This window comes from Phodopus roborovskii, unplaced genomic scaffold (assembly GCF_943737965.1).
Source record: "Phodopus roborovskii unplaced genomic scaffold, PHOROB, whole genome shotgun sequence".
NCBI lineage: Eukaryota > Metazoa > Chordata > Mammalia > Rodentia > Cricetidae > Phodopus > Phodopus roborovskii.
The window spans coordinates 11253152-11323995 of NW_026125059.1; the positions used below are offsets into that span (position 1 = coordinate 11253152).

At 47.3% G+C, this 70844-nt stretch overlaps 2 protein-coding genes across 2 annotated transcripts; one reads left to right on the top strand and one right to left on the bottom strand.

Annotated features, from left to right (window-relative positions):
* The first annotated feature begins 1670 nt into the window (after window positions 1-1670).
* On the top strand, window positions 1671-54809 carry B4galt5 (beta-1,4-galactosyltransferase 5). The gene is made up of 9 exons (XM_051186020.1): window positions 1671-1947; window positions 39810-39944; window positions 44276-44389; window positions 46521-46645; window positions 47460-47576; window positions 48450-48637; window positions 49122-49244; window positions 52408-52509; window positions 52864-54809. Exons 1-9 carry the CDS (start codon window positions 1833-1835, stop codon window positions 53009-53011), a joined length of 1167 nt encoding a protein of 388 aa, XP_051041977.1. The 5' UTR covers window positions 1671-1832; the 3' UTR covers window positions 53012-54809.
* Window positions 29964-30554, bottom strand: LOC127223439 (U1 small nuclear ribonucleoprotein C-like). The gene has a single exon (XM_051186034.1). The coding sequence runs from the start codon at window positions 30551-30553 to the stop codon at window positions 30074-30076; it is 480 nt and encodes a 159-aa protein (XP_051041991.1). The 5' UTR covers window position 30554; the 3' UTR covers window positions 29964-30073.
* Window positions 54810-70844: the final 16035 nt, after the last annotated feature.

Here is a 70844-nt window from a genome sequence, read left to right on the forward strand (position 1 = left end):
GCTTTATCCAGAAAAACCCATCCTACCCCTTCCAAACCCACTTTGACCTTGTATGTGTATTGCATTTTAAAATTTTGTAACATTTAATTTACTTATTCTGTGTGTCCATGTACACAAGTGCAGAGGTAAGCCCAATGAGTCACCATGACTGGTTCCTCTCTGAGGGTTCTGAGGCATCCTGCCTGAGCCCACCTATTTCATGTGGAGCCTGCTCTGTGCTCTGGGACTTCAAGAACTAGCCATCTGGTCCTAGCAGGTGCCTTGCATACATCTGCTGCTCTTATGGGTACCCAGCTCTGAGCTAGGTGTACAGACACAGCAGAAACAAAATCCCTGTCCTTGTGGGGCTCTGATCTGGGAAACCAAAAGGAATACATAAATGAAAGCATGGCTTTAGAGATGATGGGAAAGCCAGGGCTCAGAACACACATGACAGTGCAGAATGAGAAGTAGGGGTTAGTGGTCAAGGGCCTGCTGAGGTGACAGGCCACTTTTGATTTGAGCACTTACTGCAGAACTTGGATGACTTGCTTCTCTTTTTTCAGAAACTTCTGTTTTCTCATGTGCACAATAGGGACAAAAAAAAAAAAAAAAAAAAAAAAAAAAAAACCAAAAAACAAAAACTACCTCAGGATTTAGAGTGGGTTAACCGTCAAGAAGCTCTGTCTCCCAGAGTCTTTACACCGACAGTTGTCACCATTGTTCTGTCCTGTAGGATGTGACCTTGTTTGGATCTTCCCTTCCTTCCCAGCATTATATCCATGCTGTCCTTGGTGGGGTTTCTTTTTTCATTTTACAGCTGACACTCTTTTGCGTTCATGCTACCTACGGAAGAGGAGCCTTTATCGACTAGTGCAGACTGCATCCCATCCAAAGCATTCTCATATTCTATTGTTTTCATTATAGATTTCTTTTTTCTTTTCTCCACATGAATGCAGGTTCCTAGAAGACAGATTTTTATCTTTTTTTTTTTGCCCGTGGAGCATCCCCAGCCTCATAACTGGTACTTTATCATAAATGGTGACTGAAATGAATGGATGCACGAGGGCGAACACCAGTGTCTGTCCACCTCGCCTCGGCTCTCGCGCTGGGTGCATACTCCCGGAACCATCTCGTACTAGTACTGGCGAGACGCTTCCTGCCAGCATGGGCGGCGGCCGCGCGAGGGTCTAGCGCTAGAATGCAAGCGTGCGTCCTCCTGCCTGCCCCGCCCCCACACTCAGGCCCCGCCCCACAATGCGCTCCCAGCCTGTCGGCCCCACCTAGCCCCGCCCCATTACCTCAGGCCACGCCCTTCCCTCCTCCCCGTCAGGCCTCAGGCCCAGTCTCCGCCGAAATGCTTCTTAGGCTCGCGGCTTCGCTCTTATTCCTCAGACCCCGCCCTCATCGCCCCACTCGGTCAGGCCTCGAGCCGGGTCCCTGCCGGTGTGCTCCTCAGGCTCGCGGCGGCAGCCTTAGCATCAGGCCCCGCCCAAGTCCCGCCCCCAGCGTAGGCCCCGCCCTCCTGCGGTCCCAGCCAGGCTTGCCTCAGGCCTGGTTCCCCCAGCTGCTCCTCAGGCTGTGGGCCTTGCCCCGCCCTTCCCCGGCATCAGACCCCGCCTCTCCGCCCGCCCCTCCCGCCCCGCCCCGCCCCCCCGCCCCGCCCCCGCCGCTGCGCTCCCCTGGCCGCCGGCCCCCTCCCGCCTCATGTGGCCCGGCCCGCGGCGGCCGGCGGCTGAAAGCGGCGAGGCGGCGGCGCGCGAAGCCCGGAAGGCGGTGACCGAGGCCCAGGCGGCAGACCGGAGCGGCGGGAGCGGGGCCCGGGCCGGCTCTCGAGCGGCCGCCGGCTCAGCATGCGCGCCCGCCGGGGTCTGCTGCGGCTGCCGCGCCGCTCGCTGCTCGCCGCGCTCTTCTTTTTCTCGCTGTCGTCTTCGCTGCTCTACTTCGTCTATGTGGCGCCCGGAATAGGTAGGAAGGCGACCCCGCGGCCACCCCACGCCCCTTCCCGCCGCGGCCCGCGCCGCCGCCCCGGCCGGCCCCGCGCTCCGTGACTCGCCGTTTCCTGCCGCGCCGCCCCGCAGCTCGCCCGCACGCGCGGCCTCCTCCCTGACGCAGCCGCCCGCGCCCCCCGCGGCCGCGCGTTGCCGCTGCCCAGACCCTGCGGGGCTGCGGGCTGCGCGCCCCTTTCCCCTCCCCCTCCTCCTTCCCCGAGCCCGCTGCTCGCCCGCGGCTCCTCGTAGCGGACTGGACCTGCTCTAGGCACCGATGGGAAGTTCGAATTGGCCCTGGAGGAGGTGCTGTGACAGGGGCCTTGGGGATCCGGTGCCAGGTGGAAGGGAGGGGGCGCTCAGAGAAGAAACGGAATGGGTAGCGATTCTTCTCCAAGGCCCGCCCTTTAGAAGGGGAGACGGCCTGGGGAGAAACCCAGCCCTTCCCGGAATAGAAGGACTCTGACGAGAAGGCAAAGGCAGCGTGAGGGTTAAGGGTAGAGGACACCGAGGTCAGATGTCCTGTATGACCTTGGGCCCTCAGCTTCTCTCCTGTAAAATGGGGGCATCGAATCCCATTCTCATCAGGTTTTAAAGAACGGAGGTCCATAAGTGCCCTTTTAAGCTTTTATCGCCATAGCGGACGCCCAGAGTCTTCGAAATAAATAAATAAAATCTGCTGTTACAGGTAGTTGGGGGACAGAAGGGAAAAGGTCTAAGGAATGCTACTGGTCTACCTTAGTGTGGTCTTGGAGTTCTAGAGAAAACTTCAGCCCATGGTGAAAAATGAGAAGATGCTGTTGGGGGTGGGGCCGATTGCTAGAATTCTGGATGGTCTGAGATGGGTGCCACTGTGGGGAAGTGCCTTTGAGATCGCAGTGGTAAATGCTGCTGTTCCCTGTTGACCTGGCAACTCTGGACTGGCAGAGAAATTTCCAGAGAGAGAGAGAGTGTGGGAGGCTCTCCTCTGGTTATTTTTTTAAAACGTGTTTCACTTGATGGTTAAATGTTGGTGTTTCATGCTGTCAGCCTCATCTGGGAAGATGGAAGAGCCAACACGAGATTGTCATGAGTGACTTGGTGAGCAGCATCCCTCGAGGGATGTGTAATTATTGTGGCTTGTTAGGCTTGCTAAGTAAAAGGACAGGAATTCTGGCTGAACAAGAATAGATAACTAATTAGTGGAATTAATTGAGAAGAGAGCTCATTAGCAAATAGGATATTAGATTCTCATAAAATGGGTGTGAATTGATGGGTTTAAACCTAGAGGCATCTTCCAGCAGGATCCTCTTTTTTGTCATTTGTGTAAGTGACAGGTGTTTCTGGTCTGTGTCTATGTATCCCCTGTATTTCCATGGTGGTCACCCTTTTGATAAGAAAGGATAGAAGCCAGACTCTCCAACAGAAATTAAACTTACTGACTTCAGATTCCTCAATGGTACATTTTAGGTCAGTGGATCCCCAGTGCTACTACCACGCTTAGAATCCCAAATCCTGTGACACTGCAAGAGGGAACACTTGGGATTTCATTAGTAGCTTCTTAGCAGTAAGCGAGAGAGCAGATCTATTGTGGATTAATAGTGTGCTGTAGAGAATAGAGACAGCAGGGCTGGGATGTGGCTGGGTGTTGAGAGTGGCATTTAGCAGTGTACAAGGTCCTGGGTTTGATGCCTAGCACTGTAAACAAGAAGAGGGGATAGGGAGATGGAGTAAAAAGGAGGAATCTTAGGATTCACATAACTACAGTTATATTTAGCTATTTGGCTGTTTTATTTATCTTGCCTTCTATTTTATGTCTTGCATGCATGCACGGCTGTGCACCACACACATGCAGTGGTTATGCAGACCAGAAGAGGGCATGGGATCCCCTGGACCTGGAGTTACAGATGGTTATGAGCCACCATGTTGATGCTAGGAACCAAGCCTGGTTCTCCCCAAGAGCAGCAGGTGGTGTTCTTTGCTGATTCATCTCACCATCACCTTTCATGCCTTCCTGGTCAATGAACTTCAGTTTTCAATGCTCAGCTTTTAACTGTGCTGTGGTAAATCTTTCCCAAAGGTTGAGGCAGTCGTCAGGGTTTCTGTGCCTTCAGATATAAAAATCTTATTTGAGATGGTTATAAAAACAAGATTAAGTTGTGTGTTGTGGCACATGCCTTTAGTCCCAGCGCTTAGGAGGCTGAAGCAAGAGGATCTCAGTGAGTTTGAGGCCAGCCTGGTCTCCATAGTAAGACAACAGTGAGTTCTAGGACAGCCAGAACTACAATAGACCCTGTCTCAAAAAACTTGAGAGAGAGAGAGAGAGAGAGAGAGAGAGAGAGAGAGAGAGAGAGAGAGAGAGCGAGCGCATAGAGGGTTGGAGAGATGGCTTAGTAGTTAAGAATACTGGTTGTTCCAGAGGACCTGAATTCAATTCCCAGCAAATGCATGGCTGCTCACAACCATCTGTGACTCTGATTCTAGGAGATACATCAACCTCTGCCAGTCTTTGAAGATACCAGGTATGCATATGCATGGTACACAGACATATATGTACACAAAACACCCATACACACATACCAAAATTGGTTTTATTTTTTATTTTGAGACAGGGTCTGTTTGTAGGTCAGATTGTCCCAGAATTCACAGAGGTCTCCTTGTCTCTACTTCCGTGCCGTGATTAAAGGTGTGTGCTGTGTGCCACTGTATCAAGCCACATAAAGAACATGAAGTTGAACCATATGAAATTGTATCTTATAGGTTGTATATCGACCATAGTCTAGTCTAATACGTTTCCAAATAGTCACAGGTCCGTTTTTCTGGCATATTGGTAAGTGGCAGAACTGAACTTCCCCCCAGATATCTCTCTCACCCTGCACTCTCCAGTCCTTACTTTTGATTTGATTTGTAATCCTTATGACCATGTGCTCCAGGGCTAAGAGACATCACTACTCCAGAGTATATCACAACTTAGTGAGACCCTATATCCCAAATGAACTAGAAACTGGAGAGATAGCTCAGCAGTTAGAACATTTTCTGCTCTTCCAGAGGACCTGATTTTGACTCGAAACACCCACCTGGGGAGGCTCACAACTCCCTATACCATTCTTTAGGGGCTCTCAAGTCCTCTTCTGGTCTTTTTAGGGACCTTTACACGCACATGTGCATGTACATGCTCACACACACACACATTATAAACCCCAAGACTATAATTCAGCATTAATCTAGCATGTGTCAGACCCTGGGGCTGTAATTCAGCATTAATCTAGCATGTGTGAGACCCTGGCTTCAGTCCCCATTTTGGGGGCTGAGAGTTGAAAAAGAAGAGGAAAATGAAGAGGTATTTGAGATGTGAGCTACCCTTCCTTGAAGCCCTCCCTTCTCCACAGCCGGAGGAATGTTTCTTTCTCATCACTTTTACCTGCAGTGTTGACATAACCTCTTTTCTGGAGAAAACTTTGATCTTATTTATGACCCTCTGACTAGAGGAATTCAGAGTTCAGTACTTCCAGCCTGACCAGGTCCTTTAAAGGAAAATGGCCTTGAGCTGCTGATAGATGCAGGTATAAAGTGCTGATCTGAAGACATCTCAATAACTATGGTCCCTTCATTGGTAAGATGCATGGGGCTGTCGACCTCTGCTAGTCATTACACCAGGAAGCCTTTGAGAGAGGTGCTGCATGCAGTTAAGCTGAGTGTTCTGTTGAAATTTTACTATTTGAAGTTCTGGTTTTCCATTTCAACCAATTTTTCCTCTGCGTCTTTGACAGCTGGAGAAAGGAAGTGGGGAATGGTTTTCCAGTTTTGGTCTGCTTAGTCCCATGGAGAGTTTGATTTGTGGCTAGTGTTTGAAAGACAAGAAAGAACCAGTTGTTCAGATATCCCTCCTGATTTGACCAAATAACTTTGAAGAAGTACAAAGTTGGTTTCCCTCATTTGGTGTGTGTGTGTGTGTGTGTGTGTGTGTGTGTGTGTGTGTGTGTAAGAGAGAGAGAGAGAGAGTGTGTGTATTGAGGGCTCAGTGAGTAAAGTTCATGGCCTGGGTTTGATCCCATGTGCTGGAAGAAGCTCTGAGTTTTATAATCTCTCCATAACATACAGCAAATAAATAAATACATTTAATAAAAATTAGGGGGATTGAGGTAGGACAGGGTTTTATTTACTCCAGCTTAGGTAAACCTTAAGCTTGCGTATCTGGGATTACAGGATATATATATATATATATATATATCCTGTGGGTGGTGGTGGTGCACTCATTTAGTCTCACCACTCAGGAGGCAGAGGCAGGTGGATCTCTGAGCCCAGCCTTGTAGTGGCAGCTTGTTTTGCCAGTGGATTTGGGCTGCCTGTCTACCAAGGGAGTTCCAGAACAGCTAGGACTACATAGAAAAACCCTGTCTCCAAAAACAAAACAAACAAAAAAGTATACCCCAATTAAGCTAATGAATAATTTAGTATATAGAATGCTAGTAGTTTGTTGACAGTCTTAAAAAAAAATACTGGATTCTAAAAAAAAATTATAGAGAAAGTACATTTTTACATAATCAAATAGTTTTTTTTTAAAAAAAAATAAAATTGGAAATGTTTAGATTTCCTTCAGTCTGTTATGGCAGGAAAAGCCTTTTGTTGTTACTGTCTTCAGAATGTTTTCTGAATGTCTCCATCACTTAATACATGGGATTTTTCTGGAGGAATTACTGTGGGGTTATATGGATTATTTTGCTTTAGAAAATTTAACACCACCTCCTGTTAAGGGTCCCCCCACCCCACTCCTTCCCCAACAGATTGTGTTCTGTTGGGACATTTTCTCATGTAGCTTAGGCTGGCCTCAGACTTGCCCTGTGGCTAAGGATAAACTGAACTTCTGATCCCTTTTCTTCCACCTCACAAAGTTCTGGACAGATGTCTTGAATACGGAGCCTTCTTAGGAGGAATATGTATTTGGAGTGCAGGCTAGATTACAGAAGAAACAGTTCCCCTACTTTCGGGGCGTGGACCATGTTTTTTGTCTTTTTCAGAGTTCTTGCTGTCTAAGAAAGAAAGTCTTTCTTAGTGAGCTGGTCTTTGGCAGTGAGAAAGGTGGGTCTGCTGCTCATGCCTGACTGGTCAGGATCATGACAGCCAGGAGGGAAGGGCCTCTCTTGCCATGTATTTCTAGAGTTCTTTGGGAAAGTGACATCCATAGCCACAGTGGCCAAGATGCTACCGACTCATCTGTCTGGTCCCCTTGATTGGGATTTGTGATTGTTAAAAAGGAAGGACATACAACCAGTCAAAGAAAACCAGAGAGGAATGGAGAGCTACTGAGGTTTGTCAGGAACAGCAGTAAAGGTGAGGTTAAGTAGATAAGGGCTAATCAGAAGCCAACAGGTGGGCGTGGACAGAGAGGAGGCCTCCAGTTAGTCAAGAGCTATGGGGAAGACCGTTATTCCTCAGGTCCCAGGACCCACCTTTGACCTTATTTTGTTTTTTATAGACAAAAGGAATTAAGAAAATGTCTCAGTAAGTTGGCATTTGCATGTCTGTCTTGTTCCCAGATGTGGTCAGTTCTGACTTACAGCTTTCATTTCAAAGATGACATATCAGCCAGACTGAGCCATTCACTTGACCAGAGCTAAAAACTATGATGTCCCAGGGGCATACTTGCAAGATCAGTTGCAAGAAACACATAGAAATGGAAGGCAGTATGTCCTGAAGGGCCAAGTCAGTCTGTCCCAGCAGACCTAGGTAGAGAGACTAGGTAGGCAGAGTGGCTTCGTTCATTTAGTTATCAGGTCATTTTGTGGCATCCCTCTTGTGCACTTTCAGATGTGGGGTAGCTTAGAAGTGGGGAGGCCAGAGTATTTCTACCTTTGTGGTCCTTTTAGGAGAAGGTTTTGTGTTTCTATTCTGATGGGGATGGGTACATGTAAGAGAATTTTAAGATCTTGGAATCAACCAGAGAGCCTGGTTAAAAGCTGAATAATACTGTCACTCATCAGTTTGTGAATGGGGATTGTGGTGCTGGAGGATGGGAGGTAGACTTGGAATAGGAGATGAATGGGGCCTGCAGGACCAGCTGTGGGGGACTGAGCCTTAGTTGAGGTGGCAGCATTATCTCTGTTCCAGTCAGTCCTAACTTTGACTTTGTTCTCCCTTTCTCTGCCTGTCCATAGAGGAGACTGCCTCTCTATATGTCTGTCAGAATTAAATTGGAATGTGGATATAAAAGGGCTTGGCATAGAGCTGGGCCCAAAGCCCCTTAAGTTTGTCACTGTTCTTGACTCAGATGGCCACTGCTCTCAAGTGCATTGGGATTGAGCACCATTCACACTTGGATACAGAACTTGCTGGGTCTTCTTCCCTGTGGACTGAAGAAAGTGGACTATAGAACAGAGTCACTTTCTGACCTGATGCTGCATGGACTAGAGTTGCTCTTTTCTGAGGTCCAGTGTCTCACAGATCCTAGACAGGTTCTGTACCCAAGAGCTTCACCTACTCCCAAACTCCTATTCCCTGGGAAAACTCTGCTGCTGCAAGTTTGGGGAAGGGTTTGTGTGTGCTTCCCATGCTTTTCGATTGGCCTGGTATTTAGGCCTTGGAATCTACACGGAAAAGTCTGTTTTGGAAATCACTGTGGCAGAATCTGTCTTGTGTCAGGTGGAAAAGAACTACAAAGGATGGTCTGGGTGTCCCTGGGATGTTATCTATCTTTTCTCATCCTTTGCCCTGGGGTCATCTTTAAATTTTAATGTGTAAAGAGGTGTCTTGCTTTTTTCCAGCCCCTCATCCTGCTTGTCAGCAGCAGACAGGGAGGGCCCTCCAGTTGCAGCAGAGTGGAGTAAGGACAGAATTGCCTTTTGACCCAGGGCTTTTTGTAGGTCGCCTTTGTGTGAGGAGCATTCAAATGGGAGCCTCCCACAATTCAGTTTCCCCAAGCATGGGCGGCACCTTAAATAATTCATAGAGTTGGCCCTTCTCAAATTCCCCACTTTCCCCCTTCCCTTTGTTAGCTCAGGTAGGCAGTTGGGTGCCCTGAGGTATTGTTCTTCTTCTGGTGACACTGACACTGCCTGTGGAAGGAGACTGGATGTTGTTCCCAGGTGCCTTAGTTACCTGCATCAGTTAGGAAAAGCTCTTTGAGGTAGGGAGTGGCCTAATTACAGAGATGAGCTGTGCAGTGGAGTAGCCATGGATGTGGGTGTGGAGTGGTAAGAAATCCAGTGCAGAATTGGGCTGTAAATCTATCTCTGTATGCTAGTGGGCTCAATTCCTTGTTAGTTTTAATAAAAAGTTGAAAACCTTGTAATAAATGTCAGTATGCAGAACTATTTTTTTCACCTTCTAGGTGTTCTGAACACTGTAATTTATAGGCGTTTAAACCTATTGCATAATTCTGTGTCTAGTAAAGTGGGAACTTGAAAAGATGAGAAAAAAGCAAATGTATTTTCCCTTCAGAACTGCTAATTGTGAGGGTTTTTTTTTTGTTTTTGGTTTTTTTTTTTTGTTTGTTTGTTTGTTTTGTTTTTTGAGAAAGCACTATGTAGACCAGGCTGTCCTTGAACTCAGAGATCCACTTTGTATCTGCCTCCTAGTGCTGGGATTAAAGGTATTATCATGCTGAGCCTAGAAGTTATGCTTAGAAAACTTTTTTTTTTTTTTTTTTTTTTTTTACACAATTTCATGTAGCTCAAGTTGGCCTCAGGTTTGTTGTGTTAGGAGAGTATGACCTTAGCCTCCCATCCTTCGGCCTGTTCCTCCCTAGAAGGTATGTGCCACCATGTCTGGCCCAGAGCACTATATCAGTGGGCTACAGCACCCTCTCCCTTTTGTCTGGTTTTTAGATGGGGGTTCTCCCTGTGGTGATCAGGCTGGCCTTGAACTCAAGATCCTCCTGTCTCTACAGGGATTACAGCTGTGAGCCACTGTATCCAGTTCATACAGGAGCTGGTTCTCTTGGGCAGTAAGGACAGAGCCTTTGTGGATCATGAACTAGTCATGGAGCACTGGTGACCCCTCCCTTGGATGGACATAACTCAGGACCTGTGGTCTCTTTCCTGTTTCATCACCTGATATGATGCTCAAAGATGCCCAGCCTCAGTAAAGATGACCTCAGTCTCCATCTGATTACCACCATAAAAGCTATAAAAGACCACTGGGCAGGGCAGCTGGACGGTATGGAGCCCTTCTCACACTTGGGAATTCTTTCTCACATTTCCTTAATAAAACTGCCATTCATTCTGCTCACTCCCCGTGTTTCGGTTTCCTTATTCTTGGATGTGAGACAACAAACTTGGAAGCTGCATTTTAGCTTCCTGAGTTAAGCCTACCAAGAGAAAGACTGCATCTCATGAAAACAGCCACATCAAGCTGAGGTATTCTACTTTTATGCCTTTATACACAAAGCCTAAAGTGTTCGTGCTCAGTTTATATTTGGATCAGTGGACCATTTGTGATGGTCAGAAAATAGTATTTTCCTATGTAACACTGCTGCTGTATTTGTGTTAGTTAAATCTTTATTGTCATTCAGAAGAATGACAGAATTGTTGATTTTTAGAGAGACTGACTTATTCAATTGCAATTCTGGGGGTCTCTGATTTTGCACATAGGTAGGGTTCTACCATCCCTTTATAAAAATCCATAGCCCTTGGAATATTCTGAAATAAAGTATTTGGATGAAGAACTTTTTTAAAGGTTTATTTGTATGCATGTATGTATGTTGTGTAAGAGAGAGTGCCCAGAGAGGTCAGGTCAGGCATGTCTGAGTCACCTGGTGTAGGTGCTGGGAACCCAACTCTAGTCCTCTGATAGAGCAATGCCTGCTCTTGACCACCGAGCCAGCTCCTCAGTTCCTGGATCAGGACCTTAGAGGAGTTCTACACCTTTTTTTACTTGACTTACTAAAGATTTCTGTCTGACAAAGTTGAACCAGACAGACCAGAAATAACATACTAACCCCATCCTCCACCACATCCACGGTTTTACCAGGTTATTGCATAGTAAGTTCAGAGCCAGGCTGGACTGTAAGAAAAGGCATGTGGTATGAGTGAACTGGCATCTCATTCTAGTTTCAGTTTTCATTTCCCTGTTGGGGTTCAGCATCTTCTGTGTTGGTTGACTACCTGTGTAATACTTGGAATAATATTAAATTCTTATCAAGTGTTAAGATTTTTATATATTTATCTTTACTCTGTGGCTTGTCATTGTCATTTTCCCAATAGTGTGTTTTGAGGCACAAAAGATAAAAGCATTTAATTTTATTTTCAATGCTAGACCTCAAGTCTAGGCCTACCTGTGGCTTATACTGATTAATCTTAGCACTCAAGGCTGAGGCAGAATTGCTTCAGTTCCAGACCTGGGTGAAAAAACTGGGCTACAGATTTACGACCCAGTTTCAAAAACAAAACGCAAAAAAAAAAAAAAAAAAGCTATGCTTTTATTGCCCTGTCAGTGCTAACATTTGCCATTGCCATGGCTAATGGGTTTTGAAGGGGCTGGCGTGAAGGTTTCTTTCCCATGAGCTACATGTACTTTTTTTTTTTTTTTTTTTTTTTTTGGAGACACAGTTTCTCTTTGTTCTGGAACTCTATAGACCAGGCCTGCCTCTGCCTCCCAAATGCTGGGATTAAAGGCATGCACCACCACTGCTTGACATATTCTTAGCTGTTTTAAGTCATGATTTTATGAAGCCCAGACTTGCCTCAAACTGGTAGCAGACCTTCTGCCTCAGTCTGTCTTACTGCTGGGATTGCAGGCCTGCTCTCTGTGATGGTTGATTTCAGATTGTTTTTAAAAGGTTCATCTGTTTGCTAAACTTGAAATATTCCATCCAGTGCTTTAAGTGTTGGAAGCATCCTGTGACCGATTCTGATGAACATTGCCAAGCCATCTTGTCCATGTTTCCTATTTACTGATTATTTTGTTAAGTAGGGCTGAAAAATAACTTAGCATATTAACATTTTTCTGTTTCTAAATGCCGTTCTCTAATAATTCTTGCAAGACAAGACTACTACATTTTTATGTAAGAGATGGTACAGTTTCTGGGTTAAACAGAGTGAGATTTAGAAAATGCAGGTCAATTACCTGTGTCTGCCAATATTTTTCAAACAGCAAATTCTTTAAGCTTGAGCCACCTCTCTAGCCCTAAGATTTATTTATTTATTTATTTTTATTTATGTGTATGTGTGTCTGAGTGTGTGTATGAAGAGATTGGAAGAAATCTGATCCCCTGAAGCTGGAGTTACCAGTGCCCCACATGGGTGCTGGGAACTGAACTCAGGCCCTCTGGAGAAGCAGTGCACACTCTTACCCACTGAGCCATCCTCCAGACCTTGTAAATAAAGAAGGTCATGGCAGCACACCCCTGTAATCCCAGTACTTGGGAGGCACAGGGTTCAAAACCTTCTAGAGCTACATCGTGAGACCATATCAGTATGACACTTAGTAAGTGCTCAGAAAGCATTTGTCTTGCATGGTGAACTGCTTCATGCTTCCCCCCCACCCCTCCCCAGCACCTTTCCAGCGTGGACCAGGTCAGGACTTTTTCATTGCAGCAGCTCTGTGCTGCTGGCCCCAGGCCTCTCATTCAACATCAGGTTCATGGACTTTGATGCTCTTGGTCACTGCAGTATCCCTGGTTCCCAGACTACTAGATACTAAGGAGAGACTTGTTGGTAAGTGTTGGGCAGTGAAGGCAGACAGTTGTGAGGTTCTGAGTGTTCCTTATTGCTGGAGTATGTTGATGCTCTCACTACTAGTAAACCTTCAAAGCAAAGAACTCACTCAGTTAAGAACATTAAGGATTTGTAAAAATGCTGATTATGATCAAAAGTATGAATTATAGCACAGTTTTAGATTCACCATGCCCACTGAAGTCAGATGCTTGCTGACTCTATGAGGGACAGGTCTGTGGGCTGTTAACAAGTGAAGGATTCTCCCCGAGCCCCCAATTTAGGACTCAAGATGGGTTTTAACTATGCTTCCAAATCACAATAAAGCACAGAGTATATACAGTGTGAGAAGGCAGTGGTTTTGTACATCACAAGTGAATGCAGTGTTGCATTGTTTTAACCTTAACATGGAGTCTGTGAGGTAAAATAATCAATAAGCATAAGAAGACAGCGCACACTGACTTGGAGTACAAGCTGATGTGGGCGTTGTTTCCAGGCTTTGTCTTTGGAACTCCAACATGCTGCCTGTCATCCCTCTTGAGTTTAGTCAAGGTTCACTGGGATTCAGGCTGGCCTGGAACTCATGGTAATTCTCCTGCCTCAGCTTGTAGAGTGCTATAATTACAGACGCACCTTACCATGCTCAGCCAAAGTTTGCTTCAAGAGGCAACTTTTGCTTAGATCTGGAGTTGTGAAGAGCCAAGACTTTTATGAACTTGTAGCCCATGTGAGAGACCTGTCCCTTATGGGAGCTACTCTCCCATCCATGCTCTGTATTAATGAACACAAGGTAGGAAGAGCCCCATTCCATTGCAGCAAGACCAGGGCCCACCCAAGGAGATACTTGCAGGGCTGCTGGATCCTGGGCTACCTTATGAGCTAGTGAGAAGTGGGAAGTGGGAGGGAGTCAAAAGTTGGTTTGGCATTTGTTGATTTTGTTTTGCTGTTGATTTGGTGAGTCTGGCTTTTTTTCACTCTGGTTTAAAGTATTAGGGATCTTAAGATTTGTAGGAATTAAAATATTTGGATTTGTTCGAATTTCACTTGGCACTAGAGAAGATTAACTCGAGGTTAAGAGCTACTTTAGGGGTTGGCTTTGGGCTCAAGCTAATTTGTTTCCTTAGTAATGACTTTACTATAGAAAACTTCAAAGTGACAAAGTTAATAGCATAGTGGACCTCCATGATGTGACTAGGGACTTACCATGAAAGAAAGAGGAAGGGCCAGAAGAGCCCCTCCCTGCCCCAACATAAAGCAGAATGCAAGCAGGGGTCTGCTAGTCTGTACCCTGGACTTTTGAAATTTTCAGTGACTGGGTTTTATTCCTTTACATGGCCTGCAGTCTCAGGTGCCATCTGTGAAAAGGGATGGCAGACAGAGGGTAAGCCTGCAGGGACAGCAGAAGGATTGAGAGATTGGATTTGGATGCTTGAAGTGCTATACCAGTTCAGACAAATGTTCCCTTACTGTCCGTGTGCTCTAGCTACCATGTTCAAAAGGAAGAGAGCTGAATAGGTGAGCAGGAAGCTTCCTGCCTGTAGATTATAGTTTATAGTGAATGGACCACACAGGGCTTGAAGCTCTTGGTCTCAGTGAAATTCCTGCCACTCCCAGCCTTCATTTGGACCCTTGCAATTCTGAACTTCTGCAAGGGCCATGCCTTCCTAGGCTATGTAAACCTGGAGGGTGAAGGGGCCTGTGCCCCGGAGGCTCTGCTTTCTAGTACAGCACCTGTGTGATGGCATGCCCTTGGCCTTTCCTCTGAGAAGCTGCTGCTAATTTCTTCTGTGCTTAATTTACATCAGCCTTGGGCAGAGCCAAGTCTGTACTTGCAGGGGAGAAGGCCTGCAGAAGCACCTGCTGGCCTGGCTCTGGTTCTTGTGGTTTGTGTTCAAGATCATTGCCCAACAGCCACCAGTTAAACACCACAGATCTAATTTTAGTGTTATTAGCTCTGTTAACTTATTTGTGCTGATTAAAACAGTAAAGCAGATGGCATAGTCAGAGCTGATGCTCCAGGTGTGCATGTTGGAGAACAGACTCTTCATTGAGTTGTGCTGCTTGCCAGTAGACTGTTGATTTGAGCTGTGCCACTAGACACAGACCATTCTGGAGTTTTGATTAAGTTTTAGCACATTGCCATTCTTATTCTGTTGGAATAATATTTTTAAACCAACTTTAAGAGTGGTAAAGAGAAATGACACTAATTTACTCATACCCATCTCTCTTAATTTCCTTGTTTTTTTTTTTTTTTTTTCCTATGAACACAGGTACTTGAGAAGGCTGACGGGAAGAATGGCAGTAATTGAGTCAGTGCTGGACTTCTATAGAATACTTTTAAAGCTCTCTTTTCTTTCTCTTTCTCTTTCCTTTTTATTTTGAGGTGGTCTTATATAGCCAAGGTTTGAGCTCTGGATCTCCAGTCTCTGCCCTCCAAATGGCCCCTTTACTGTAATGCTTTCTGGGATAATTGATTCTCTGTTGTAACTATAAATACAGTGTCCGGATATAAGATCATTCCTGGTAAGGGATTTTTGATATGGAAACCATAAAGAAGGTATGTTGTCTTTATTGGTATATAAAATACTTGTCCCTTTGGTTTCAAATCTACTTAATTTTATTCCTGAGTACTATTGAAAAAGTTAAGCAGACTGTCACATTCCACTGAATTGTGTGATACTCTGAGGTTAATTCAATGTGCAAGTTGTAACAGTTTATCTCCTTCTTTGGTTGGTTCAACAACCAACCGGTGGGCCCAGTGATTTGTGTGATTTGGACATTGGAGCAGGGCCCTTTTAGGGATTAGGAAGCTGTTTGGAGATGAGTCATGCTGTTTGGTTTCTGTTGCTTTGAGCTGGAACCAAAAGGCCAGTGCTCTATGCTGCCTGCGTTTCCTTTTTCTAGTCCTACACTGCTGTGGGCATGGTGGCCTGACTTGTTCCTGGTTCTGTGGCTGCAGGAGTAAAGTTCAGTTAGGGTAGACTTTCGAGGGTGGTGGCTTTCCTATTCTTTTAGTCACTCAGGATATCCCCACGCTTCTCGGTTGTTGGAGATGACTGGCTTGAGGTTAGATGAGATGCTTTCTTTTCCCATCCCTTTTAAGAATATCTGTGTGTAGGGATAATCCCAGCTAAGATTCCTAGCAATAGTGGAGAGGGTGCCTGAACTGGCCTTGCCTGTAAGTAGATTGATGACCACCCTAATTGTCATCATAGCACCTTCATCCCAGTAACTGATGGAAACAGATGCAGAGATCCACAGCCAAGCACTGGGCAGAGCTCCGGGAGTTAAGTTGAAAAAAGGGAGAAGGGATTATATGAGCAAGATGGATCAAGATCATGGTGGGGAAACCTATAGAGACAGCTGACCCAAGCTTGTGGGAAATCACAGACTCTAGACCAATAGCTAGGGAGCCTGCTTGGGTCTGACTCAGACCCTGTGCATATGGGTGACAGTTGTATAGCTTTTTCTGTTTGTGGGGCTCCTAGCAATGGGACCAGGATCTGTCCCTGGTGCATGAGATGGCTTTTTGACACCTATTCCCTATGGTGGGGAGCTTCGCTCAGCCTTGATGCAGAGGGGGGAGCTTGGTCTGCTTCAAGTTGATACACCATGCTTTGTTGACTCCTATGGGAGGTCTCCCCCTTTAGAAGAGTGGATGGGGGGGTAGAAAGGAGGTAAGGGAGGGAACAGGAGGAGAGGAGGGAGGAATAGCTGTGGTTGGTATGTAAAATAAATAAAAAAATAAAAATAAAGAGGCAGGTGATAGTGTTGCATACCTTTAATCCCAGCACTTGGAAGGCAGAGACAGGTGGATCTCAGTGAGTTCCAGGACAGCCAGGACTATTACACAGAGAAACCCTGTCTCGAAAAACAAAACAACAACAAAAAACCCAAACAAGTTAGTAGGAACCTGAACTGACAGCTACTACTCAGATCTTAAGGTATTGGGGAGAGTTCTCCGGCTCAAACCCAATGTTTCATTTTAGGCAAATGCTCTACCACTGACATGTACCCCCAGACCACTCTATTAAAGTTTAACAGTTACCTCAACAATGTCCCTTTGCTCTCACAGGATCTAGGTCACAGTCATTGTGTTTACTTGTCCTGTTTCTTTGGCCACCTGGAAAAGTTCCTCAGTTCTCAATTTTCATGAGTGGGTTGATCTCTGGTGACAGTCCAATTGCTCCATACAGGTCTTTCACACTGAGTTTGTGTGATGTTCTTCATACTTAGATTCGATCTGTGTCTTTGGCAGGGAGATTCCATGTGTGATGGCCTGTCTTAGGCATCCTGTGTGGTGACATAGAACCCTGGTCCACCTCTTTGTTAAGAGGTTCACGTGGTCACAGCCTGCCCTGTGATCCTTTCCCTGTTTCACTTTAGTCAAGACTCCGTCCTCTCAGTGTATTTACCTTTCTACCAGTGTGGACTTAGGGTTCTATCTTATGTCTATCTGTCTATTCATCCAGTGTGAAGCAGATGAACCCAGAGCCCTGTGCTGCCCCAGCCCTCATTTTTATTTTATTTTATTTTTTTTTCCCCGTGTGGCTTTGGAGCTTGTCCTGGAACTAGCTCTTGTAGACCAGGCTGGTCTTGAACTCACAAAAAATCTGCCTGCCTCTGCTTCCTGAGTGCTGGGATTAAAGGTGTGTGCTACCACCGCCTGACAATTTTTATTTTTTATATGACATTGACTCATTTATTGTGTGTGGGCTTGCATGTGGAGGTTAGAAGACAGCTTGTGAGAGTCAGGTTTTCCTACCACGTGACTCTCAGGGATCAGGCTTGAGCTGCTGAGCCATCTTGGTGAGTGTAATGTGCATTTGTGCGAGTGTGTGTGTATATGTATTAATCTTAATCTGATATTTAGTTATTTGCATGCTCCATTGTGTTGATTGGGCTAATGGCACCCCTTTTAACTTGACTTCCATCTGTCCCTGCCCTTTCTGAACACTTTTCTTTCTGTGTGCAAGGTGTTCCACACACATTTTGTGTTTCCCTGCCCCAGATGGGCACCGGCTATTTCTCCCCAGAACTGATTCTTCCTAGTAGGGAGTGGATTTGGGGAAAGAATCTCTTGTTGCTGGTGCACATTGTGCTGGGGGAGCTGGGTCCTAGGCCTTTTCAGTGTACAGATTAGGATGTAAGTAACCATGACACATGCACATTGCCCTATCTCCCATTCACACTAGCACCCCTGGTTTTTACTGTAGCACTCAGGGTTCATTCTAGGTTTCTTTCTCCCTTTTTGTAGCTCACTTGTCTGCCAGTGAGCAGCCTAGACAATAACTCCCTCTTCCCTGACACTATTGGGGTCACTCTCTTGAGTGTGTCCTTGCTGTTATACCCTGGTCCCTCTTTGGACATCCTGCCCCCAAACATACGTGTCCCTGCTGGTCTTTCTTCACCCTGTTCATGCTCTAGCACCCCCAGGAAGCTGGCCACCTAGGCTGCTCTTTTCACCTGTCTAAAATTCATTTCTCCTCTTCTCAGTATGGAGGCACATGCCAAGTGGGCCCCTCTCTCTCTCCCTCTCCCTCATCTCTCTCTCCCCTTCTCTCTCTGCCTTTCTCCCCCCCCCTCTCTCTCACACACACACATACAAACACACAGTTTTTCGAGACAGGGTTTCTTTGTGTAACAGCCGTGGCTGTCTTGAAACTCACACTGTAGACCAAGTTGTTAGAGGTTCACCTGTCTTTGCCTCTAGAGTGCTTTTTTCCACCTCTTCTGTTTTGCTTTTTGTGACCAATTCATACAGGTTGGCTCTGTAGCTCAAGCTGGCCTCAAACTCAATGCATTCTATCTGCCTCTACCTCTCAGCAGCTGGGATTACAGGTGTGTGTCACCATAACTAGTCTTGCTTGAAACTGGCATTCTGTTTTGGTGACAGGGCCTCTCTATTTTCCGAGGATGTCTCGAATGCTCCTTTTGCCTCAGCCTTCTTTGAGTGTGAGTGTGAGTATTAGAGAGGCACATGTCACGGTGACCATACTTGAGATTGTTGTAGTCTCTTTTCTGTGTCTCTCCCTGTCCTGGATGTGTTTTTTTGTTGGTTCCTGTGGAGTGCACACTTTTAGTTACCCGGGGTAACAGAGTAAACAAACCATTTAGCCCATGTCATTTCATTGACTCTCCTGTGGTGTGAGAAGCCATCTTGTTTGTCCTTAGGCTGCATTGTGGTCTCTCTGTTCCCTTGTTAGTCTCCCTCCAAGTGCCTGCTTGGTAAGGGCCTTCCCTGAATGCTTGCATCTGTCAGCCTGGGAGATACAGGTGCCTCCAACCTAGTAGCCCAGGCTCCCAGAGGTTAGAGAATTTTCCTGTCAGAGTCACCTGATTTCCTTTGAGTAGAATTGCCACAGACCCCCCCCATAGGTTGCCCCCCCAGTCTCCATTGATGAGGCTGAATTGGATGTTACCCCGGTGTAGTCCTTTCGTCACTGGGTTTGAGCCTTTTGATTTAGAAAGTTATAGCTGGAAAAACAAAAGCGGATGCTGCAGTGTGTGTGGGCTCCGGCACTGGCTTGTTGTGCCCTCTAATAAAGTCCTAGATGCATGGGCCCATCCAGGCCCACTTCCTGTGCAGAGAAAGGGGCTTTGAACGGAGGAATAGGACTTCCTAACTTCTCTGGAAGTGGTTGAAATTGAGTCTTCCAGCACACTTCCCTGGCTTGCTCTTTGAGAGCTCTGATAGCTGCTGGGCCCACTCGGCATCTCCAGCTCCATTCTGTCACTGCCCTATAACCACCATGTGGTTGTGAGGTATTTTTCAGGATAAGGATTGATTACTTTTGTGCCCTCATTCCCTTCAGGAATTCCCCTTTTGGCAGACCATGGGGATGTGGTTGTCTAGGGTTGGGCTCCTTGTATGTAGTAGTGTCTTCATGCAAACTGCCACCCACACTGCCTCACCCTGGCCCTGCTACCTTCTAACTGTAAGTGCCTACCTCGTGCCACAGGTGCTTAGGCATGGCACCACCAGCAGCCACCCAGACATTTGCTATGTGTGTGCTGGGCCTGGCAAACACTAGGCAGCTTCCCTCAGAACTATACCCCAAGTCAGGCTCTTTTCTTCCTTTTCTTCTTTTTCTTTTTCTCCCTCCCTCCCTCCCTCCCTCTTTCTTCTTTCTTTCTTTCTTTCTTTCTTTCTTTCTTTCTTTCTTTCTTTCTTTCTTTCTTTCTTTTTCTTTTTTGAGACAGGGTTGCTTTGCGTAGCCCTGGCCATCCTAGAACTTGCTTTGTAGGCCAGTCTAGCCTTTGAACTTAGAGATCAACCTGCCTCTGCCTTCCAAGTACTGAAATAAAAGTGTTCACCACCGCCACCAGGCTTTCAGGTGAGGAAAAGGAAGCCAGTCATTTAATGATGTCTGATCTAAGCATGTGAATAGTAAGGCCATTTTCAGTCAGTTCCCAGGCCCCCAATGGCTGAGGTATAAAAGAAGTCTAGCCCTACAGTTTACAGGCCGTAGGATACTTAGCAAGCTGTACAACTACGTTGTGCTCTGAGACAGACAAAGAGAAACTCACTCATCCCTGCCTTGATCTTAGAGCCAGCCACCCTCTGTGTTTCTCTCACAGCCATGCAATTGACTGGATTTGTGGTTTTGGGCAAAGTAAATCTCTGCTGTTGCCTCATGAGGAGAGTTAACAGCTTCTACCAACAGGAAAGTGCTTAGCGAGGTCCTCAATGGTGAATGTTTTCAGTAAGGGCTGCCACTGCCACTTAGATTCTACCTAGTGGGCAGTCATGATTTTAGACTTGATATCTGGTGGGTTCACATACAGAAAGTAAGCCAGTGAATCTGAAGTCACAGTGGTCTGAGGTGGATAGGTCATTCAAGAGTACTGGGCCCACCTTGTGTATTTTTGGGAAAACAGGGAAATGAAATGTTGGAGATATTTGTAAATTTAGCCATCTTCCCAAGCAGTGCTACATAGAAAATAATGCTTTGTATTATAGTGTGGTCATATAAACAGCACACTGGACATACCTGTTAATTATAAAATTCAGACTTCAGTGAATAAGTATAAGAAAGCTTGGCAGGTGAGAACACTGAATACAGCTTTAAACAGGCTACCCACTCTCCAGCTCACCAAGCAGATGCAGTACCTAGAAGTTTGTTGCTGGGGGAGCCTGATTGTACAAAGATAAATTGGATAGGAAGGACATGGGTATGCCTGTAAGATGAGGATACTAAAATCATTCACATAGGGGTTATTTCAGATCAGCTGGTGACTATAGCTTCCCCCTACCCCTTAATAGCCATTAGTTATTTTGGATATGGATGGATATGGATATATATATATATATACACACACACACACACACACACACACACACACACACACACACACACACATACATACAGGCATAGCATGATTACTCAAAGGTATTTGCCACCAATCCTGACAATCTGAGTTTGGTCCTGGGACCCAACCATATAATACATGGAAAATTACTCCCAAAAGTTGTATACTACAGCGAGTGTGTGAAGATCAATGGACAACAAATAAAGGTAATTTTTAAAAAAATAATAAAACAATATATATGCTATAAAATCTTGGGAACAAAGCAAAGCCTAAACAAAATCCAGCCTGAATTCCGACCCTGAGATAACACACATTAACATTTTGATGCCCTTTTTGGCCTTTTATTTTGTTATGCAAGGTTTTAAAAAAGATTTACTTTTACTTAAAAGTGTGTGTTGGGGGAGGGCTATACGTGTGTGTGTGTGTGTGTGTGTGTGTGTGTGTGTGTGTGGTGCCTGAGGAAGGCATCAGTTCTCCTGGAGCACTTGTAGGTGTTTGTGAGCTGCTTGAGGATACCCTAGTCCTATGCCAGAGCATGCTTGCTCTTAGCCATGTCTTTCGCCCCTTATGCACAGTTCTTCCAAACCACAGTTGTTATACTATACACACTGTTCTGTGTACTGAGTAGAAATGTCAAAGTAGAGTTGGGATTGCTGACTGGCAGTGCTCTAAGCAGATGGAGATGTCATGTAGAGCGGCTCTGTGGTATGCTTATTGCTTATGGAAGATTGTGTTGTGGGATAGAATATTTGTTTAACTGTGCAAGGATGTGTTGCTGTTTCACCTTGCCTGCCTAAGGCACCTGATTGGTCTCATAAAAAGCTGAACTGCCAATAGCTAGGCAGAGGAGGAATGGACAGGACTGTCAGGCAGAGAAAAAAGGGGAGCCAGCAAGCTAGCAGAGGCCAGCGAGCTGGTGGCCAGTGAGCCCCCAGGGTTCAGTCAGGTAGTAGCCAGCCAGCCAAACACAAAGGAATCAGGAAAGCAGGATGGACAGTATATAAATGAGGTGCATGAGCCTTGGGAAAGCACATAGAAATGGGTTAATTTAAGTTAAAAAAAAAAAAAGTTAGAAACAAGCTAAGGCCGAGCATTCATAGTTAATAATAAGTTTCTATGTCATGATTTGGGGATTGTTGTTCCAAGAAAGCCTGCTACAGGAGTGACAGTATTTCTTTTTAGGGTTTTTGTTTTGTGTTGTGTTGTGGAGACAGGGTTTCTCTATGTAGCTCTGGCTGTCCTGGAACTCCTGTAGACTAGTTTGTCTTTGAACAGAGAGATCCTCCTGCCTCTGCCTCCTGCATGCTGGGATTAAAGGCATATGCCACCACTACCTATCTCTTTTTAGTTTTTGGTTGTAAGATTTATTTTGTTTCCTAAGTATATGTAGGTATCTGTGTGCATGCTAGTACCCATGGAGGCCAGAGTTTCAGGTAATTATGAGATGCCCAGTGTTGGTGCTGGCAATTGGACTTTGGCTAATTGCAAGAACAGTAAGTACTCTTAACCACTGAGCCATCCTTCCAGTCCCTATAGTTATTGTTTTGTTTTATAACAGGGTTCTACTTTGTAACTTAGGCTGGCCCAGAATACATTATGTGGCCCAGGTTGGCCTCAAACTAATGCTCATCCTGCTTGCTCCACAGTTGATGGGATTACAGGTGTGCATCACAAGTCTGGCTCAAGTATGGCTCCTTAATATATGTATGCAGTATATTGCTGGCATATAATTGGCCTATCTGTTGCCTCCATCATCTGTTATGTTGGAAACATTAAAAGTCATCTGCATTTTGAGATAATTAACTGCTAACTGCCATTATTACACATATAGTTAATTCACATGTATGTGTGTAGTTTTCCAGAGCTGTAATTAAGCTTTGTTTCATGTTAACTGTGCTGCTACAAAGTCATTTTCCTCTCCAGCTTGTCAGTCATCCTGTCCAGCTCTCCATTTCACATCTGGAGACCAGCATCCCATAGAGGTCAACTTTAGCTTCTCTATGTACGTGACAGCATTGTTTTTTATCAGAATGACTCATGTTTCCTATCTATATATCGTCTCAAGAGTGAAAGGCAGAATGAAGTACCCAATCTTCAAGGAATTCCTGCTGGGACAGCAGATCAAACAGATCCTTTCCAGCTCTCGTCTGCTGTCTGTTACATAAGAGTCCAAGTCCACAGGCCCAGTCTGCAGATTTATGTTAAAGGGACTGATTGCAGTGACTGTCACAGCAGAGACAGTGTTCTAAGCTCTCCACCCTAAGATTCCATTTGGCCATTTAGAGAAAACTAGATTCTTTCACCCTTGCTGAATTTGGTTCCAGTTAGTGTCTTCAAGACCAGTCTTGCAGATGGGGGTGAAGGTGTGTGGATCTAGTCAAGGCCATGGCCAGGTTAGCTTTGGGGCTTTGAGGTTATAGAGGGGGAGCCGAGTGATGAAGGATCTCTGTTCATCTCACAGACTCATGAGGGTTATTTCACTGATATGCTGTACTGATGACCAAGGAGCACAAGTCCTTCAGCCTGTAAAGTACTCATGGTCCTCTCTGTGTGTAGCAAGAGGCGAGGAAAAGCTGTTTACTAGAGACTGGCTTGCCAAGGTCAGTTTTCTGTTTTCCTCCATACTTCAGTCTGCATATTTTCTGTGAATTTCTCTTCTAGTTCAATAATTCATCCTTTCCCCCTATATAATCTAGTATTAAAGTAAAGCCATCTACTTCTAATTTCAGTTTGAAGTCTAGATTATTTTTAATTTGTTTGTGTGTGTGTGTGTTTGTGTGTGTGTGTGCGTGTGTGTGTGAGTGTGTGTGTGTGTGTGTCTCATATATCCCAGACTGACCTCAATCTCACTATGCAGTCAAGGATAGCCTTTTATTTTATTATATATGTGTATCCAAGTGAAGTACCCACAGAGGCTAGAAGAGGGTGTTCCTTGGAGCTGAAGTTACAGGTTTTTGAGTCTCCTGCTGTAGATGCTGGGCACCAAACTCAGGTCCTCTGTAAGATCAGCAGTTGCTCCTAAGTACTGAGCCATTACTCCAGCCAGGAGGATCACTTTTAATGCTTGGTCCTCCTGCCTCTACCTCCCCTGTGCTGTTACCAAGTCCAGTTTATTCAGTCCTGTAGATAGAATCCAGGGCCTCATCAGCATGCTAGTCAGGCACTCTGCCAACTAAGGTATGTCCCTAGTGTCATGCTCCTTTAACATTAATTTTTAATTAGTTTGTGTGTACAAGCACAGATATGCCATGCCACAAGTGCAGAGGTCAGAGGACATTTGCTGGAGTGGGTTCTGTCCTTCCCTTGTATGTGTTCCAGGGTTTGGACTCAGGTTGTTATGATGTCTTGGTAGCAAGGGTCTTTACCAGCCGATTCATCTCACCAGCATTGTTTGTTTGAGGCAGGCTTTTGCTACATAGACTGGCTGGTCTAGAACATTCAACTCCCCTGCCTTAACTTCTTTTTTAATTAAACCATTTCTCTTTTTTATCAGCTAATCATTTAGAGAGTTTTGTTATAAGAATAGAAAGCTGGGAGGCTGGAGAGATGACTCAGTGGTTAAGAGCATTGGCTGCTGTTCCAGAGGATCTGGGTTCAGTTCCCAGCCCCCATATGATAGCTCACAACTATCTGTAACTCCACTTCCAGAGGATCTGACACCTTCACACCAATGCACATAAAATAAAAAGAATGGAAAGCTTTCAGACAGCAGCTGAGCTGACCCCAGCATGAGATTTTCTCAGGTTCCCTTGTGGCAGTTTGCTGGCATTCTTCTAAGTAGCCCTACAAGTACTAACAGAGGGCCTGGGTGCTTTCTTGGCCCTTCCCCTGGTACTTAGGCCCTGCCCCTTAAGCACTTCTGCTGAGCTTCCTGTCCCCTTTTGTCTCTGTTTCTTTGGACATGCGATGCTATCAAAAGATCTGCAGGGTTCTCTGTTGTCATTAGTGGCACTTCTTTAGCTTTCTTCCTGGCACCTGGAATTGGCCACAGCCCCACGGGGTAGAGCAGCTGCAGTGTGATGTCTCTCCCTTGGGATTCTCCTTCAGAATCTCATCTCCTGGCATTGTTGGCCTTGGCAGCTCTCCAAAGTCTGCAGTTTTTCCTGGTTTTTCTTGCTCTCTGGGGTCTCTAGTCTGGCACAGTTTCTCAGTCGCCACCGAAGCAGAAACTGTTTTCTGCAAGTCTTTAAACCCAATGAGGAGGACCTGGAGAGAGAACCCATCACAAAAAAGACAAAAGAGCTCAGAGCCACAGTAGGAGCAACTTAAGAATCCTCCTACCATCTTCCAGCAGAGAGGAAGCTGCTAGGTAGTCACTCTGTTTTTAAAGACAGGGTTTCTCTGCGTAGTCCTGGCTGTCCTGGAACTTGCTCTGTAGACCAGGCTGGCCTTGAACTGAGAGCTCCACCTGCCTCTGCCTCCCAAGTGCTAGGATTAAAGGTGTGTGGCACCACATCCAGCCTAACTCTGTTTTTAAAGTGGGTATTAGAATCTAAACTTGGGTTCTCATGCTTGTACAGCAAGCACTCTTATCCACTGAGCCATCTCTCTAGCTCCAGTTTTTATTCAAATATAAATTAAACTTAATTTATTTTATTTTTCGGGTTTTCGAGTCAGGGTTTCTCTGTGTAACAGTTCTGGCTGTCCTGAAACTCACTCGGTAGACCAGGCTGGCCTCAAACTCACAGAGATCCCCCTGCCTCTACTTCCTGAGTGCTGGCATTGAAGGCATGCACCACTGATGCCTGGCTAATTTATTTAATTTTCAATAACAGGAGTGTGTCCTTATCCCCATTTTATGGTTGAGGAAACAAATTCAGAATGGTTACTTTTTTTAGAGTCACTTGGCAGCTTAGTAGGTAAGAGGATTCTCTTCCAAAGTTGACAGTTTCAACCTCTGGGTTATTTACCTTGCAGTTAATTAATTCAGTTTAAAGAGATAGTGAAACCCGGAAACTGCTGGTAGACCCAATTCAATGATGATATGCAGTTTACAGCTTCTGAGTTGAGCATGGACTTAAGTATTGGTGAGATTTCATGTGGGGTCTAGTTTGACATTACTGACATTTTGCCCAACCTGGCACAAATGCCAATAGGGTAAACAAAACCATTATGATAGCCAGTCCAAACCCAGTGTGGTGGCTCACACCTGTAATCCTAGTACTTGCTCAAGCAGAGGGGTTGCCACATGGGTTGTGGGAATTAAACTCAGGTCTCTGGAAGAGCAGTTCATGCTCCTAACCACTGAACTGTCTCTCCAGCCCCAAGGTTTATTTATTTAGTTCACAGGGATTTTTGTTTGGTTTTTGGTGATGGTGCTTGGTTTGAGCCCAGGACCTCCTAGGTGCTAGGTAAGTACTTTGCTGTGCTTCCTCTCAGCCCATCTGCCACATCTCCTCTGCTGCTGGCAGCAGCATTATGACCATATGTGCCATGGGAAATCTGTCTCTGGGGTTCAGGAGTCCAGTCTGCCAAGTTACTGCTTGACCAGTAACAGGGTACTGGTATAATTAGCCAACATTCAGCTTGTCATTAAGACCTGGCAGTGTTAGAATGGCAAGATAGATGAAGGTTAATATTTAGTTTTATATCAGGATTAGCAGTTTCAAAAAAGTTTGTTTAGCTTTTTAAAAGGTGGAAAAGAAAGTTAGATGCAAGAGGGTATTTTTAAAATGAAGCTGGGTTGAGCCATACACCTTTAATTCCAGCACTGGGGAGGCAAAGGCAGGCAGATTGCTTGAGTTCAAGACTAGTCTGGTGTACATAGTTCTAGGACAGCTGAGACTGCATAGTGCTCATAGTGAGGTGGACAGGTAGGTAGGCAGGACTCTTCTAAGTCTTAGCAGCCCCTATAATAGTGGCTCTTGGCCTTTTTCTGTAAAATAGGGATTATAATTATAGTAAAACCTCTTTTATCAAAGACTCTGAAGTCTTAGGTTTCTTCTTTACTTAGGTGTGTGTAGGAGGGAAGTATGGGGCGAGCATGTCACTTGGCGCTGTACCCCTACTGACTCCTGGGCTCAGTGATGCTCTAAGTCACTGAGCATGGGCCAGTTGGCTTCTTAAATCTCTTGGTTCATTACAAGGCTTGTCCTTCAGACAGCTTCCGTGCCAGAGGATGTGCTCACTTAAGCTGTGGCAAGTGCTTGTCCTAAGGCCATAGTTAGATAGATGGTTCCTGTGCACCTGGGACAGAGGAACAAAGCCATGGGCTTTTTGCCACCTACACTATTCTTACATCCTCTGATCTGTAACATTGCAGCTTTGCTCTGAGCCCAGGGTTCGATTTCTCTGCTTCCTTGTTTGTCCTATGCCAGCTCTTGGGTAGTCATCACTAAGCTGACCTCCAATCTCTTCCTTTCATGATGCTGGACGTGAACCCATGGCTTCATACATGAGGAACAGGCACTTAGCCACTGAGCTACACTCCCAGCTCTGGCTTTCACTAAGTTAGTCCATGATACTGCTCTGTAACTGATGGGTGTGCCAGGAAGGGTAAAAGGGATTGACAAGACTATCTGGAGCTGGATCATTTGTCCTCTTTTGGGGGGTAGGGTTAGCACAGTCTTCAGTTCAGTAGCTTGACTTCATTTCTCCTTGTATTGCTTCTCCCAGCATCAGTTATTGGGCCAGAACGCAGGACCATTCTCATCCCCACGTGGAGTATTGTTGTCCTGCTGGGAACATCATTTTCTTGAGTATGTTTGTTCTAACTGCAAATTAGCAAGATACTTCCAGAAAGCCTGCTTAGAGAGGTGTTTGGGGTAGGATGTTGAAACAAGCACAAATTACCAACCATTTTTTTGTTGTTGTTGTTGTTGAGACAGGGTTCTGCTGTGTAGCCCAGGCTGGTCTTTAGCTTGCAGTACTCCTGAATCAGCCCTTGAGTGCTGGGATTAATGCATGTACTGTCCACTGGACTTGTGTTTTGCCATTCAATAGACAGAGCCATTCCATGGGAGGGCTCCAGAAGCTAGAGCATAGTAAATAAACTTTGACTCTTACAGACTATGGAAGGACCTGTGGGTGTTTGAATTCAAGAACGACTCTTGGAGTAGCCCCAGGACACAGCCTGCTACTTTAAAAAATGAGGTTACCCAATCTCCAGTGATCTTCCAGACCATAAAATGATGCCCACAGCTGCAAACTCCTGACCATGATACCCAGGTGGCCTTGGTGATTCTGAATGTTGGGGTTCAGCTGGCCTTTCTGCCTGTCTGCCTTCTTCCTTCCTTGTGTATAGGTATTTTATATACATGGATGTCTGTGCATGTGGGCATCTGGTACCCAAAGACCAGAAGAGGATGTTGGCTCCCTTGGAACTGGAGTTACAGAGGTAGTTAGCCTCCTTGTGGGTGCTGGTAACCAAACCCAAAACCTCTGGAAGAGTAGCAATGCTCTTAACTGCTGACCTATCTCTCTAGATCTGACTTTGGCTGACTTTAAAGATGTGTCAGGAGGGAAAGACAAGGCAAGAGGAGAAACATCAAATAACGTGTGTGTGTGTGTGTGTGTGTGTGTGTGTGTGTGTGTGTGCGCGCGCGCGTGCATGCATGTGCATAAATGATGTATGTATGCATGTGTACATGTACTCAAATATGTGTGGAGGTCAGAGGTCAGGTTCAGTTCCTCAGTTGCCATCTAACTTGTTTTATTTTTTGAGAAAGTCTCTCTTGGCCTGGAGCTTCTCCAGGCTAAGTTGACTGCCTATTATACCAGGGATCTGCTATCTCTGCCCCTTTCAGCTCTAGGTTAAAAGTGCTCCCAGTTCACCCAGCTTTTTAATGTGGGTACTGGTCACTGAAGTCAAAGTTTTTGTGCTTTCCTAACTCCTTGTTCCCTTGTCTTCTATTATTTTAATTTCTAGGGTTTTTTTTTTTTTGTTTTGTTTTGTTTTTGTTTTTAATTTGTTTATGTGACTGTGGTGTGTGTGATGTGCTTGGGGAGGTCAGAGGACAACTGATTGATTCTCTCCTGTATGGATTCTGGATTCTATAAAACTCAGGTTATTAGGAGTAGTGGCAAGTTCCTTTACCTGCTGAATCATCTTACCAGCCTCTTTGGTGTTTTGATACAGTTTCATGTAGCCCAGGCTGGTCTTGAGGCTCACCACTAACTCCTGATCTTCTGCCTCATCTGTCATGGGATGGAATTACCAGCATGTACCACCATGTTGAGTTTTAATCTTCAGACAGCAAGAGAAACTAAACAAAGCAAGATAGGTTTGCTGGGTTAGTCTGGATGCTGAGCCCCTGGCGCACTGATCCACAGAGGCTCTGGCAGAGGCCGAGCTGCAAACCCAGAGTCTCAAGAGGCTTTGAGCACCCAGAGAGCCTTCCCCAGGCAAGACAGGGATGCTAATTGGCCTCTGAGTGAGCAAGGCTGCTGCTGAGCTCCATCCCTTGATAAATGTCCTCCCCTGGCAGTCTTTTTAATATTTAAAAATAAAGTACCAAATCTATTACAGCCACTGTAATTTAATTTTTACTGCATTTCAGAACTATATGGTCCACAGCATGGCATCAGTGCAGGCAGAGTTTTAACTGCTATTTACTTATTTATTTTTAATTGTTGTATGTGGTGCCTTGAATGAGAGTAACAGTAAAATTAACTTGTGTTCAGGTATACCTTAGAAATGTGACTTTGTTGTCCCTCCTCCCTGTCTCTACCTTTCTTCCAGAGTGCATGCTTTGCTGTGGTGAAGTGTTGATTTCTGAAATCTTGGTCTGGGGTCTTTCAGTCCAAGATATGTAGCAGGAGCATTGTCTGGGGTCATGGATGACCCTACAGAGTTGCTTGTAGACTCTCGTTACAGGTGTTGGAATGGCAAGAACAGAAATGGCCAAGCGCACACCCCCACACCCCCCACACCTCCTGTCAGGTGTGTGTGCAGTATCTGTGTTTTGAGACAAGGGCTGGTGGTCTTAAAGATCTTTTTTTTTTTTTTTTTTTTTTTTACGAAAAGAGCTGACAATTTTAGTTTCATTTTTCACAATGTAAGTGAGAACTGCACTTTTTTAAATCCCACTTCTCCCCTCCACAACTATTCTCTATTAGGAAGGGGGAATTCTTCCCTGTCATGCAGCTGGAAAACACTCAAGCTCAGCACCATAATCTGGTGAAATAAAACAAGAAATACAAAACTGATACAGAGCCTTTCTGCTCTTATCTGTCTGGCCGAGTCATGCCGGGCTGAGTGGGCACCATCATAGGGCGAGCAGGAGGTCTCATCATTGGCGGCCCAGGCATCATGGGCATGTGACCACCCATGGGAGGCCTCATTCCAGGAGCAGGTCCTACAGGCATCATCCCAGGAGGAGGGGGGCCCATCATCGGCATCATGGGAGGGCCTCCCATGTGGGGTGCAGGTATCATACCAGGGCGAGGAGGACCCGGGAGACTGGGGGGAGGTGGGATCATGGCCCCGGCAGGAGGAGGAGCAGAGAATGGAGCTGGAGGGATCTTCCCTTGTTGAAATGCAGCCGTTGTTTTGTCAATTAGGCTCTGAGCCTGCTCTTCCATCCATTTCTGATAGTAGTCTTGTACATTCTCTTTGTGTTTCCGACCACTGCAGTGTGTCTTCCTCACAGATGGAGAATCATGGGTAAGATACATATCACAGTAGTCACAATAAAACTTGGGCATGTTGCTACCTTTGGTCTTAAAGATCTTGCTGCAGAGCCAAGGATGGTGTTGAGCCCTTAGTCTTCCTGCCTTCATGTGCTAAACTCTAGACTTGCAGGCAGGCACACACCACAGTACCTACAAGCTTCATGAACTCTCTTCTAAATCATGCCAAACACAAAAATTTGGACCTAAGATTAATTTTACCTTTAATCATGTGTGTATATTTGTGTGTATGCTACATGTGGGTTACCCCTGGAGGCCAGGGTGTCAGTCTCTGGAGCTAGAGTTACAGGCATTTGAAAGCCACCTGAGGTGTGAGTCCTGAGAATTGAGCTCAGGTCCTTCTGGAAGAATAATACACACTCTGAACCCCTGAACCATCTTCAGCCCAGTAAATGGTATTCTTGATCCTATAAAGCAAATAATGGCTTGGGGAATATGGGATAGCCACTGGATGCTTTAACTTCATACACAGTCAAACTGGGGGCTGTGTCCTTGAATTATGGTCCTTGATTTGTTTACAGAATTCTTAGTTTTAATATATTTTGACTTAGGTTTAGTTTGCAATTGAGAATATCCAAAATCAAACTTCTGTAACTTTTCTTTGACAGAATCTTATTATGCAGCCCTGACTGGCTTAGAACTCACAGAGACCTACCTGGTTCTGCCTCCCAAGTGCTGGGGTTAAAAGAACCACTACACCAGCTACTCTTAGCTTTGTTGGCTATTCTTTTGTCATGGAGCAAACAATTGGCTCCTCGGCTCCTGTGGACTTGGTTCATCAGAAATGACTTTACTACCTGTACATCACAAGGCCAAAGGGGAAGTTAATGGCTGAACATTCTGGGTCAAGTGAAGAAGAACAACATAGGAGAGGAGTACAAGCTGTCCTCTGCGGCCTCTAACCTCTGTATGGGCTACAGGCAGGCTGTAGCTGCAGCCTAGTGTCTGAACTGGAAGGAGGACTCTGCCCTCAGACTTCTCTGGAAAGCCTTGCTTTACTTGCTGTGTGTGCCTCAGACTGGGCAGTTTTTAGTGTTTTCTCTGGATCTTTGACTATTTGATGAAAGCTTGATACTTACCTCAAATGTTTGGCAAGTTGGGTGTTAATATGAACTGGAATGATGGCTTCTTAGAAACTGAAATTCACAAAGAATGGCTAACCCCACTAATCTGCTAGGATCTTCCAGGCTAACAGTAATGCGATTACAGTATCATCCTCACTAGACACACAGAGAGATGGCCTTCCAAAAGAGGGTTAGTGAAGAGGCTGCATCGAAGATGTTTGGAACCTGGGTGGGGGGCTGAGGAGGAAGGATACAAGCTCAAGGCCAGCCTAGGTTGCAGTGAGATGTATCACTTAAGAAAAAGAAGACATTTGATTTGGACTATATGCCAGAGAGCAGAAAATTGGTGAAGTTTAACACAGCACCCTTTTATCATACAATAGCTTTCCCATAGGATTGGAGAAATGGTTTATTGCAACAAAGAAAAGGAAATAAAGTTTTGTTCTGTTGTCTTTTGAGACAGGGTCTCATGTAGTCCAGGCTAGCCTCCAAACTTGGTTGTAGCCTTGACTTTCTGGTCCTCCCACCTGTACATTGTAAGTGCCAAGGTTATAGGTGTGCTCGATCCACCACCCAAAGCCAGAGGAAGATTCTTGCCCCTGTTGTGTGAGCCATTTGTGTGGTTAAATACAACTCTCAGGACAGGAGTGCTGGTGCCTTTGTCAGTACCTCAGTTCTTGGTTTCTGTAGATAGTTCTGATTCTGGGACACTCTTCTGGGCTTCAAGACAAGGGAAGTTTGAGAATGTGATGTCCCTTGTTGACCTTTGTAAAGCAGAGGTCATTCAAATACAGCAACCTCAAGTGGTCATAGCAGTGTTCTGTGTGCCAGCCTGCATTTCACTCAAGGGCAAGGTGGCTCTTCATGAAGCAGGCATGGCCATGGTAGGTATGCCGACTGGAAAGACTGGAAATAGGAGTGGTCAGTTCAGCACTGGGATGGAGGGGCATCAGGAAAGGTAAGAACTCATGAGCAGCAGTGTTAGCACAGCAGGAACCTGATACCATAGGACAGACCAAGGCTGAAATGGGAAAGAGGAAGGTTGCACCTCTCACAGTATCTTTTCTTCCACATTACCCAGTCCAGTGCACAGTGGGTGCTGGACAACATGTCTGTGATGCTGATAGTGTCTGAAGCTTGTGTGTAGTTTCTTCTGGCCCAGGGTTCCCTTTTGGTCATGTGGTGTGAGATTTGGGAATCTTTGCTGAACTCTCTGTAGGGCATATACCTGGTGTAGGCACTTGTAAGGTTGGTCAGTGTCATGCTATTCATAATTAAAAATTTGAAGTTGCAATTAGAATTTATATTCCTGCCTATATAAATGTGCAAACAACTCAAATTCCCATAAAGACAGTGAGAGTGGAAGCTGTGGCTTACCTGCCTGCTCTGTGCTGTCTAGTGAGCTTTGTTTAGACATGTGTTTACAATCTAATCATGTACCGTTTAATACAGATTTTTAAAAGACTGGCAGGTTTGTAGGATTGTTTTCAAGACACTGTATGACTGTTGATTTTGCCACTTTTTTATTTTATTTTTTCAAGACAGGGCTTCTCTGTAGCTTTGGAGCCTGCCCTGGAACTTGCTCTGTAGAGCAGACTGGCCTCAAATTCACAGAGATCTTCCTGCCTCTGCCTCCCAAATACTGGGATTAAAGGTGTGCGCCACCACTGCCTGACCTTCTTTTTTTTTCAACTTGGAAATAAGTTGACTGGAAGCAGTCTGTGATGGGCTAAATGGCTGTTGTACCAGGGATGGCATGGCCTTTGAGAGCAAGGCAGTTCTTCCCAGAGTCAGCTTGAAATGAAAACCTTTGTCTTTTGTCCTTTGTCCTATGTGGGATCCTACTTCCAGTTTCCTTAAACATTTTCTGCTGCTCAAAAGCATTTAAAAGGATGTGACAGTGTGGACCTGCAAATTCTTCTTACATTCTAGAGAAAAGAAATGTAGCTTTAAAAAAAAAAAAAAAAAAGATTTTATTGTGTGTAAATATCTGTGTGTGTTTGAGAAGATCTCACTACTCTGGTTGTCCTGGAACTGGCTCTGTAGACCAGACTGGTTGCAGACTATCAGAGCTGCCTCTGCCTTGAGTGCTGGGATTGAATGCGTGTGCACATGTGTATGCAGGCATATGTACATGCATGTCATGTTGGTGCCCAGTACTGAAAATGACCCTGACAGTAAAAATATCACATCAAAGAAAGAAAAGAGGATGCCTTTGGGCACTTGGGAGACCTGGGTCCCAGAGACCAAGCCCTGTTGTGAAATCTGACTTCACAGGGTCAGATGACTTAGGCAGACCTCTGTTCCTGCTTCTGTGGCTCAGAGGCGACTGAATGTCAGTGACCCGAGGGGTCTCTCTCTCTCTCTCTCTCTCTCTCTCTCTCTCTCTCTCTTCTTCCCTTCCTCCATCCTTCCCTCCCTCCCCCTACTTCCCTCTCTCCCTTTCTCCCCTCTCTCTCTAATCTCTGGTGGTTAGGGCAGGATTCAGCTATTCATAAACTTACCAGATATTGGTATGGAAGTTTTGCAGCTTCAGATATTCCACCCAGCATACTGCGAGTCACACCATGGTTCTTCTGACACATGTGCTTTGAATCTCTGTGTTCACTCCTTGTGTCCTCCACAATGTAGGTCTTGGAGATCAAACTCAGATTGTTAGATTTGGCTTTTACCCATTTCCCCAACTCACAGACCAAGACTGAGTCTTACTTCTGTGTAGACCAGCTGGCCTTGAATTGGGGACTGGCTTCCTGCTTCTGCCTCCCACACACAAGCATTGCAGTCCTGTACTATTGCAGTTTATGTACTTTAGAGGCAGAATCTCACTTCATTGCCAAGGGTGACCCAAAAGTCACTAGGTAGACCAAGCTGGCCTCTCTGTGCTTCAGCCTTCCACACAAAGCTTTATGGGAACAAGCCCACAGGCTTGGCTTTGGAACCTTGCTTGGTGTTTGGGTGGGGGCTTTACTTGTTTGAGCATTTCCCATTAGGTGACTTTCTGGAAGTCTAGTCCTGGACCTTTTCTTCAGTACCCTGGCTTTCAGAGTGGTGTTTACACCACGTGTAGCACAGAAGTTCCTATGATTGTTCTCTTTCTCCAGCTCCCTACTGTGCTGAGCTCTGTTTCCTAGATGCTTTAGCTTTCTAGGCACACTGACATTGCACAGGTCTACAACAAACACTTCAGCACATTTGTTCTTGGTCCCCTTTTTCCTTGTGGGTTCATTATATCACATTATTTTACTTCCCAAACTGATAGTTTTATGGGGGGTTTTTCTGTGTCATAGTCTAACTAGTCTGTGTTCAAGAGGAAACTGCAGGTTGATTAGAACCCAGGAGGAGAGAGGAGATGCCAGCTCTGTGCCTGGAAGCACTCTGGGGAAGCCATGGCTGCAAGGAAAAGCTTATTTGTCTTATCTGTATCATGGTTTTAAGAGATTCCTCAATCTAGACATGGGGCTGGGTAATAATTACAGTGTCATCAGCAAGGCTGATTTGTCCTGTTTCTTTAACAACTTGCACACTGTGGCTGCATTTCTAAGCAGGTGCCTGTTCTGTGTTGGCTCAGCCTCCCCCACCCCTCATGCTCCCCAGGGGCCTGATGCTTCTCACAGAAGTCTAAAGTCTGTGGAAGCACATGCTGACACCATGGAGACCTTCTCAGTTGGATATCAAGCTAAAATTGGTTTTTCACTGCAGTTCAGCCATGGTACTGGAAAGTACTACTTGTCAAAGCCAGGCTCATTACAGTGTTCCAGAACACCTGGGATTTTTTACTTCACTAACCAATGCCCCAGAGGTGATTTGAAACAAAAAGTGTTGACACTTCATGGAAAAAGGGTCAGGATGGCATCTACCTCATAAAGATGCAGTTCTGAGTGAGTGTTTAGACTAGTCATGTCTGCTGGGACACTAGCTCATGTGTCATGTGGCTAAGTTTAGTAATGACTTTCTAGGGACATTCATAAATTCCTAAATACAGTTCATCTCGGTGACCCTTGGTCACTTGCACATTTAACAAAAGGGTAGGAGGGACACTTGTAAAGTCCTATAGAGTCTGTCACTGTTGGTCACTTGTGCATGTAACAGAAGGGAACTTAGCAATTAATAAGATTATGGGTATCTTGCCTCCAGCAAGTGTAGTAAAAATTAATAACACACTGTGGCTGATATCCAGTGACTGTACCCAAGTGATAGTAGGTTTATTACCAGAAATAGCCTCAAACAGAATCTCCCACAGCCAAATCTACAGAGAACCTGTTGATATTCCAGGTGACCTGTCAGTGTCAGGCGCTGCTTTGGGGAGTAGCAGGTTTGAGCTGTCTGTTTGGAAGCCCTCTGAAGGGGGCTCAAGTTGGCAGCGTTTAGGTAGCAGGTGAACAGCTGCATGTGGACATCTCTGTCACTGTGGGTACCAGTACCATCAACATGGTCAGCTGGCTCTGTAGCACACCATGGTGGAGGCTGAGACATGAGGAAGATACACATGGAAGTGGGGTTGAATAGGAAATAGTCACTGGTGAACATTTTGTACTCAGTCCAAAGGAGAATTTGCTTTGCAGATGGCAATGTCTTACAGATTGCCTGTGTTCTTGGAAATCATTGTTTCTGGGTGGGGCTTCTTAGATGGTACTGATTTCAGGCAGGCTGAGTCTGACAATTTCCCGTTGTTTGACAACATTTGCCTTCTTGGTCTTTTATGTTTTTCAGGGTTGAGCATGTTTCTGTGGTTAAACAGAAAGGCTTTAGTGGTGTGTGTCTGTGAATTTTTTTTTCTTTCTTTCCTCCTTTCTTTCTTCCTTTCTTTCTCTCTTAAGATTTTTAAAATTTCTTTTATGCCTGAGTGCTCTATCTGCATGTACAACTTTATGTCAGAAGAGGGCATCAGATCTCACTGTAGATGGTTGTGAGGCACAATGTGGGTGCTGGGAATTGAACTCAGGACCTCTGGAAGAGCAGCCAGTATGCTCTTAACTGCTGAGCCATTTCTCCAGCCCATTGTGTGAATTTCTTAGTAAAATGACAAGACTCATGCACAAAACAGTGTTCACAGATTATTAATAAAACAGATTACATTTTTAATTAGAACTTATTGGCTGCTGGTGGTGGCTGTACATGCTTTTAATCCTAGCACTTGAGTGGGGGAGGCAAGTGGATCTCTGTGAGTTTGAGGCCAGGCCAGTTCTACAGCAAGTTCCAGCACATCTAGGGCTACACAAAGAAAACCTGTTTAAAAAACAAACAAACAAACAAAAAAAAAAACAAAAACAAAAATTGCTTATGGGGTGTGATAGTTTTCAAGAGTCAGGTCTCCTTCCACTTGAATCCTAGACTCAGGTGGTTGAGATCGCCTGGAAGCACCTTCATCCATTGAGTCATCTTGACCCCAAAGGCAAGCTGAAAAGTGGACCTAACTGCAAGAGTCAGAAGCAAGCTGAGCACTAACCAGCACTCACAGGGTTTCTCCTAGCTGCTTCACTCTTGGACTCCTTTCTGCCTAAGGTTTTTTTTTTGTCAGGGTATTTTTTTTTTTTTTTTTTTTTTTTTTTTTATCACATCAGGAGAAACAACTGGGGCAGAAAGGGAAGGCTGGCGTTGAAGGCTCCCTGCTGAACTCTGTGTTGACCCAGGTTTGAAGGTTTCCTGAGACTTTGTACAACATGAGAGCAGACCACTGTGTATCAGTTGCAGCCCCATGGAAGCAGGAGGATGTGTGTGCCTAGGATTAGAAAGATCCAACTGACAGTTTTGTGCAAGAGAAGAACACTGACTCTGTCCTAGTAACTTTTTTTTTTTTTTAAGCACATGGCTCCTTTGTGATGGCACGATGGAGAAGGATACCAAAAACTTAGTTGTAAGAGAAAGTTGTATCTGGGGAAGATGGAACAGATCTATAATCCCAGCATTTGGGCGGAGGGCAGGAGAGTTGTGAGGTCAAGGCTCAGTTGTTAAAGTGCTTGTTCCAAAGAGCCCGAGTTCCATCCATAGCTCTTGCGTGAAAATGCTAGGCATGGTGCCTTGTGCCTGTGATCCCAGCACTGGGGCAGTGGAGATTTGACAGTCCCTGGTACTCACTGACCAGCCAGTCTTGCTTAGTTTGTAGGCTTCAAGCCAAAAGGAAGCCCTGTTTCAAAGGAGGCAGATGACATTCCTGAAGCTAATACCCAAGGTTGCCCTCTAGCCTTCACACACATGCACCATACAGGTATACATACCCACCAGCACCCATGGAATGAAGAGCAGCTTGCTTGCTTGTTTTTACAGTGATTTCCAACAGCTGGTGTAGAAATGAAGGAAGACCAGGTTATGGGAACACAGAACAGTGTAATCTGATAGGAAATTTAAAGTCTCATTTTTAATGGATGAACTGTGCCCCCACACTGCACTGCAAGTTGGAAATAGAAAATGTCTTGTGTACAAGCTTCTCAGGGGTACATCTTAAAGACTCAGAAGTTCATGTCAGTGGTGATGGTGCTCACCTTTAATCCCAGCATTTGGGAGGCAGAGGTAGATGGATCTCTATGAGTTTGAGGGCAGCCCAGGAGGCCAGTCTACAGAGCAAGTTCAAGACAGCCATGGCTACACAGAGAGACCCAGTCTCAAAAAACTAAAATAAATAAATAAATAAACTAATTAATTAATTAATTAATTCTGAGGTTCTCTGTCTCCTGGAGAACAAGCCCTATGTCTTTTCTGTTCTTAAGAGGGTGGGGTGGGTGTGCATATGTCTTCCAGCACAGACTTCTATTGGATACTGTGGGCTCCGTTCTGAAGGTGTCCTCAGTATGGATCTATCTTGTTTTGGATGCCTGGGGTCTCCACACTGAGCCATCCAGCCACTTTTCTCCCCACTCCCAGTGTAACATCAGATTCCATGGCTGGAATGGAGTGAATTGCCATTATCCCTTTAGTTGTTACTGCTCATTATGTATGAGACACGGTGATAACAACATGTCACCAAGATATAACTTGTTGAGCCAGAATTGACAGCCCAAAGCCATGTATACTGAGCACAGAGGAGTGCCAAGACAGTAAGCCCTGTACTGCAGCCTGAGGCCATGTTGGAGGCCAGCCACACATTAAAGATTCCACCTTAGGAAATGGTCCACCCTTGTAAGGCAGTCCTTTCCTTGTGAGAGGGAGTGAGTCATGGCGTGGCTGGCCAGGAAAGAGGGTATTATGGTTTCTGGGATGTAACTCCCTCCTGGAGAGACCGAAGACACAGCCACACCAGCTCAAGGTGACAGTGGCTGGCCCATCAACTACTCATTTGCTCACAGAATATTTTAGTTTGCTCACATTACCTGAAGAGCCTGGCATGTTGGCAGGCTGGGTGAGGCATCTTAGCCCACTGTTCTACAAAGGTGTTGGGACACAGCTTTCAGCACCTGGGGGAGCAGAGTGGCCTGTAGCTTCATTCTGAGTGTCACCAAATGTAAAGTAGATGTAGTGAGAGCAAGGATCTTTGCAAGTGTTTCCATTGGTCTGTAAAGGTCCTTCTGATTGTCACTGTGCTAGAGGGCACTATGAAGGCTCACACACCAGGTGGGATAAAACTGCAGTTTATGCTTTTCTACAACTACTTGGTGTAAGGATTCAGGCATTATGGTGCCCTGCCCCTGTTCCCTGGCAGAATGCACTCAGGCAGTATTCTGGTCGGCCCAGGTACAAAGAACCCCTTTAAAAGAAAGACCTCTCTTTTCCTCTCTCTTTCCTTGGAGCCTGTCCTGGAACTAGTTCTTGCAGACCAAGCTGGACTTGAACTCACAGAGTTTGGCCTGTCTCAGCCTCCCGAATGCTAGGGTAAAGGCATCCACCACCAACGCCCTGCTCCTATCTCCCTCTTCTATCTTCTCTGTGTCTCTTTACCTCTTTTTTCTTTCCTTCTTCCTATCCTCCCCTTTCCAATAAAATTTCTCACATAAGCCCTGTCTGCCTGGCATGTTTGTCCTTCCACCTCGGTCAACCTCACCCAACATGGAGTCCACCAAGGTCCCCCTTGCACTTTATCATAACACTTGGGATTGGCTGAAATTCCCCTGAGCCCTACTAGCCACCCAAGAACTGTGAGTGTCCCCAATCCAGGGTGGAAAATAGAGATGAGACCAGAAGGCTTTAGAGCTGAAGGTCTAAAAAGGAACAAAAGTTGTGTGATAGGAACTCCTACTCCTGCTTCTTACTCAGCTCTCTTCTACCCTCTTCCACAGTGAATACCTACCTCTTCATGGTGCAGGCTCAGGGCATCTTGCTTCGGGACAATGTGAGGACCATTGGTGCCCAGGTGTATGAGCAGGTGGTCCGCAGCGCCTATGCCAAGAGGAACAGCAGCCTGAATGACTCAGGTAAGCGCTCATGAAGAGGGCCTCTTCTCCCAAGAGAGGCAGGGAGGCTGAGTAATTACCTCCTAAAGAGAGTGTGTTGAGAGAAGGGCTGGTCAGGAGTCATCACTCCTGCTCAGGGCGTGTTAAGGCAGCTAGAAGGCTGCATCTTCATTCTGAACTCAAGGTTGTCTTTCAGAACATGGCTTTTTGTTATGTTTTTGAGACAATGTTTTCCTGTGTACTCCTAGCTGGACCTACCTCTGTTTCTCAAGTGCTGGGATTAAAGGTGTTCATCATTACACCCACCCTTATTTTTTACATTTGGGGCATGAATATGTCATGGGGTGAGTATGGAAGTTAGTTATCTCCTTCCACCAAGTGGATCCCAGGAGTTGAACTCAGATCATCAGACGTGGTGGCAAGTGCATTTACCCACTAAATCATTTCACTGGCTTCAATTTCTTACCTTCTTTCAGGATTCATTTAATTGTATGTGTGTGTGAGAGAAGAGTGCATGTTGTAGGTGCCCACAAAGGCCAAAAGAGAGTGTTGGATCACTTTAAGCTGAAGTTACAAGTCAGTATGGGTTGGCCAGTAGGGGTGCGTGAGCATTAAGCACTTTTTAAAAAATTAATTTATCTTTATTTATATGCATTGGTGTTTTGTCTTCATGTATGTCTGTATGAGGGTGTCAGGTTCCCTTGAACTGGAGTTATAGACAGTTGTGAGCTGCCATGTGGGTTCTGGGGATTGAATCTGGGCCCTCTAGAAGAACAGTCAATACTCTTAACCACTGAGCCACCTCTCCAGCTTCACTTTTTTTTTTTCTTAAAGAGAAACAATATAAATCATGTAAATCATGTTTAAAAAAAAATAGCTATTATTGAAGTACTGAACCTGAAATTCTAACACTTGAGAAGTATATACTTCTTGACCTTGTCAAGATAAATAGATTAGATAGATAGATAGATAGATAGATAGATAGATAGATAGATAGATAGGGAAGGAGGGAGGGAGGGAGGGAGGGAGGGAGATAAAATCAGGGCTGGTCTGTGGCTGAATGAATGGAGAATACTTGTCTCCTGTGCACAAAGCCCTGAGTCTATCCCAGGCTCCAGGGGAGAAATGCTGTTCTGTTGAGTGTGGAGATTGGTATGCAAAGGTAGAATCCATGGGCTGGATGGGCCAGAGAGCTGGCCCAGTGCATAGAACCTCCAGCTACTCTTGCAGAGCCTGGACTCAGTTCCTAGTGCCCAGATGGCAGTTCACCACCACCTGTACCTAAAGCTTACAACTGAATTCTGCAGACACAAGCACATAAGTAGTCCACAGACACAAATGTGGGCAAAAACATCCCCATACACATAAAATAAATACATCTGAAATTTAAAAAGCTTTTTAAAGAGTGTAATCCTGCCATTTAAAAACTCTCCAAACAAAGGACAGCATTATATTTCCTACCTGAACTCCCAAGACAGGACCAGCACGCCTCAAGGTGCCGTCTATGGATAAAGGCCTAGATGTGTTAGCCATTTGGCTCTTAGATGCCCTTTTGGTAGTCTTTAAGAAAGAAAAAAACAACAAAAACCAGCCTGAGTTGAAAATTTTCCAGCTCCATCACAGAGTGGATAAGAGCCAGCTTTAGTGTTGTCACACCTGTATGAATCTAAAGGGCTGGGAAAGGACAGTCTGTGCAAAAATGTGGCTCCAACAGCCACAGCTGTGCTGGCCCCGCCCTTTCCTGGAGGGAGTTTTCTGTATGGTGCTTCAGTTAAACCTTATAGGGGAATGGTGTCACGGCCTTTTTGCTGTGTGGTTGCAATGGTACTCTGGGAAAGAGACATCTGCTTACACACTCTTAGATCCCATTCAAATTATGCGAAAGTGTGTGTGTGTGTGTGTGTGTGTGTGTGTGTGTGTGTGTATGTATGTAGTGGTATGTATATGTATGTGTGCCTGTGTGTGTGTGGTGGTGTGTGTGTTAGTATGGGTGTGTGTGGTGTTGGTCTGTGTGGTGCTATATATACGTGTGTGCCTGTATGGGTTGGTGGTATGTGTGTAGTGTATGTTTGTGATGTGTGTAGTAGTGTATGGATGGGATGTGTGTGATGTGTGTGTTTTGTGTGTTTAATGGTATAAAAGCTTAGGAGTAAGAAGACCACAGGGAGGGAGGGTAGGTTGGGAAGCAAAGATGAAGGACAAGGACTTCACAGACTCATGGAAGCCAACCAGTAATTGATAATACAACAGGAGAGCCTCACTGCCCAGAGTGTCCCCAGAGTCCCTCAAAGCTCAGGAATGGCCAATGTCCCAAACCTTTGGGAATCAGAATAAAGGTGCGCTTCAGACCTGGAGTTCAAGGTCATCCTCCATCACGTAGCAAGTTTGAGGACCAGCCTAGTATACTTGAGACTCTTGTCTCAAAAAATCAGAAAGGAATAAAGTGAGGGACCAAGATCCAGGAAGGCTGAAAGTGGCTGGGTAGCCTGATGCCCAGAGCTGTCCCCAGCCTGTCAAGGAACTGGAGCCCTAAGATTCTCACATGTGTAAAGCAGTCCCTTTGGTGTGGGTGGGTGTGCTTTTGTCCTCTGTGCCAGAGTGCTTACTTAACTCAGGACTGCAGTTATGGCAGAGGACTAGAACAGATTTCTCTGGGGAATCTGACAAGACCAGTGAAAGACTTGGAGATACTGGGACGGGAAGGGGGTGTGTGTGCCTGAACCATGTACTCAGCCAGAACAGCCTGCCACGTGACTTGGTGTCCACGCCCTAACAGCTGACCGACTTCCCACTCCAATGCTTAGCAACATACTACTGAAATAGATACAGAAACAAGTGAAGGGAAGCCTTGTCACCAGGTGACACCTCACCCTAAACATTCCAGGACCAGAGAATGGTGAGTTTCCAGGCTTGAAAAGCCCGCTGAACAGCCACCACAGGGTTGGAAGTAGATTCCCAGCAAGGCAACACCATTTGCAATTCTTGAACAAAGAGCAAGCTCTTCTACTTCCAAAAAGAAGTTACTGGCCACCTACAAAGCCATGTATTTGAAAGGCACCAGCCACTTTCAGCACCACAGCCTAAAAGGTGGCAGACAACTATATATGGGAACTTGTCTACAATGCTGTAGCTCAATCAACCACTGTGAACAAAGTGAGAGAAACAGAAACCATCAGATACACTAGGTTTCAAAAGCATATACTTTCCGCCATCTTGGTAGTTGTCATTTTTCCAGACAGGTCTTCTCTGTGTTGTAACCCTGGCCATCCTGGAACTCACTTTGTAGACCAGGCTGGCCTCCAACTCACAGAGATCTTCCTGCCTCTGCCTCCTGAGTGCTGGGATTAAAGGTGTGCACTACCACACTTCCCCACATCTTTTTAAAAGTTTTAAATGTGTTTTGTTGTTGGTGTGTGTGTTTGAGTGTTTTGCTTGCATGTAGCTCTGTGTGCCACATGCATACCATAAAGGCTAGAAGAGCACATTGGATCTATGAGACTGAAGCTACAGACAGTTTTGAGCTGTGGGTGCTGGGACTAAAGTTGAGTCCTTTGCAAGAGTAGCCTGCTTTAACCACTGAGCCATCTCTCTGCCCCCACCCTCCTTAAGGAAGTCATTGGAGAATCTGCACTATAGTGAGTGAGAAGAGGAAACTAGGACTTTCAAAAATGAGATTAGTTCTACGTGCAGGGTGAAGGTCATCCAGTGGCACTGTTGAAAGATCTGTCACAGCAAGTGCAGAAGGACGGCACAGTGCTGAACCAGGAGTAATTCCATGTAAAACCGAGGTGACAGAAGATAAGAACAGCTCCAAAAAACAGCATCACCTTCCACACTCCTCAACTATGACAGATGTTTATGGTATCTTCAGATTAATACCAATCATTGCCCTAAGTCCAGTTATGGCAAGTAACTGGGAGACTATAGGACAAGAAGGGGCATGAGGCAGTGGGGAAAAATGTAGTGGCCTACCTCATCTAGAGTGAATTCATAGAAGAGATAACCAGAAGCAGGTTATGGGATGAGCTCCTTGGCTGTGAACAAGTGCAGATGCCAAGGCAGATTGTCAGAGGTCAGAAGTTCTGGTACAATAAGAGTTGGGGGGGGGGGGTCTGTGCTGTTTAGACTTCATTCTGGTCCCCATTGTCTTGTAAGCTTGAGTACCAGAAGCCCACATGCATTTGGGGAGGGTCCCTTACAGCAGTCCCCTCTACTCTTTCTCCTGTTGATGGTTTCACATTGTAGCTTCAGCACTGAACCACCTGCTCCCACCAAGCTACAAACCCTTCTGAGGAGCTGAAGGAATCAGAATCCTAATGCGTGGCTGAGCTGCCTTTCTCTTCCCTACCTAGATTATCCTCTGGACTTGAACCACAGTGAAGCCTTCCCTCCAACCACAACATTTCTTCCTGAAGATTTCACCTACTTTGCCAACCACCCTTGCCCAGAGAGGCTCCCTTCCATGAGTAAGTAGATCCATCCTGGAAGGGGGAGTGTGACCAGGTGGCCTCCCTGCCTGTTTGGATTGTGAAATGGCTCCCTGCCCTGGGAGTTGGGGCTGCAGGAATTCCTTGCACACCAACCAGCTCCTCTTCAGCCAAACCTGCTGCAAGTGACCCACATTCTCAGTGGTGCTGTGTCCTGCCCTTTGTGGTGACCTTCATAATGTGCCCTGGAGAGAGTTCTGGCCATCCCTCTGTCATTTTAGTATAAATTGCCCACTGATTTGATACAATAGACCTCTCTACCCATCTTCCTTCTTTTCGGTGTCACACTTTTTCTGTGTCTTACTTGTGTCCCTTCCCCTCTGCCCATCCCACACTTCTTTCCTATTCCACTCTGGCTAGTTGCTAGAGGTTATTTTCTTCTTGGTAGTTTTGTTTGTTTGTCTTTTGAAATAGGGTCCTAGAATTCTCTTTGTAGACTAGGCTGATTTTGAACTCACAGAGATCTACTTGCCTCTACTTGCTCAGTGCTGGGATTAAAGGTATGTGCCACCATGACCTAACAGAAATTATTTTCTTAACAAAATGTTGCTTTAAAAAAATTCAAGCCATGAATAATGGTTGTTAATTCCACTAGTTGAAAATAAGACCACTACCATAGTTTAAATATTGTCCAGGTAGATGGGCTCTGGACAGGTCCATATCCACAGTCCTGGGAAATGGCTTAGAAACATAGTTTGTAGTGGCCTAAGAAGGAAAACCCATAATTCATCACACCCCCCATCAGGTGTAAGTACAGGCTGATGTGGCTTCAGCCTGTGAACCTCTCTCACACGTGATCAAGCACATTGGTGCAGATGGGTCAAACACACTTGTTTAGGGAGTGAAAATGTGTGACTTGTTATCTCCCATAAACAACAGCCTCCAGCATTTCAGGAACTATCTGTCCTTGGATAAGGAGCTTGCAAGTCACAGACATTTTTGTTTCATGGATCTCTTGGGCATAGTGATTAAAATTTAAAATGGAGCTTTGTCTCTCACACTGGCCATACCTTTAATCCCAGCACTAGTACTCCTGGTTGTCTGGAACTAGCTCTAAAGACCAGGCTATCCTGGAACTCACAAAGATCCTTCTGCCTCTTCCTCCCTGAGGGCTGGAATTAAAGGTGTGTACCCCATGCTTGGCTTCCCAGCACTTACTGATTGGATTGTTATGGTTTCAGTTATGGCCTCATGAAAGATGAGTGCTCTGAGTTTGGGCATCATTAGTCAGAGCCCCTACTCACTGGTGGCTGGGGTGACATAGGCAGCTGGCCTTACTTCTGAATGAGCTGCCAGACCTAAGTGTGCCACTCTTCTGTCCCTCAGATGGATTCAGCTGTCACCTCAGAGGCTTTTTTGAAGGGCAAGCAGTTTATTGAGAAGTGAAATTGGAGCTCCCTGAAGCAGGGAGGGTCTTGAAAAAGAGCTGCCACACCTTGGTTGCAAGGGCTTCATTTCTTTCTCTGCCTTGGCAGGAGCCAGCCTCTAAGTTGTTATATAGCATGAATTCTGATTGGTATTAGTAATAAAACTCAGAGTTAGCTATCAGGGGGTGAAAGCTGGAGATGAGAGAAGCGAATTGGCCACTAGAGAGTTCTCACCTCTACCAGTGCTCACTGCCTGCTTCAGACTCCTGCCTCAGACTGCCCAGACTGCCCTGAGCTCCTGTCCCCTCCTGCCTTATTTTCCTCTCTCTACCCAGCCATACCCCTTCCTGTCTCCACCTCCTTCATGCTGGAATTAAAGGCGTGTCACTCCAAGTGCTGGGATCACCTTTGTGTGAGCTGTTTCTCTTTTAGACTGGATCATTTTCATGTAGCCCAGGGTGGCCTTGAATTAATAAGTGATCTGTCTGCCTCTGTCTCTGAGTGCTAGGATTAAAGGTGTGTGCCACCACTACTTGGCTTCTATGACTAACTAGTGTGATTCTACAGTCTGATCTTCAGGCAAGCTTTATTTGTTAGATCATAAATAAAATGTCACCACAGTGTTGTCCCTTTGGTACACTTTGTCAGATGGAAGTGACACACTAAAGGGCAGAGAGATGGAAAGCACAGGGCTAGGGCTCCGCCTGGGAAACTCTTAATTATTTTCCTCCCTCTCTGTCCAGAGGGCCCAATAGACATAAACATGAGTGAGATCAGAATGGACGATATTCACGAGCTCTTCTCCAGAGACCCAGCCATTAAGCTTGGAGGCCACTGGAAGCCTTCGGACTGTGTGCCTCGATGGAAGGTAGGCTGTGTGTCAGACCCCAGGTGTTTAGAAACGCATCTGGGATTGCTGGGATTCAAGAGCTGTGACATCCGGGAAATTGCGCTCTGCCTTGTCATTTTTGAGAAATAGGTTTCCCCAAGGACTCTTCCTGCAGTCATAGAGATTGGCAGCACCCTGTTGGTGTGTGGTGGCACTGAACCCCTTTGTTCCCAGGCAGGATTATTTACAGGAGGTGGGATCGGTAGGTCAGCTGACACATTTGTGGGCTGTGTCTCTGAAGAGCCAGTGTTTCCTGTCTGGTCTCCCAAGTTACTGGAAGATAAGTGGACTGGAGTGCAGTTATCTAGCTGGACCCTTGGGCCTTTGTAGGATGACTGTAGTCAGGATGGGAGACAGAAGCTTAAGGGCATCCTTTGACCAAGTGTTTAATAAAGGGCTTGGGTGTTGCTGACCCTGTGAGGCAGGGACCATGACATAAGCCACGGGACCATCTTAGTGTACAGTGGCAAGTGTCCACAGATGCCCAGTGTGGAATGAACTGTGTGCAGCATTGAGGAGCATGGCTCATTTTGTATTTACATGCCTCTAGAGGGACCTTTGTGCTGGACCACCAGGGTATATACGCCTCCTAGAGCTGTAGTCTAAATAGGATCCAGTTAGTTCCAGGGTGGCCTTGCTTGCACAGGTCAGCATTAGAGGATATCAAGGGGCCTCAGCATTCCCTGAGGGTTTCTCGTCTATGCATACCCAACTGTGTAGCAATGCAGAGAGCTAACTGGGCAGCTAGGGCCAGCAGCTAACTTGTGACTCCCTACCCTGTGATCCACTGCAGGTGGCCATCCTCATCCCCTTCCGGAACCGCCATGAACATCTCCCGGTCCTCCTGCGACACCTGCTCCCCATGCTTCAGCGCCAGCGCCTGCAGTTTGCTTTCTATGTAGTTGAGCAAGTAAGTGGCCCTAGTTCCCTTCTCTCTCTTCTGAGTCCACAATCTGGAAAGTTGCAAGTGACATTGTCTTCAGTGTAAAGAGCCCAGGGTGGTGCTGCCTTAAGGAGGTTTTCTCACAATGAGCACCAAAGCTTCCTCTGGGCTTGGTGACACAAGCCTTTAATCCCAGCACTCAGGAGGCAGAGTTAAGTGGATCTCTGAGTTGAAGGCCAGCCTGGTCTACAAAGCCAGTTCCGGGACAGCTAGGGCTGTTACATAGAGAAACCCTACCCTGTGTTGAAAAACCAAAAAGAAAAGTTTCTCTTCCTAGATACGTCTAGGTCTGTGTCAAGTTGACAAACATCAAAACCAACCAGCACCTGTCCTGGGTGTGTGTTTTGGTACTGGCTGGAGAAGTGAAGGTTAACGGGTAGTTCAACTAGGCCATAACTAGTATGAACTGGTCTCTCTACTTGCTACAAAAATTGTAACCCTTAGACATTAGTCCCTGAAAACTCATGACTGTTCTAGTGGTACTTTCATAATAAACAAGCTGAGACCAGCAGATGAGCACATCTTCTTCACCAGATGTGTTTAGATTGGCGACATGCTGGCGATGATGATGGGCAATGTAAGTAGCGTAGACTGAGACTTGGTAGCACCCAGCCTTTCCTCTCTTACCCTGTGCTGGGGGCCTCTGTTTCTGCTGCGTGTGTGTCAATGCAGTGCTTTCTGAAGAAACAAGACAGGGTCCAGTGGGCTCTCCGGGAGACTGTGGGCTGAATGGTGCTGCAGACTCTGGGCTTACTGGTCTGTACATTTGGCTCCTAGGAGCACTTTTGGTGTGCAGTGAAGGCAGTAAGGTCTTTGCTTCAAGATCCTTTGTTCTTTCAGGTTGGCACCCAGCCCTTTAACCGAGCCATGCTTTTCAATGTCGGCTTTCTAGAAGCCATGAAGGACTTGGACTGGGATTGCCTGATCTTTCATGATGTGGATCATATCCCTGAGAGCGACCGCAACTACTATGGCTGTGGACAGATGCCCAGGCACTTCGCAACTAAACTGGACAAATACATGTACCTGTGAGTGTCTCCTCCTCCTGAAGGCCAGTGGCAGAAATGAGATGCAGCTGGCTGTGACTGGCTATGTCAGCTGATGGGTGGCTTGCAGAGTGTGTAGGAGGAGTTCAGCAGTGAGCAGGCATGCCAAGTGTCACCATCTTGTTCACTGTGGAAAGTGTCCAGAGAAGGTGGGGCTGTGAGGGTGGAAAGTAGGTTAGTAGTGTGACTGGTGTGTGTGTGGGGGGGGGGGGGCGACAGGCACTCGTGGTGATGGAGTAACTGGACACTGATCGTGGCCATGGTTGTACAACCCAGTGAGTACACACTGAGTAAATTCTGTGTTCTGTCACTCACTGCACAATAAAGTTGGTGCTAGGAGCCTGAAGTGGTGCTCAGTCCTCTTGCTTGGCTGAGTGAGGTTTCATCCCTGCAGTGCAGGAAAACAGACAAATTCGTTACAAGAAATTCAACTCTAGATCTAACTAGGCTCCTGTCCTTCCTTCAGGCTTCCTTATGCAGAGTTTTTTGGTGGAGTGAGTGGCCTGACTGTAGAACAGTTTCAGAAAATCAATGGCTTTCCTAATGCCTTCTGGGGCTGGGGCGGAGAAGATGACGACCTGTGGAACAGGTATGTATCCTTATCCTGCCCTCACCCCAGCCACGCCATCGTGTCTCAGACAAGGAGCTACCTGTGTCACCCAGTACCCCTGCAGCCACATTGGAAAGAACTATGTGAAAGACCCCATTCCAGCTCGCTGTCAGTCTGAGGCTGGTAGGTGTGTCCCCCACCACCAGCTCTGCACTCTTGTCCCAGCTTCCCCTTGTGAGCACCCACAGCACCGCAGCTCCACCACCCTTCCCGCCGCATTTTAGGAGCCGCTGCCTTGCTTTCTTTCGTGAGGGAGATGAATATTGGGAGTCATGACTATTTAGAGTTTGTTTTAAAAATTATATAGTTATAACACTAAATAACAAAGAAAAACCCTTCTAACCAAACTATAAAAAACCTTTACTTTCTACTAAGGCAACTATTCTCATTTTCTCCTTTGACATGTAAAAATAAACTTAAATGACAGCTTAACAATCTTTTATAATAATGTACGGGGGCTGGAGAGATGATTCAGCATTAAGCGCACCTATTGCTCTTTCAGAGGACCTAAGTTTGGTTCCCAGTACACACACTGGGCTACTCACAGCTGTCTGTAACTCTAGCTCTAGAGGATTCTGTGTCCTCTGTAGGCATCTGTACTCACCTGCACATACCCACACACAGACATACAAACATACACACATAAAAATGTAAAGATTAATTTGGGGCCAGAGAGATGACTTGCTGGTTTAGAACACTTGGTTGGTGCTCTTACTGAGGGCCTGGGTTCAGTTCCCAGCACCCACATGGCAGCTCACAGCTGTCTATTATAACTATAATTCCAAGGGATTCGATGCCCTCTTCTGACTTCCAAAGGCACCAGTCTTGCACTAGGTGCTTATACATACCATAAAGTAAAAAAAAAAAAAAAAGTTTTCAATACTTAAATATTAGAAAGAAAGAAAATAATAACTGGGTGTGGTGTCTCCTCAGACCTATGATGTCAGCACTTGGGAGGCTGTGAGGAAGAAGGTTTTTTGACTTCAAAGTCAGTCTAGGCTACCTAGTGAGACTTCCTTCATAGAACAGGGGAAGGAAGAAGTATGTGCATTGTAAAATTCATATGTGAATAAAAATAAATTGCCCCAGTCTTCATACCCCAAAAAACATTGTCATCATTTTAGTTTGTCTTTCAAACATCAGATGAGTAGCAGCAGTTGCCTCAGGCTCAGCTAAGTGTCCCTACTTGGGCCCAGGTGATATAAGTGTTAGAAACACACGGTGTCTTTGTGTGGGATGCCATCTGAAACTTACACAGTTTCCTGCTGGCATGGTTAGCCTTCAGTGTTCCCATGCATGCAGATGGTATCTTAGTAGATTGTCTCATTTGCACTGGAACATAGGAAAAGGTCTTAGAAATGAATTTGGTCAGAATGTGATGTGTTTGTTAGAGCTCTTGAGCCATGTTATAACAATGTTTCCCATATTCCCTGTGGCTTTATGTGCACTGTGTGCCCATGTCAGGGGAACCTCCCCAAGCTGAGGGGTAGAGTCCCTGGTGAGCTGTTCCCAGATATGTCCCTGCAGTCTGCAGCTGCTTGTGGGTGGGGACTTGAGATAGGTGTTGGGGTCCTCCTCAGTACCTCTCCACCTTGTGTTTTCAGACAGGGCCCTTCACTGAAGCTGGAGCTCATGGACTCGGCTAAGCTGGCTAGCACTGAACTCCAGGGTCAGCTGTCCCTCCTCTTCTCCCTCTTCTCCCCCGCCCAGTGCTGGAGTAATAGACACACAACACTGTGATCAGCTCTTACATGGGTTCTTGTAGATCCAAACTCGAGTCCTCATGCTTACATGGTTGGCACTTTATCAGCTGAGCCATCTCCCCAGCCCCTAAGATATCATTTTCAATAGCAATGACATGGTCTTGCCAAGACAGAAATGCTAGTTAATCTTCTGCTGGTGGGCATTCTATGGGGGTATGCCCTGCTTTGTTCACATGTGTGGGCATCTCTCCAGGTTAATTAAATGCCTAGTGTGACTACACAGTCAAGAAACACATATGACAGCTGCTGGGGTGTAGCTCAGGGATGGAGCACTTTCCGGTGCACTAGCTGACTATGAGACGCACACACACGCGCGCACACACACACACACACACACAGAGAGAGAGCACAGAGCACAGAGCCTGGGTGATAGCTCAATTGTTAAAACCATGTTTTTGGGGGGGGTTTTGTTGTTGTTGTTGTTTTTAAAGCTGGGACTAGTGACTGTATTATTTACTTTTTTATAATATTTTTTATTTAAATTTGAAACAAGCTTGTCTTACATGTATTAGTTACTTTTTCTGTTGCTGTGATAAAACACCATGACTAAGGCAACTTATAGAAGGAAGAGTTTATTTGGGCTTATGGTTCCAGAGGGGTAGGTGTCCATCATGGTAGGGAGGCAGTAGGCATGGTAGCTGGAGCAGGCTGCCGAGAGCACACATCCTCAACCTCAAGCATGAAGCAGAGAGAGCAAACTGGAAGTGGGTTTAAACTCAAGGCCCACTTCCAGTGACTGACTCCTTCCAGAAAGACCACACCTTTTAAGCCTCCCCAAGCTGCACTGCTAACTGGGGACCAAGTGTTCAAATAATGGAACCTATGGGACACATTTTCATTCAAAGCACCATATTAGCACACACCACTAATCCCAGCCCCGGGGAGGTAGAGGCAGGAAGATTTATGTGAGTTCCAGGTCAGACAGGTCTATACAGGGAGTTCCAGGCTAGTCAAAGTTACACAGTAAGACCTTGTCTCAAAAAAAGTTGTTGGTCTCAGTACCACATGCCTGTAATCCCAACAGTGGGAAAGTGAAGCCAGCGGACCCCCAGGCCAGCCACAGCCCAGCCCATGTGGTGAGCTCCAGGCCACCTTTCTAAAATGAGGGCTCACAGGGCCTGAGGAGTGACATGCAGGGTTTTCACCTAACCTCTCCAAGCACATGTGCGTGCGCTCGCGCGCGCGCGCGCACACACACACACACACACACACACACACACACACACACACACGAAGTGTTAGCTGGTTAAAATAAACATCACATCAGTTGGATGAATGAGAAGGTGCTTGGATGTTGTTGGAGAGGCTGTAAGCTGTCTTAGAGTTTACTAGTCTCTGGGTCTTCAGCATCTCACTGCTGTCCCTTTGGTTTTGGATAGGGTACAAAATGCAGGCTATTCTGTGAGTCGGCCAGAAGGGGACACAGGAAAATACAAGTCCATTCCTCACCACCATCGAGGAGAAGTCCAGTTTCTTGGAAGGTTGGTATCATTTATGTTGGCGCACCACCCCTCTGCCTCTGGTGCGACTAGGCATCATGGGTATCTGTTGAGATTAACCAAGGTAGGCAGACATTTTGGCTGACCAATGGTGAGGTTTAGATATTGGGTCTCCCATGCAGCTTGAGAGTTGGGGTCACACTCTGCTGACCCCTGCACTGTGAAGGTGTCTCCAAGGGAGAGACAGAGCTCTAAACTTGGCTGCTTTTTGTTCCCTCCTCTAATCTCTTTTCCGGGCTTCTCCACTCTTGAGCCTGCATTTCCTTTGGCCTCTGAGGCATTAGGTGAGATACTGGGATGCTGGCTCTGAGTCCCTCTCTGTCCTTGGCTTCCCAGGTATGCTCTTCTGAGGAAGTCAAAGGAGCGGCAAGGACTGGATGGCCTCAACAACCTGAACTACTTTGCAAACATCACATATGACGCCTTGTATAAAAACATAACTGTCAACTTGACACCCGAGCTGGCTCAGGTGACTGAGTACTGAGATGCGGAGAGAAGCCGCATCCGCCTACCCACCACCCCCTCAAAAGCGCTGTGATGCGCCATCCTGAGGTCAACCCAGCACGAGGACAGAAAGAGCGTGGAGTACAGAACCGTAGGGTTCCAGAAAACTGTCACAGAGCACACGCACAAAGGCCTTCGCTGTAGGCCCAAACAGGGACAGGCGGCTTGGGGACACCTCTCATCAGCACTGGCTTCATTCTACAAGACAGATGTCTGCCCTGCTGCCCTCTTCCGTCCCCACCCTAGGGCCAGCCTAGGTGCCCTCAGATGGATGGCCAAGCCCAGAGGCCACCCTGGCTTGAAGCAGGAGGACCGCAAACAGTTCTCTGAATCTCTTTTCTTTTTTGTTTTTGTTTTGTTTTGGGGGATTTTTTTCCTTTTTTCTTTCTTTCTTTCTTTTTTTTTTTTTTTTTTTTTTTTTTTTTTTTTTAAAGAAAATTACCTGCATTGGGTGGGAACTAAGGGTGGAGGGGAGGGATCTGGGGTGATAGACACATAACAGTCACTTCTTAAAGAAGTGTAATTGTAAATAAGCCATGTAAAATGCCTTTTTAAAATTTAATTTTATAGCTGGCTCCACTTCAAAGTGAGGGCTTCATATATTAGATCACATTGGGTGGCAAACTTAACTGAGTTACCATGCAGTTGAGGATCGAGTGTCATCTCCCAGATTCCTGTCATTTGGTGACATGGGGCAGAGAAAAGAACTCTCACTACAGCTCCTCTTTCCTGCTTCCCTAACAGAGACTCAACAGCTAAGCAGGGACTGCTCTTAGAGCACAGTGTCCTCCTCTCTTACAGACCCCTCAATGCTGGGGTGTGTGACGGTTGGGAGACAGGGGCGCAGGCTATCACTCCAGTGTGGAAGGCAGAGGCTGGAGAACAGGAAGTTTGAGACCAGTGTGGGTTACCTAGCAAGTTCCAGGCCCACCTGTGTTGTGTAGCAGGGTCCCCGCGGACCCCAGCTCTCTGAACTTTGTTTTTGTTCCTTCAACATCTCAGAGTGGTTGTTGGGTGACACTCCACTTTCTTTGGAACTTGGCCAGTTTCTCAGAGCTGTGCCTGTGTGACCAGCTGGCTTCAGTGGTTTCTCTGTTTCCGTTTTTGGTTTCTCAGAAGACACTGTGTTGTGCTAATAAGCAATTGATTGGGAAAGGCTCCACCAAGGAGCAGATGGCATTGGGATGCAGTGTGCCAGCCGGGGTCCAGGTGAGATCTCACCAGAGCTTTGACAGGCAGCCAGCAGAGGTCCCCCTGCTTCCTACTGAACTCAAAACGGTCCCTGGTCCCTGAGCCCTCCCTTCTTGTGTTTGCTGCGCCCACAGCTGTCTCCACAGCAGGGCTCTGTGTGTGGTGAGGAGTGCTTCCTTCAGGCCTCCAACTTCTGTTCTTTGCCTTTTTGCCTTCAGCACCCTTGATGTTCATGGTTTACATAGGTGGGTGTGGGGTGTGTAAATATATGGGGTTGGGGTTTTTGCATTGCACAAGTTGGTTCTGTGGACATATGATCCCCACAGACTGTGGGAGTGATTGGCCAGGCCTTGTTTTTCTTTTCTTTTTTTTTTTCCTTGTTTTTGTTCTTTTTGTAGAATAGAGTGGTATCTAGGGAGCAGATGGTGTTGCAGAATGCTTCCCGCTCATATGAGAGAGCAGGTGCCTGCCCTTGAGAGCACTAGTGAGCTGCATCATCTGTTTGCACTGGGCAAGGAGCTGCACGGCTGCGTTGACTTGCCTTTGTCTTACGGTACACACAGCAATAAAGATTGTGTCGATCCCCAGTCCTGACCCTCTGCCCTTCTTTTGTTGGTTTTACAGTGCTGGGGATGAAACCCATGGCTTTGGCATGCTAGGCAAGTGTGCTGCCACTGAGCCATGGGCCCAGCCCTCACTCCCCGAATTCTCCTGTTTTTGCACTGAAGGCCAGGCGCTGCTTTCAGTGTGGCAAGCCATGTCCTTTGGAGGGGCTTCCAGGAGGGACAGTGGTGCATGCAGCATGTGTCCCGGTTGGAGCTCTGCGTTCTCACACTTGCCACAGGGTACTGCTTTGGGCCAAAGGCTGATACTTGATTGAAGAAAGAAAATGCCGATTTGGGAACGAAAGAAAAGGTCTTTATACTGCTCAAAGTAGGGTCACTTGTATTCTTTTGCAATCATGTCCAAGTTTGTTTTTAGTGTGGACTCTTAGTGGGCACTGTCAATCATTGTCCACCAAGTCACATGCTAAGTGGGAAATGTCACAGTCAAAACCATACTGACAGGCCACGGGTTAGGCCACGGATGCTTAAGGAAAATGACAACAAGAAGCGAGTATGACCTTGGTGTATTTTGGCAGCTGAGCTTATTCAGTGCTATAGATGATGACCCTTAAACTGACCTTGCCCTTGACTGCCTTGTGTGTGGAGGTTCGCCTTCACACAGGGTCTCCTTCAGGGGAGAGGGGTTTTGCTAAAACGGGGACTCTGTCAGCACTTCCCTTCCTCAGAGGACAGTAGCGGAGCAGCGGCACACATACTGAGTGTACCCACACACCACTGATGAGGCATTGAATGCAGCTAGCTTACTCCATCGTTGCTTTTGTTTATTCGAGCTTGCTCTCTGTTTTAAAAGGTGCCAGGGTACATTTTTGCACTGAAACCTAAAGATGTTTTAAAAACACTTTTCACAGAAATCGTCCTTTGTCATTACATTATTCACTCATGTGTTTGTACATTTTTGTATGTTAATTTATGAATGATTTTTCAGTAAAAAATACATATTCAGGAACCAAACTTTGGTGGTCGTGTCTGTGTAACTGCCTTTCAAGGAAGATTCTCCACCTCTGTAGAACACCACATATAGGTGACAGTTTGGTTCTAGAACATCTCTATGGCCAGTCCTGGATTGCTTTCTACCTGATTCTACTCACAGATTGTAATCACAGATTTTTATCTCTCTCCTCTCTGTCTCTGTCTCTCTCTGTCTCTCTGTCTCTCTCTCTCTCTGTGTATGTGTGTGTGTGTTGTCATTTTCCAGTCTCCTGTAGCCCAGACTGGCCACAAACCTGTTATGTATATGTACTTGAAGATGACTTTGAACTTCTGATAGGTGTTCCCCCACTAAGTTTGGGGGGGGGGGTGATAGAACTCACCGTGCATTCCCGCCCAGCTCTATACCAGTGGAGGATTCCCAGCCCAGTCTTTCTTGCCATTTTATTTCATGATTGCAAATGTTTGCCTGAATATGTGTGCTTGGTGCCCACAGAGGCCAGAAGAGGGCATTGGCTCACCTGGAACTAAAGTTATAGGTGAGCATGAGCCACCATGTAGGTGGTGGGAATTGAACCTAGATCCTCTGCAAGAGTAGCAGTCTATGTTCTTAACCATTGAGCCATCTCTCTATTCCCTCCACCCTCTCATCCCCACCCCTGGAATTTTTTTCTTTACTATAGTGGGCACAGCCCTGCACTTAGGCACTGGGAACAAGACAGGTAAAATAAGAGACCTCTCAAAGCAAGCTGTCTGAGGCTGAGGTGCTGGGAAGCCTGCTCAATCCACAGTATTTGCTGGGAAGAAGGTCCTGGCTAGTGGGAGGAAGCCTAGTGAGGTAGAGTCAGAGAGCTGGGCCAAGTAAGCTGCATGTCCAGAAAGCATCGAGGCTGGGCAGGGCTGTGGGTCAGGGAAGGAGACTGGGCACATCCTGGGAGAATGAAGTTGGGGTATTCGGCAGTCAGGGCTGTATAATGGTAGTATTCCAGTGCAGCTTCTAGGGATGATAGCCGCTGAAGGACCACAGAGAAGCAAAGATGCAAGGCTGGTGCAGGTGTGATGGAGGGAAGAGACTGGGGTGGGGCCCTGGGGAGAGCCCAGCTTCCCACTTGCATGGCACCAATTCCTGTATTGTGTTTATGGGGTTGGAAATCCCATAAACCATGCAAAAATAGCAAGTGGGCAGCTGTATGTATGTGAGGGCATCGGGGAAGGGGCATCCAGGCCCAGTGAATCAATCAGTCCCCCAGATGAGTGAGGTGCGGGAATAGAGAGTTGGGGCAGAGGAGCTGAAAACCAGATTCATGGGGGGATGTGGGCTCACAGAGAACAAGAAGCATAGATCTGGGTGGGGTTTGTGGGGCTGTCAACAGGAAGCGTGGAGCAGGCTGCACTCCTGAAGAGGTGTGGCTGGAGGGACATGGGAGAGGGCAAGTCAGGCATTCCAAGAAGAGCTGGATCCAGTCCAAAAGCAACAGGGGATGAAGGGTAGAAAATGGCAAATTGGTGGTGGGGAAGCCAGGCACTGTGCTCCAAGGAAGGTGGCAGGAAGACCCAGGGGTGCTGGCCCAGGGGAGCCATTTTACTGGCAAATGTGACATCATGAGACAGGCTCTATCCAGTGAACAGAACTGAATTTGTCAGAGTGCATTCCCACCTCTTCTGGCAGAATGGCCTGCACTTGCGAATGTCCTACAATGAGAAAGATGCCCTGGGGGCCCGGGGCCCTGTTTGCAGAACATGCTGTGAAGGGGTCTCCATCCCCCTTCCTCCAGAGAAGCAATTCCCATATCAATTTCACGTTTGACCTTCTCCCAATCTCCTGTGGACTGAGGGTGGGCAGTGGACTGTGCTTCAATATAGGGTGTCCAGCAGCCTCTGCCACTAAGTGCCAACCAAAAATGTCACGGACTTCAAATGACTCAGGAAGCAAATTGCTTTAGGGTAATGAAAGCCAAGAATGCATGCCTTGAGGTCAGAGAGTGGGCTGCAGAGCACTGCCCTAGGGGGAAGCCCTGAAGCCCTGGTAGCTCACAGCTGCTTTTTGTTGTGGGCTCTTAAAAGCTTTTCCAGGCATAGCCTAAAAGTAATTTATTCTAAAAGCAATAAATGAGTTTATGGTTGGGGGCGGGGAGTGTTGAATCCACTCTTTAGTTGTTTGCCTACATATTTACATGTGTGGGGGATAAGTTTATGATTGGTAAAAGGACCTGTGATTGGTCCATTTTGTTTGTGTTTTCTGAGACAGGGTTTTTCTGTATTGCTTTGGAGCCTGTCCTGGGACTTGCTCTATAAACCAGGCTGGATTCGAAATCACAGAAATCTGCCTGTCTCTGCTTCCTGAGTGCTGGGATCAAAGGCATGCATGCGCTGTGGTCCATTTCCTTATAGTTTCACAAATGTCACCTCCCCTGTGAGCCCTGTGTGGACATCCAGGTCACTCCCTTTCCATTTTGGTTTCTCCAGACTCTTCCAGACTCCTCCTTTCATCATAGTTAGGTTTCAAACCCCAGACAACCCGTTGAGATGCCTATTAACATATCAAAGCAGACTCCAGTTACCAGGCTCTCCCAGTACCCCTCAGTCCCGGCCTGATACAGGGCCCTCCAGGCTGCCATGTCCTGGCCCCACCCTAAACTTCTCCATCCAGGGACTGGGCCGGCTTTCCCTACCGAAGCTTATACATAGGAAATATATTCCTATATAACCCAGCCGTCTTCGTCACAGACCCTTTTTGCTTCTTGGTCTCAGTGTCTCCTAGCTCTCCCTTACCCCTTCTCCTTCCTTCACCCTGCTCAGGGTCAGCTTCACTCTGGACTCTTCCAGAAGTCTCTGTTTCTGGCTATGCTCTCCCTCATATCTACAGTAACCCTCCATCATACCTGAGAGCAGACATGGCCTCTTGGTATTTCACTCACACACAAACATTTGCATTGTTTTCCATGGGGTGGGGGCAGTGCAACTAAAGTGTGTCACCAGGAAGGAGGAGCTTCTTTCCTTGCTGGATGGCCAGCCCATAACGCCTCCTGGGTGTGGTGGTACCACAGCAGCCAAGCAGAGGCAGGAGGATCTGAGATCGCAGGCAGCATGGCCTACATCTTCAGTTCCCGGTCAGCTGGAGCTGCATGGTCTCAAAGAGGAAGAAGGAGAGTCTCCCTGCCTCAGACCTCAACTTATTGATGTGCCATCTCCCTTCAGTGGTAACTCTTGGGGGAAGGAAATGTCATTGGTTCTCACTGCTGTCGAGAGCAGGGTCTGAGGGGAGATGCTACTGAATGATGTGGTAAATGAGTGAATGAAATGTCCCTACTAGCTTCCTGTCACTGTTTATTGCATGAACAGACACCGTGACCATGGCAACTCCTATAAAAGAAAGTGCTTTAATTGTCTTGCTTACAGTTTCAGAAGTCAGTAGGTTGGAGCCTTGGGCTTGTCCCTCTCTCTGTTTCTGTCTCTCTGCCTGTCTCTCTCTGTCTCTCTCTCTTTCTCTCTCTCTCTCTCTCTCTGTGTGTGTGTGTCCAAACCCTGCCTGCTCTGAGAGTCTCCGAACAAAGGAAAGATACCAAAAGCACAGTTCCAAATTCTTGGCAACTACTTCCAGCCACCCAAGTGCCTGTCTGACTGCTTTTGACCATACTTGGGCACAAACCCAGCTTGTATCATTGTATCAGACACATCATCATCCCTTGCCTACAGTCTATGAAATCTCCCTGCCTTAGCTCAGGCACATGACTTCTCTGGCCTCATTCTCTGGGGACAGTGAACCTGCCCAGGAGTTGCTTTGGTCTCAATAAACCTGCTGTTAAACTTTTTCAATTAGACTTGACCTGGCTCTCTGCATTGGGGGCAGAAACTTACTATGGGGGCAGAAAACCTGTGAAGTAGAATATCTTACTGTGCCATACTGCAGTGTTGAAGGGCCAGGGTATGGGGGAGCCAGCACTTTCAGGCCCTGGCTTAAAGCAGTGACATCATGACGGTGTAGGAAAGGCCTTTGGTCCCCTTGCTTGCTGTAACTTCAGTAACTCCCCAGCCACCCTGGGTGAACATGCAGCCTCAGCCTCAGAAAAACAGGAGTTTTGGGGTGGCCTCTAGACAAACCTGTGTTCCCTACCTTTGAGTAATGACCCAAGTTGTCCTGCCCGCCCCCCCCCCTCCATTGCCCGCCCAGACTCACTAAGCCTGCCTTACAAACAGGAAACAGATTCTGGGGCTTAGCAGGAAAATGGCAACCACAGGTTCACTGATTCTTTCAAGCCAATTGCACTTAGTGCTCTCACACAATTAGGAGGAGTAAGTCATCAGGAGACTCCAAATTCCTCAGGGTTAGCCATCAACTTGACAGGCTCTAGCATCACCATGGAAACACGTTTGTGAGTCTCTAGACTGGGTAGCTGGGGAGGGAAGAGCCACCCTGCATATGAGCTGCACTGTCTGTCTTCTAGGCTGGGGTCCTGTGCAGGAGCTGAGCCAGCACACCGGTGCTCATCTCTCTTCCCAACTGTGGATGCCCTGTGACTGGTGGCCTCAAGCCCTTGCTGCCCTGCCTGCCTTGCCTTGACTGAATGCACCCTCAGACTGGACAAAACCAGATCCTTAAACCTTGTCCAAGCATTGAGGCAAGTAATGTCTTTTTAAATACTTTTTTAGCCAGGCGGTGACACATGCCTTTAATCCCAGAGGCAAAGGCAGGCAGATTCTGTGAGTTTGAGGCCAGCCTGGTCTGCAGAATGAGTTTCAGGACAGCCAGAGCTATACAGAGAAACCCTGCCTCAAAAAAACAAACAGACAAATGCTTATTTAAAGCTGGGCATGGTGACTCATACCTTAATCCCAGCACTTGGGAGGCAGAGGTAGGTGGATCTCTGAGTTCAAAGTCAACCTGGTCGAGAGTGAGTTTCAGGACAGCCAGGGCTACACAGAGAAACCCTGTCTCAAAAAGAAAAAACAATAACAACAACAAAACCCCCAGCACTTGGGAGGCAGAGACAGGTGGATCTGAGTTCAAGGCCAGGCTGGTCTACAGATTGAGTTCCAAGACACCCAGGGTATACACAGAACAAAAAACCACAACCCAAAAGAAAAAGAAGTTCAGATTATCCTCAGTTACACAGCAAATTCAAGGTCAGCCTGGGCTTCCTGAGACTTGACTCGAAAATGAACAAACCAAAGAATAATAAAAAAAGATGGGGAGGGAGGGAAAAAGGGAGGGAGGGAAGGAGGGAGGGAGGGAAAAGAACTGGACTGGGTAAAACCCACTGTTTGAGCCTTTGCCTCATTTGCATAAAGTTCCCTCCTGAGCACTGAAGAAAAGGGAGGAAGGGTGGTGAGAGAAAACCCTGGTTAAGGCGTGAAACAAGGAAAGCAGGATGGGGTGGGGGTGGGTGAGAGGGAGGAGTAAGGGGACAGAGTTGCAGGCATGCATGAAACACCCACCGTGAGTGCTTGTTTAGCAGTTTGGAGGAACAGGAACACATGCCCGGATGGTGTGATAGACAAGCAGTGTGGTCACTCACTATGGGAGGCTTGAAGTGGGCAGAGACAGCACAGGTGCATATCCCAGACATGTGGGAGACCGGGGTAGGAGCATGCTGCTGCAAGGTTCGAATATGCCACTGATTCAGTTCAAAAGGAGCCTGGGAATTTAGCTCAGTGGTCAAGAGCTCACCAGGCAAGTGTGAGGCCCTAGGTTTTGTAAAACAAAACAAGGTCTGGAAGAAGTAGCCAGTAAGGACAGCAAACAGGAACAGTGCCAAGGAACAGAGGTAGACTCGGGTGAGGGGTGGGGGTGGGGCACACAGGCCAGGTGAGCAGCTGGACCTCACTGCATGTTGTCTGGGGAGGCTATGGCAATGGAGAGGAAGGAGTAACACACAGCTCATGCCCTAGAACAGCCTGAGGCTTCACTGGGGTCATGGGAAAGGAGCCAGCATGCACCTGGGCCCTGGGGAGCCTGTGGCTCTGTCCAGATGGGAGGTGACGGATGAAAGAGGCTTCTGGGGGTAAAGGGCAGCCACACAGTGGGCATTTCTTCAGGACAGAGACCCCTGCAGCTGCCAGGGAGGACGCTGCTGCTAGCCTGAGAACGTGGCCTTGCCCGAGACCGGGGCAGTCACTCCACATGTCTGACTCGAGGTCTCTAGATGGCATCCCCTGCTGCACAGGCTAGCTCGGAAGGGCCGCTCAGTGTCTTTGCCCAGTGCCCTGTTTTGGTCTTCTGCTCTTCACACTTGCCAGGGGCCCCTGCACGTGTACCTGGTGTACCCAGATGCTGACGGGTAGCAGGGCCACACTGATGACAGCTGGGCTTTGGTGACCCTGTGTCCCCAGTCACAACCCACTGCTCACAAAGGTCTCCAACTGGACACCGTAACTGAATAGTAACTGACTATGGTCACTCATGTGGTCAGCTGGAGTGGTCACTGTAATGGACAGTGACAGTGATCACTTCGGTGGCCATTGACCACCGTGATTGACCATCACATTGACCACTACAGCTGACATCAGCAGTGACCTCTGTGACTGGCCACTGTAGCTCATCGCAACAGTGACTACTTCAGCTGACTACAGCAGACCATGGTAGTGACCATTGTGCCCACCACCACAGTGCTGCTGTAGCTACTCATTACAACTGACCACCACGTGTTCACTGTGTCTGACCACAGTGACCAAGACAACGGACCTCCATAATGGCTCCCATCACGGCTGACTATCAAAATGACCGCTACAATTGACTACTGTAGCTGACGCTGGTGTTTCAGCTCTGAAGAGAAAGGTATCCCGGCTCTGGAAAGCCAGGCTATAATACCCACGGCTCAGGTGGAAAGGTATCCTATCTGTGGCCCAGTGGGGGGATGGTTCCCCCCCCCCAGGAATGTAGCAATCCTGCTGGTCTCCAAGAGAACCCGTTCCAGGTCAGCTATGCTGACTCTGCTAAGAGACATGCCCCACCCCTCAGAAATGTAGCAGTTTGCTTCTGCTCCAGCAAAAGTTGTTACTTCTCTGCCCTGATCCATTCTGGTGAAAGAAAGTCTTCACCCAAAACTCATTCAACAGACTTGTTGGGAGAGAGGAATCCAGGGGAGTGGTTGCTTCCAGGAAAGGGCAGCTCCCAACTGAACAGGTACGGGGCTTATATAGGCTTTCTTAGGGGCAGAGTTTTTCCAGGATGAACATTTTCAGGGCGGGACTTTGTGGGATTTCAATCCCTGGGTTTGTAAATTTGTAAGCTCAGGGATTGGCTGGATTTTGTGCTCAGGGATTGATTGGTTTTCATGCTGAATTGGTCAGGGTCAGGCTGTGTTTTTTTGGCTAGCCCTTTTACCCTACATGTCCAGAGCTGACCATTACAATGAGCACTATAACTGTCCGCCAATATGATCTCCTCAATGACCTCCCCCAAAAAACTGCTGTAACTGGCCAAAATACTAACAACTACAGAGGACCACCATGATAACCTCCACTGATGACCATCTAAATGACCACCGCAGCTGACTGTAATAGGGCACACCAGAGCTACCAACCCACCACTGACCTTGACAACTGACCATGACCTTGAACACTTATGGCTGGCCATCACAGTGATCATTACACTTGACCTTCATAGTGGCTGTTAGAGCTGACCATGACAACTGGCCCCACCTAGCAAGACAGTTTGTAATGGAGCATCGAGAGCAGAGGCCTGAGGCAGGATCTGTGACACCACATCTGAGGGGCTGCAAGGAGACCCCCGCTCAGGGCCAGGGGAGGGGTGATACCCTAGGAGATGGGATGGAACTTCTGCAGGGGTGCAGAGGTCCCAGAGTGTGCCCAGGGCAGGGCAGGACATGGCTGAAATGGAAGGTAGAGTATGCTGACTTGAGTCTCAGTGTCGCAGCTTGTTGAGTGGCTGCTGCAGGCATCTGGGGCCTGCTTCCTCTGGCTGAGACTCCTGGGGTTGGTGGGTCCTCTGTGTGAGTCCCCTTCTCACTCCTGAAGACCCTGGCCCAGGTCCGGGCAACAGGGACGCTGAGTGAACAAGTGAGGCGAGGCATATGCCTGGCAGCAACCCGGCACTCTGAGAACATCTTTTTTCTTTAAATCTGATCTCCATACGTAGCTCTGTTTGACCTGGAACTTGCTGTGTAGACCAGGCTCAGAGATCCACCTCCCTCTCTGCCTGCCGAAGTGCTGGGATCAAAGGTGTGCACCACCACACCTGACCCTTCTGGAGCATCATCCTCTCTCTGTGAGAAAAGAGGCGTGCCACAGGCCTGAATTAATAGACCAAGGCTGCCCTAACATCTGCCCTGAACCCTCAGTCACTGACAGTAGTCCAGGCTAGGCTGAGGCCAGTCCTGCAGTTGGGGGCTGGCGCCACCTGGTGGCTGCAGGAGACATTAATGTACTTGGAGGGTCCCATCCCACTAGCTTCTAGTTCTAGTGTCAGCAGAACCACAGCAGGTGTGGCCATGGTTTTCCATGTTGCTAGAAAGTAAAAATAACTCCCAAAGTTGTTCTCAGACCTCTAGACATGCTCCATGGCGCACATGACTAAAAGCAACTTGGAGAGGAAAGGGTTTCTTCCAGCTTTCAGTGTGTCGACCGTCACCAAGGCAAACCGGGGCAGGAACTGAGAGTCAGGAACTGAACCTGCTGCCACGGCGGGTACTGCTTACTGGCTTTGCTCACCACAGCTTGCTCAGCCTGCTTTCTTTGAAAACCCAGGACCACCAGCCCAGGGTTGGCACCACCACCGTGGGCTGGGCTTCCTGTGTCAGTCGTCATTTAAGGAAATGTGCTGCCAGCTTGCCCACAGGCCAGTCCCGATAGGGGCATTTTCTCAAGTGAGGTTTCGTCTTCTCAGATGACTCTAGCTTCTGTCAGGTTGACAAAAACCAACCAGGACAGGGTGAATTTAGCTTCTAGCGGGAGGAGCTGCCTCGAGCATGGGTCTGTTGTGCCCAGAACTATATTCTAGGGAATGGCGGCCAAGCCTCACAGGACCTTCTGCTGAGGGGATGGGTTGCACAGTCTTTGACTGACACCCCGTGAGTCAGGACTGGCCACTTCTGCTGTGATCCTGGTCACAGTTCTTGAACTAGATGCTAGTGCAATGGGACCCACAGGCCAGGTTCAGCCATGTCTCCCTCAGCCACCAGGTGGCGCCAGCCCCAACTGCAGGACTGGCCTCAGCCTAGCCTGGACAACTGTCAGTGACTGAGGGTTCATGACAGGCTCTGGCGTCCATACCAGGAGGTTAGGGCAGGTCTGTTAGTTCAGCATGCTTCTTAACTCGTGCTATCCGGCCCGCAGGCTTCTGGGTATCTTCTGTCTGCCTCCCACTACACCACTGTAGATGCTCTGGGCCTCACAGCTGAGTCACTGCGCCCTGCCTTTTTCCATGGGTTCTGGGATCACTACGATTGTCAGGCTAGCACGGTGAGCACGTTTATCTATGGAACCATCTCACCAGCCCAACCTCACTTTGAGACAGCCTCTCACCTGGACCTGGAACTCAGGTTGGGCTAGCCTGTGTGGCCAGCATGCTGCTCCCAGGAGCCTCTTGTTCCACTGGGGTGCACACTGCCATGTTCTGCCTTTACATGTGTGGCGGGAATGGGATTCAGACCTTTGTGCTAATGTGTCACATGCTTTGCTGACTGAGCCCTCTCCCAGTCCCCTGTCTCTCTCAGATGCACTTTAGTTCGCTAGGGCACCTACATAGGGTTCCCTACATAGTTAAGGCTGGCTTTGAGTGACACCTCTCACCCACCCCACACCCCCACACCCCGCCTCTGCCTCATGAGTGCTGCGATCACAGGTGTGCGCCATACCTCACCCTGGCCTCTACCTAGCTTTGCAGCAGGATCGCCAGGTGCCATACAACGCTTTGTGAACAGCTCTTGGGGACACTGCTGTCCCTGATATCATCCATGTCCCCTCAGGCAGCACCCAGAACAGTGTCTGCCACACGTTCGGAGCCCAGCAAACGTTTGTTCTGTACGTGGATGGATGGATATGTGGTCTCAGTGCAGGGTGGGAGAGGGCAGAGCGCGCCCTTACACTATGGTTCCTAGTCCTACCCCCACCACCTACAGGTTAAAATCTCTCTGGGCCTCAGCTAAGCGTAGTCCCCATTGTGGCTGGAGAGGCAGCTCTGTGGTTAAAGAGCACACGCCTCTGATCCCAGCACTCAGGAGGCAGAGGCAGGCGGATCTCTGTGAGTTCGAGGTCAGCCTGGTCTACAGAATGGGTTCCAGGACAGCCAGGGCTACACAGAGAAACCGTGTCTCCAAAACACTTGCTGTTCTTCCAGAGGACTGAAGTTTGATTCCCAGCACCCACACTGAGCTCAGTTGCTCTAGGGTATCCAATGCTTTCTTCTTACCTCCAAGGACACCTTCACACATCTTCTCTCTCTCTCACACACACACAAAGAAAACATATATATATATATATATATATATATATATATATATATATATATATATATGTATGTATATATGTATATAAAAATGTTCCCCGTTCATGTTCTGAGAGTCCTAAGTATATAGTAACCCATATGTCTGCCCAATAAACCCAAGCTGCACAGCAAGGTGGAGGCCAGGGACAGGTATGGCACATGCCGTGATCTGATCCCAACACTCAGGAGCCAGGCTCAGCACATAGTGGGTTCTCAAGAAATGTGTGCAGTGCACCAGAAACCAGCCCAGTGTCTCTGGCTACTCTAGGACAGACAGTAGGTGTTTAATAAGGCCAGTATCTTACCTTAGTCAGCATGCCCAGCCTCCTCTTTTTCCACCTCTAGTCCCTGCGGGGGAGAGCTGTGTTTAGCCTAGTCGCTCCTCCCATGAACACTGTAGGTGCTCATTAAGTGCTGGTGTTGAGGGCATAGGGCCAAACTTCTCAGAGGGGTCCAGGCCCAGGCCCAGGCTGTCATTCTGTATAATGGCCAGCAGGGGGCGACTAGAGCCTATAGGTTCCTCAGCGCAGGGAAACAGCCCAGAGCCACCACCAATCAGCCTACCTTGAGCTTCCAGGGTCCAAGCTGTCTCCTTGCCCCACCCCAGGGTCACCTGACCTGGGGGGACTCTGGCCCTCTTCCCTGCAAGGAGCGCTCACTTCTCACAAATATTGCTCCCCGTAGTCTTCACTGCTTGCTAAAAGAGATGCCCCCACGGCCATCCCTGCTAGTCAAAGGCAGTGACCAACACTGCACAGGGGTGGTCACCAGCCAGAGGCAGTGTTGTCCCACCACTTCCTGGTAGGAATGTGGAGGAAGGTCCCATGCTTTGAGACAAGAGTGTGGCCGGCTTAAGCATTTGTGTTGGATCCTGCAGGGAAGGTGAGCCTGCCTGCCCAAAAAGGAAGAGAAGTACCATTTGTGACCTAGAGAGTGCGCTGTTGTAGAGCTTAATCATGTGCTTAGGCGATCTTCATGGCACAGTTAAAATGAATGCCTAGAACATTCCTACAGGCTCTAGCTGCTGGGCTGTTCCATGGCAGGGCCCTGTCAGAGGATGGGGGGAAGGAAGCTCAGGGTACCACCCAATGATGCAGAGTCTGGATAAAACCACGCCCAGATGATAACTCCCTGGCTTGTGTGTCCCAGAAACTGCCCCTGGCTTCAGGTGGCCGCAGGCCAGGTCTCCTCCGCTTGTCTGGGGCCTCCAGACCTGGTGTCCACCACACCCATGCACAGGCTCAGGGTAGGATGGGGAGCCCTGGGTTAGAGTCCCAGCATTCTTCTCCCCTCTGCTCTTCCAGACAGAGACCTTCCTTTCTTTCCTTTCTTTTCTTTTTTGACTGGGTTTCTCTACATAGCCTTGTCTGTCCTGGAACTCACTATGTAGACCAGGCTGGCCATGAACTCACGGAGACCCATCTGCCTGTGGAGTGCTGGGATTACAGGTATGCACTAGCCCAGACAGAGACCTCTTGAGGCAGGTGTACAACGGGTGCTCAGCCTGGCCGCCGGAGCCTTGCATAGCTGCTAGGAGGCTTGATTTCTTTATCTGGGTTTCTTTTGTATAGCAAACCATTGCCTGTACCACCAACTCTTTCCTGGGCAGGGCTTGAAAACCCATGTCACATGGGAAATACTTTTAGGGACCAGAAAAGGCTGAAATTACAGACTGTCCTGCCACCCACTCTCACTGGAACAAGGCACTGGGCCAGCTCGGGACTTTCCCAGAGCTGTGGGATGATTCTGTGTCCTTCCTTCACTGAGTTCAGGACGTGACGCATGGGCCCTGAACGGTCTGCAGCCCCAAAGGGTGGCGGCCCATCCTATCAGCTCTCTACTGCGGGACTCAGAATCATCCTGAAGAGGCCCCAGGTCAGCTGCTCCAGAGTCAGCAGCCACAGTGGCTGTACGGTGGCTGTACAACTGGAAGGGGCAGCAGAGGAGGGATAGTAGGTTGTTTTGTTGTGAGAAAGGGTTTGTTTCTTTGTGTAGTCCTGGATTTCCTGGCGCTCACTCTGAAGACCAGGCTGGCCTCAAACTCAGAGATCCCCTGCCTCTGTCCCCCCAAGTGCTGGGATTAAAGGTGTGCGCCACCAATGCCCGTCTGACAGTATTTAAGAAAGAGTTTAAAAAGTGTTCCTCACACAGAGGATAAAGGGAGACATGGGGACTGAGGGGGTCATTACTCCCAGAGCAAGCAAGCTGCCTGTAGCTCCCACATGACCCATCACACCCCTGTGCCTACTTGTCAAGTGTTTGAGGGTGTGGTACAGTAAGGGGCCCAGAGGCTGGGCAGATAGCCGGGGGCGCATAGGCGAACACTTGCCGGGACGCCCTGCTCCCTAATGTCTTGGGGTCTGGGACCCCCACCCAAGATGCTGTGTGAGTCAGTGGAAGGGAAATTTCTGGGGGCTCATCCACCACTGTGTTTTTCGATCACGATGAGGGAGTGGCTTCCATTTTATGGTGTTGGGATTGGAACTTGGGCCCACACCCACCTACATTTCACCGTGAGCCACATGCTGGGTCCCTCGAAAGACTTTTAATTGGAAACAAATCAAAGTTATGTGAGGGCTGGCAGATGGCTCAGGGGGTAAAGGCAACTGACTCTAAGACAGAGGGTTTGAGTTTCACTCCCACGTGCTGGAGAGAGAGAATCAACTCCTTGCAGGTGTTTTTATCTCCACAAGTGTGCTGTGGCCTGCAGGAGGGCATGTGCGTGCACACACTACATAAACAAAACAAGAATTTTTTAATGGCACCTCACACATTGGTGGGTTAGGAAGTAAAAAAATAAAATATTTTTAAAAATTTATAAGAAAAGTCTAGCTGGGTGTGGTGGCACATGCCTTAAATCCCAGAACTCAGGAGGCAGAGGCAGGTGGATCTCTGAGTTTGAGGCCAGCCTGGTCTACAGAGCAAGTTCCAGGACAGCCAGGGCTACACAGAGAAATCCTGTCTCAAAAAAAAAAAAAAAAAAAAAAAAAAAGAAAGAAAGGAAGGAAGGAAGGAAGGAAGGAAGGAAGGAAGGAAGGAAGGGCGGGCAGCCGGGTCTGCTGGTGGCGCCTGTGGTGTAAGTGCTCCTGTGATGGTGGATCAGGAAGCAGGACAGGGAAGCCAGGACAGGGAAGGTAGATCAGGAAGCAGGACAGGGAAGCCAGGCTGCAGCTTCCCAGAGTTCCATACCCTCCCAGGACTGTGCTGCCGGCTGGGGCCCAAGTGCTTCAATACACGGGCGGGTGCATGGTGGGAGCTATGCTTTCAAATCACAGCACCGCCTTCATCTGGGTTGCAGAATCCATCTGTGCTGAGGCCATGAGCCCCTGTTGTGAGCACTAGCCCTGTTTCTACCACGAGGCAAGCAGAGAGGCCGCATCCTTTGCAGCCTCTATGCTAGGGACGGGTCCCAGGTGACATACAGGCTCTGGGCCTCAAGGCAGCCAAGAGCTGTGAGAATGCTGGAAAGAAAGGGAATGGTGGCCACGTAGGAGGTGTGGGGGGTATGACAGTGGGAACAGGCTGGGCAGGGTACAGAGGCGACCTGGGGACACTGACTTGGCAGAAGGAGTTGAGGTTTGGGTGGAGTTGGGGTCCCAAGGCCTGCTTTAGACTCTGGAGATTTCTGAAAGGCCAAGGTGGCTGCTGAGGGGACAGAACCCCAGGCCCTGGGCCAGGGAGAGGGTGGACAGGGACAAGGTCTCACTGAGCTGGTCTGTCTGACACCAGTGCCTTAGATGTCCCTCTCACTCCATCTCTGCTTGCCTGGGAGCAGGTTAGGGTGGATCAGATTGGAACTTCGCACCCATCTGTGTGACTGGGAGGGTAGCAAGGGCAGAGCAAGGAGTCTGGGGACATACTGTAGAACCAGGAGAGATGGAAGGAGCAAGGGAGGTCAGTGATAGAGCACTTACCTGGCATGCGCAAGGCCCTGGCTTCAGCCCCCACACAGCAACAAGAAAAAAGTCCAATGACATTTTTCAGAAGCAGAGCCTTGTATGTGAGTGTCTCCCTTGTCAGGAAGCTCTGTGTGTGTGTGTGTGTGTGTGTGTGTGTGCGCGTGTGTGTGTGTCACTCTGTGTGTATGTATGTGTGTGTCTGTGTTCTTTGTGATTGTGTCTGTGTCTGTGTTCTGTGTGTGTGTGTATGAGTGTGTGTGTGTATGAGTCTGTAGAGGTCAGAGGACAGTTCACAGGAATTGGCTCTCTCCGTCTACCCTGGGAGTTCCAGGAGTTGAACTCAGGTCATCAGGCTTGGCAGCAGGCTCCTTTACTTCTTGCTGTCTGTGCTGACCTATTTTTGATATCTCATTTTGTTCCCCTTCATCCTCGGTACCCAGCTCTGTCTGTGTGCCACAGTGTTTCAAGCCCTCCTCTGCTTCCTGACCTCTGTGGGCCAGTGTCTGTCCCAAGGCTGAATGCCCGTTAGTTCTTTTTCCTTTCTGAGCCCTCCTGCTCATATCCTTCCAGCCAGAACATTTTTCTGCTGTGAGGAAACCTGGGCTGGAGCCTGTTTGCTGTGACGCCAAAGCTGGGAAAACATTCAAGGTAGGAGGGAGCAGCCTCACTCTGGCTGCCATAAACTAACCTTATCCTGCCCCTGGGGCCCAGCTGAGGGCTACCACC

Coding starts and splice junctions, on each gene's coding strand:
- LOC127223439 (XM_051186034.1), bottom strand. CDS start 30,553: ATGCCCAAGTTTTATTGTGACTACTGTGATATGTATCTTACCCATGAT.
- B4galt5 (XM_051186020.1), top strand. CDS start 1,833: ATGCGCGCCCGCCGGGGTCTGCTGCGGCTGCCGCGCCGCTCGCTGCTC. Junction 48,638..49,121: donor CTGGACAAATACATGTACCT/GTGAGTGTCTCC, acceptor TCCTTCCTTCAG/GCTTCCTTATGCAGAGTTTT. Junction 52,510..52,863: donor GAAGTCCAGTTTCTTGGAAG/GTTGGTATCATT, acceptor TTGGCTTCCCAG/GTATGCTCTTCTGAGGAAGT.